The following is a 72,089-nucleotide window of genomic DNA, read 5'->3' as shown; positions in this document are numbered from 1 at the left end:
TGTGAGATAATGGAGACGACTTTTTTTTTTCAATCTACTTAAATGTAATGAACAATCTTATTAAGAAAAGTATACTAACAGGGTAGCTTTTAACAGTAGATTTGCCATATTGAGCTGGACTCCTTTGCTTCCGGAAAAAAGATGAGGTAATCACCTATCTTTAAACTGTTAAAATTAGAATCAAAGAAAACACACTTGAAGTGGCATTTAAATGACAATAGTAAATTTGTCAAATTTGTTTCTCTCTTTTGCTTTCAAAATCAAATATCTTTCAAATATCTTTCAAAAAGATATTCTTGAAAGGCAATTTTGTAAGTAAATAGATTTGCTGTCATAGTAAATCCTCTCTTGTTTGACTTATTTTTGCCATTCCCTTGGATATGTTTTTAAAACTTCAACAATTAGACCTAGTGGTTTCAAAAAATCCAAAGCCTTAAGCCTTTTCGTTGCTGAAGAAAGCAGAATCAGCATTTTGTCAAAATAAACATAAAAATAACACTCAAATTCTGAAATCTAAATGTTACTTCAAGGCAGAGCTACTACTATTTCTGGTCAATACTTTGAACTGTTTAAAAACAAAGATCATTTTTGTTTTACTCCTTGTTTTAAGCTACTTAAATATTCCCCCAATTGGTTTTAGACATCACTCAAAGGTGTACCTTGAACAAATTCTAGCATGCTATTTAAGTAGATAGGGTTCAACATTGTCAGCTGCTATACTTCATCTTCCTGTTTAATTGAAAACATTCTCCAGTTGGTTTCCAATGATGTAATGAACTTCATTTGTGGTCTTAATACAAATTCATTCCAAGAATGTCATTTCGATGAGTAAATCAGAGTAGTTCAATGGAGGAACCACAGATATAACCAAGAGATGCTTCATGTTTACCCTTCATGTTTGAAAATGTGGCATTCAGGATAAAGAAATTGTGGTTTATATACACAATGGAGTACTACGTGGCAATGAGAATGAAAGAAATATGGCCCTTTGTAGCAGCGTGGATGGAACTGGAGAGTGTCATGCTAAGTGAAATAAGCCATACAGAGAAAGACAGATACCATATGTTTTTACTCTTATGTGGATCCTGAGAAAATTAACAGAAACCCATGGGGGAGGGGAGGGGGGGGAAGAGGTTAGAGTGGGAGAGAGCCAAAGCATAAGAGACTCTTACAAACTGAGAACAAACTGAGGGTTGATGGGGGGTGGGAGGGAGGGGAGGGTGGGTGATGGGCATTGAGGAGGGCACCTTTTGGGATGAGCACTGGGTGTTGTATGGAAACCAGTTTGACAATAAATTTCATATATTGAAAAAAAAAATGTGGCATTCAGGTAGAACACACCTGAAGCATAGTTTTAGGGGCTCCATACTGCCGCAGGAAGACAATTACCTTAAGAGAGACAACGTTGAGCTCAGCGATCCTACATCAAAAGGCTCTATCTTCGCTGACGGCTGCTTCTTTGAGAAGAGAATCCCAAACTATGTAAGAATCTGAGAGTGCTCGAAGCATTCAAAGGAAAAGCACATTCATTAAAACTATTAAAAATTCTGTGATTTTTAAAGTTTATAGTTTCCTCAAAAAATATACCTACAACTGCTATGTTTTTTTAAGCTGCTAAATTTTCAAGCTGTACAAGTCCTTAAATGGGAGATTCTGGCCAAAGGACTTTCAGTCAGTAAAAACAATTTTAGACATTATAACTTTCTGCAATTGAATAGTTCACACTTCAAATTCACATGATAGACTACTTTCTTCTTCAGTCACGGCCTAGAGCCACAATGTCATTATTACTGATGCCAATAACTAAAACTAGGGCCTTTCCTCTCATCTCTCAGGCACCTGCTTGTCAATTACCCTACACTGGCAGCCTGCTGGCCAGCCAGCCCCTCCAGCATAGAGTTCTTAGTTCCAACATTTCAATTCATTACATTAGTCAGTCGCTATTTCCTCCACAACCCTTTCAAGTCCCTTGTAACTTCACAGAACTTCCCAAAGTATAAGATGTTTAAAAGAATGGCAAACTGAAGTCGAATTTCTAGTCCCTAGTGAACATTAATTGTCGAACATTCCATTTTTATACTGTCACTCCTTATCAAGACAATTGATTTCTATCCACGTGGATGCAGAACTAGAGTGGCAAGTCTGTGGAGAATGGGTTTACTACACAGCTGAGCAATGATGCTCAGACTACACTTCATTATCCCCAAGCATTTGTTACATAGGGAAGAGTACATGAAGTTTACATGCGTAGATCTATAGAAAATGTAAAGCAGGGTTCACTGAAATTAATGTTGCTACACATTATAGTTAACTCACACTTTAAAATAAAAAGAAAAAAAAGGGGGGCGGGAGAAAAAATAAATAAAGAGGGAAATTACTGGTAAGGAAACAGGATATAGTTAAGTTAGCATTACATTATTCACTGTTTGCTTGGAAAATGCAATGAGAACACACACATACAAATCGGTATTTGTAGACCTGCCTTTGTAATTTAAAATGTTAATGAAATGTAAATTTTTTCAATACAAAATTCATGAATGTTCATCTCTGGGCCACATTGTGTCCAACCTTGTTGGAGTCCTTTTTTTAATTTTATTAGTACCAAAAGTCCCTCGTTGTCCATTTCTCTTCCATCTCACCACCACGGAAGAAAATACACCTGACAATCACAACCAGAATGGTGGCACTAACACATAAAATAATTTTAATTTAGAAAACAACACACCCCTTGCATTTTTTGTAACGAAATCAAGTTTTGGGGCTCCAAGCTATTCATCATGAAGAGAATGTGTTTAATTTGATGTGAAGTTGGCTACCCAGCAGTCTCGTCAGGCCGTAGAATGTTTAACTCGGGCCTGGGAGGCTGCCAGCCATTCTGAATGTTTTCACACGGATCGGCAATAAATAACTAAATGTCTAAGTCACAGCTCTCAGGTTGGGCAGGAGCTAGAGCTAAAATTGCCTCACTTTGGACCTAAGAAATTTTGAGAACTTTCTGCTCGAACAATTTGCTTTAGATGATACTCTTTCAGCGACAAAGAATCAATTTTGATAATGCTTTCTGGATTTCAAATGGTAACTTCTTGGATTTTTTTAAAAAAATCACTAAGTTGGTAAAAAAAAGACTCTATTTATAGCATTTACTGCAAGGCAGACCCCACATTTGTGAACCAGGGATTTTAGTCCTGGTACTATCACTAACCACCTAAGAGTGTAGACAAGTGACAAACTGCCTAGGTCATTATAAAGTTAGAATGGGAAGGGAAAATGTCTTACCATAATTTTTTTTTTTCAACGTTTATTTACTTTTGGGACAGAGAGAGACAGAGCATGAACGGGGGAGGGGCAGAGAGAGAGGGAGACACAGAATCGGAAACAGGCTCCAGGCTCCGAGCCATCAGCCCAGAGCCCGACGCGGGGCTCGAACTCCCGGATCGCGAGATCGTGACCTGGCTGAAGTCGGACGCTCAACCGACTGCGCCACCCAGGCGCCCCATGTCTTACCATAATTGAGAACACTTTTCAAAATATACATGCTCTCTTTGCCTCTCCTCCCAATTCTAATGGGGGTTGGGTGGGGATACAGTCACGGGTAACGGAAAAACAAAAGTACTCCCCAGTTGATTCTAATGCACACCCCCCATAGGACATCTTTGGGGTTTCTTCCAGATCCGATATTCTACATAAAAAAAAAAAAAGGTCTGTAAGCTATGGCTAAAAAGCAAGACCCACTCACTAATGACAAAACTGGAAAAGAAGGTAATTTATTTCCCACACATATCCTTTCTTCAGAGCTCTTTTTTCCAGCCAAATTGTCGATGGTTTTGACAGTATTTACACACACACCATGCATTTATAAATAATCCAACTCATCTTTGCCCTAAGTAGTATGCAGAGGAAATCCTAGTCAGTCAAGGCAGAGTGGTTGGTTTTACACCTGTATTTTACAAAATTACCTTCCAGCAGGTAGTAGTAACATGTTACAAACAGAAGACTAACTAACTATAAAGAGCTGGTTTATCAGAGTTCATCAATCTTATAATACTTCTGGTAAATTTTACCTATATTTGGAAAATAACTTCACAAGAGTTTTTGGTACATGCTTGATGCACAGAGTAAGACTATAATGATTATGTTTTATGTACATGAACAGAACAGGTTTGCCCGCCTCTTCAGGTCAGGCTGTCCAAGTATGAGAATTCCAAAGTTTAAAACAATGTTGGAGCACCTGGGTGGCTCAGTCGGTTGAGCGTCAGACTTTGGCTCAGGTCATGATCTCACGGTCTGTGAGTTTGAGCCCCGCGTCGGGCTCTGTGCTGACAGCTCAGAGCCTGGAGCCTGCTTCGGATTCTGTGTCTCCCTCTCTCTCTGCCCCTCCCCTGCTTGCTCTCTGTCTCTCTCGCTCTCAGAAATAAACATTAAAAAAATAAAAAATAAAGTAACGTGAAAGTCATTTTCAGTGGAAAGAAAAAAGCTCTCAATATATAAAAATACTTGTGTTTCTCATTACTTTTCACCTATGATGAAGTCTTAGCCATTTTCCTCATTCTTACAAATTCTCAATTTTAGGATTCCAGCATTGAACGGTAGCATAGAAACCACTGATAAATACAGTCAGAAACACAAGGCTGAAGATTTAAATTCATCCCTATACTTTTCAACTTTAGTCTTTAAGCTATAGGTAAGCTTTAAAGAAAAAGCTTTAAAAATATCACAGGGGGAAAAACATCCACAAATATGTATATACCAAGGTTTTTGATTGTAAGAAAAATTCTTACCGGATGTAGTCTGGAAATTGGGATTTTATCTATGACGCACAGTAGCCAACAAGCATCTTCTGGGGGGAAACAACTAATGAAAAGGTACGATAAGTACAGGAATTAAGAATTTCCTTTTCAGATGTCTTTTTCATAAATTTCGTATTTCCCCCCCGGTAGCAGAATGCCTTTGCAATTTATGCTTCTTGCCCAGATCATTCAATATTAAAGAACTACTAGTTTAGAGTTTTTACTGATGTAATTAATTGCTTTGACCAGGAACAGTCATTTCTCACCTCCAAATCACACAGGCTTGTCCTTTTAATACTTGAGATACTTCCCTTGTGATCAATTTTAAATTTGCGGAGACTCGTGTAGCAATTTTCCTTCCTAGTTTCTAGATTTCTGACATTTCTAATTGAAAATGTCTAAACTCTCTTCAAGTTATATCAGTGCAGTATTTGTGCTGAACAAAAAAAACAAAACAAAGCCACATGCATCAATGCCAGACTGTCTGAACGATGTCAGCCACTAAAAGGGTGTGTACGATGCGCCATAAAAGGAAGTTCTTAGGACCTTCCGGTACTGCAACGTAAGCAAGTCAGTCCACTGGTTCAAGACCGAATTGGATCCTCCTTCCACTCAGCTTTATAGTGAAGAGAGTCTTGGAAGTCTGGAACATGATACCAAGTAAGGCGCATATAACTAAAACCTTCAATTTCACAACCCCGTTAAGGTCTTTCTCACCTAGAGGCTTCCCAACCATTATGAATATGCTAATCCTCACAGCCCAAACTGGTTCACCCACAGGGCTTCCTTTAAAGGACAACTTCAGGTCATAAGGTGTAGGAAGTCTAGCCTCAGTCACGCACCAGGAAGGATTCGGAAAGAGAGTCGAACCATCTCTGTGCCACTTCAGAAAAGAGTTTCTCACTGTTTTAATGGCCCCATACGAGTCAGTGAGGTCATCTACGGTATGCAGCCTTGCGCTCCAAAAAGTGGGTGGTCTTTGCAGAGGGGAGGTGCTCCCTCACTCTACCTCCGGCCAGAGCCAGTTCCTGCAGCTGGACCGAAGGCAGCCCACAGACTACACTCGGCACAGTTCTTCATTTCTCACTTGAGTGCCCTTCTTTAGTTCCCTTTCAACTGCCCACTTTATATCGGCTTCATTACACCACCGCTCCATTTGTGATGTAAATTGGGAAACTCGGGGAAGTTTTTCTTTTGGCCTTGTCTGCGGAAGAATACGGAGAGGTATTCAAAACGTATTAACACAAATCAATGGCACCAATAAAAGCAAAATCTCCTTAGCAACATAATCTTGATTGCAAAAGGAGAACTGAGAGCATTTAGCAGAACAGTGGCCCACATGGAATACGCATTTGTCTGGAAGAATCCAGCACAAAGCCTAAAAGAGAGATTTTGAAAAAATCCAAAATTAACTCACAGGGAACAGTTACTCTTTTTTTCAAAAGTACACAATTGGCTACATTAAATCTATCGTGTGCTTTTGGCTCAGCAACATTGTATCACACCGCTTTGCAAACTGAAATTACAACACCCTGCATGCTTCACATGAGTTACAGGGTGTTTTTTGTTTGTTTTGTTTTTTGAGGGTTTTTTTTCTCTTCGTTGATTTCTTTAGTAAAGCAAACAAAAAAGTCTCAAGAAATATTCATCTCACACACAATGCAAAGAAAACTGAATGGCTACCTAACAATATCTAAGGCTGTAGGTACAAAAGGTTGAGCTATCTTTTTTTAGGCTTTCTGTGCTGCCTTCTAAGATAGTAACTGCTGCAAGAGGTAATGGCATTTTTGCTTAGGCCTCCATTTGTGAAAATGGAAACTGAATACACTTCTGAGAACTCTCATATTTTTCTCATCAGAATGAAAAAAAAATAAGCTAATGAAAGAGCAGGAATTCAGAAAATAAGGAATCAATTCTTTGAAAACTACAGTATTGAGATGATTTGAGGAAACAAATAATCCACAAACACAAAATTTCCCTCTTAGTTTTTAAACGTTTCAAATAGAATTGTCATTTTTCTTTTAACGTCAGCAATCCAGGTGAGGGACGGAAGCACCTTTCCTGCCTACTGTGAAGAGATGCCTTAGTAAGCTGAGTTACAATTTATCTTCGAATGAAGTGTGTGTGCATGTGTGTGCTGGGTCATCAAGTACAATGAGAACGTAAAAAATCTGTATGACAGTTATTTGAAACAATACAACAAACTTTAAACACTGCTAAATATGTTTATTTACAGGAGTAGTGATTAGAATTATTTGTGTCCCCCTGAAAGCTTAAAAACCGAGGCTAAACCTAAATAAGATAATTGAGAATCCTATTTTAAAGCTGTATTGGCTTTTGAAATTTAGGAACAACTTAAATAAGATCTTTGGAGAAAAAAGATAATATATAAGTTGTATTTTTTCCTCTTTTTTCTAATTACGTGCAAGTTATGAATACATAAATAAAAAGGTTTGTTAGGCATGGTTCCTCAACTCATATACCTAATGTCAATTATTTAATTCCCTGATATTTGTACAATCCATGTCTACGGAAGTATTTGTGTGTGTATTCATTCATTTACATGGTCAATTCAACAGACATCCTTAGTTTGGCCAATTTCTTTTAAAGTGATTTGATCTCTACATACCAGGCTCTCTTTTTCAACTTCGCCTAAATTGCCTTAAAATTTTATCTAATATAGTAGAGTCTGCAAAGAGCAAATGCTGTAAATCAGCCCACATTTTAGTTTCAAGCATAGAAACATGCACTGAAGTCACTCATTAAAACCAACTCACTTGACAAAAACTCAACTAGCCAAAGCAAGCAAGTAAAGAAAAAGTAAAAAAAAAAAAAGTCCCCTATTTCAAATTACAAATCCATTTACTAGAAAAACCCTCTCAATTAAGACTTGATTTGATAAGACTAAACCTACTGCAACCAACATGTGACCAAAAAGCAAATCGCCTCAAATGGAACCCATCTACATATTTCTTCACAATTATGAAGGTCAACACATTTTTATCTAACCCCCCAAAAATCTAATTTTAATAAAAACAGACGTTTGACAATGGTGTTAATTTCTCAATGAAAGAAAAATACAAGTACCTTTAAAATTCAGCTGTATATTTTACCGATTATTTTCATTTTTTACAATGTTACTAGACTTACCTGATTGTAACTGGAATTAACTGAAAACACAATACGGACCCTGATCTTGGGTCTGCATAATTGTTCACCCATCATGAGTTTCTGATTATTCTATGTGAAAACTATTCCATGCTCATTAAGGATATATATAGGAACAAATTCCTAAAATCCTTTATTTAGTATTTTTTAAAAAAACTGTCACACTTCCATTATAAAAGATAAATAAAAGAATACTTTATTCAAGGTGGCCCCCCATTCTCTTCTCAAAGGACATGATAGCCGAGGAAGACTATCTAGAACCAATTAAAAAAAAAAATTCCATGGTAATACATAAAGAATGTATAAAAAGGAAGCAGTAAAACTGTGTGCAATTGCCAGCCATCGCATAATTTTGCCCCTTGTAACCCAAGTGTAGGATGACAATGCAGTTACGTCTCTTGGCCAGTAGATTTCAGCATACTGCTTTCCAGTCAGGTCTACCTTGCTTCCACTGCCAGCTTCGTAACGCTCAACTCTTCTGCCAGGACAAGATGTCAGTCCTTAGCTCCGACAAATGTCAAGAGAAATACGAACTTTCAAAGGGCTTTGATAACTTCAGCTAATACAAACTCCTGTTCATGAAGACCTCAGAGCAATGCAATGAGATTATTGCAATTAACCTAATTAAATAAGCTGCTACTAGAAGATAAAGAAGGAGGTGGTCTTTTTATTAGTGCCAAAGGTTTCTTGAGAGAACAGAATGCTCTTTCCTTCTAGAACATTTTAAATCTGTATAGTATTTGTGTCAAGAAAGAACTGGAACCAGCTATACTAAATTACAAACCGGCAGGAAAGATAATAGGAGGAAATCTGCAGTTTGAGAATGTATTATGGTCCAGAAGAGTAGCCAAAACACTAATCCATTACTTGTCTTCTCTTAAAGGCTGGTTGACTTTCTTTAAAAATAAAATGTTGGCTTATCTGCCGAAATTAAGAATGCCTGGTATAGTTAGTTTACTGAAATATTTCTGACAAAGAGCTAGGAAAGCAATTTATTATCTTTCATACAGAGAAAAAAGCACTCAACTCTCAAATTCCGAGCACCATGTTTTATGAAGTAGAGGAAACGTCACTAAAGGGGGGGGCATGGTTTTGCTCAAGTATCTGAGATGTACCTATTATCTTAAAGGGTCTTATTACAGAGAAACCTTTCTCAAGTATTATATTTAATGTCTATGTGATTTTTAAACATGCAAATCATTACTATATATATAAGGAGTACTCACTCTAACTCTTTAATTTTAAATGCAAAATTGGACAGTAACTCAAATTTCTGCTGACTTTGTAACTCAATCAAAAAGCTACTCATTCGTTACTATTGAACATCTAGCTACGTACTTTTATATAGGATTTAGTAAATAAAAGCAAAATAAATGACTTAAAAATATGAGGTAGTCATAGTATCTTCCTTTTGTGGAAATGAAAATAAATGCAAAGAAGCCAAGTAATCTGATGATTTTGCAGAACATCAGAAATAAATTCAAAATCAGGATTAGCACTCTGAATTTCTGCTTTCAGTACTGTCTATTAAGGCTACAATCAGCCTCTGCTGTTTCAATTTACCATGGTGGGAGGAAGGGCAGTATTGCTCCCCGATTACAGAAACAAGTGCACAGAATTATGACTCACAATATAAACAATATTTAAGCTTCTCTTTTGTTACTACCTAAAAATCTCTGTAAAAGTACAGAACAAGATAATAAGTCTTAAAGACTAATCACCTTGAAATTTCAACTTAAATAAAAGGTATGTTCCTTAACATAACATAAAGTTGGCTATTATATCTAAAACTATATTTAAGCACAACTATTATGGGATGATTAACAGTCTGGTTTAGGACTGGCCTTAGGGCGCCTGGGTAGCTCAGTCGGCTAAGCATCCGACTTGGGCTCAGGTCATGATCTCATCATTCGTGACTTGGAGCCCCGCATTGGGCTCCGTGCTAACAGCTCAGAGCCTGGAGCCTGTTTCAGATTCTAGATCTCCCTCTCTCTGCCCCTCCCCCACACCCGCTCTGTCTCTCAAAAGTAAACATTAAAAAAATATATATATTAAAAAAAAGGATTGGCCTTGAGCCTCTTCTTTCTAATACTCTATGAATAAATCAGCTTTCTTCAGGAATGGTGGTTTGAGAAGCCCCACTTGCAACCATCCTTGCAGAGTCTGGACTGATAGTCTGATGAAAAGGAAAATACCAATTGTACCACTGCAACAATGGGAAACTTAGGTCAGGAAATTTTTTAAATTCAAGTACCATCTTAGCAGAATTGAGAGAGTCAGCCATTAATCACTTAATGTGACTAACTCAATTTAATTGGCCTTCTAAACACCTAGCCAAGAACGCAAAAGAATTACCATTTGCACTGGGGAAGGAAGACAGAGGCATGGTGAACTCTGTCCATGGACATCTGGACATCGAGAGGGCAGCAAAAGGACCCACGGTACTTCAGTAGGATAGGACAAGAGAAGGAAACAGGGCCCAGGACTAGATGCTGGAATTCAGTCAAAGACAGTTTTTTAAACAGGTTGCACTTCTGATTTAGTACTGCTGACCAACAGCCGAGCCAAAGCAAATATTTACAGTGAAAATCAGGCATGCAGCTCAAGGTTGTAACTGTAAAGCAGAATACCATAGAAGTGGAAACAGTCTATGTACATAATGTTATGTAAGACTACTGTAGTTTGAACACATGCAACGGTGAATCCAGCTGTACCTGTCACTATTAATATCATTCTTTTATAACCAAAGATGGATATGGAATGTTGTCAAAGTTTTACACAGTTTGCCTGTGTCTACTAGTATAAAGAAGCAATCAGAAGTCGTCTGCAAATAACATTGAGAACACAACCATGGAGAAATTTGTAGTTCTTCCCGCTCCAAAACTGTTCAATTATAAAAGTACTTTTTCTAGTAAGAAAAGGGAATCATTGCTTACTATTAAAGGTTTGAACACTTCCTGATTTTTGGCCAAAACTGTATGTTTGAATTTCAAATGAATGGAACCTAGTCATTGAAGAGTCTTAATAAAGCATCTGATGACCATTTGCTATAGGTAAGGTGACCCTCTTGTGAGTGGGGCCAGTATCTGCCTTAGAAGCTAAGTGTGTCACTTGAGTTTTACTATAGTCATTAGGTTTTAGAGTATACGTTTTAACCCAGTTATATTGTAGTCATGTATTAAAATATAATAAGCTTTGCAAAGTAAATGTTTCTACACAAGAATGATGGACTACCTGTAAAATGCCAATCATACATAAACAAGGATCACAGTTATTCACTTAGCCTATGTAAAATCTACACATTAGATTTTCTGCCAATAATACCTTTTCTTGGCCAACTTAAAAAGTACCTATAGTTTATGTCTCAGGAACTTTAAGTCAGAAAATAGGAACCGAAGAACAACTACCATTATAAATATTTCCTTTGGGCTAATGTTCACACAACATATGCATCTCTGACATTTCAGCTTCTAGTAACATGGGCCCTTAGATTCATGAATCAAGAAAAGATAAGCCAGAGGGCTCCGCGGGAGCTAATAACGAAAAGCCGAACGGGGAAATGGAACTGCTCAAGGTATAACTGGCTAATGGTGATGCCACATATTAATCATTCATCGTTCTTTTCTACACACACATTAAAAATATGAGAGTGCATATTTCTAGGGAATCTTAAAGCAACTGACATACTTCTCAAAATCCGAAAAGCTTGAAAAAAATCCTATTCCTAAATATTGTCAACTATGAATATTATCTTACTGTTAAAATATTCTTATGGGAATAATTTTAAAATTATAATTTCCAGAAGCTAATAACAGGAGAAAAAAATTATGTCTAAATAGGTATAGTTCTTCCTATAAAGCTGATCAATATGGTACTCTACAAATTTACAAAATTTTTGATATGGAATACCTAAAATATGTAGACGTGTTGCAGTGTCTACATATGTATTTTTCTGTTCTTTCTGAATCCTGAGGCAGAGTCAGCCTTCTCCACTTAATACTTTTTCACACTGAAACCATACAGGAATACTAGTTTTTGAGTAGCATTCCCTTTTAGTTCCACTACTTTAATGTGGTAGGACATGCCCTGGACATGAAGTCAATAAAGCGAGAAAGCAGTGTTTGAATCTTTGTACTCTGAACTCTTCGCAGGAAAAGTGTTTTGGGGGGCAATGGAAACAAATCATTCTCAGACAAAAAACAAAAACAACACCCTAGTTTTTAAGATAGTTCCTAATGTCCAATATAGGATATAGGATATAAGATTCTAGACTCCAACTATTCAAATTTATATACAATTACAGTACTCTGGAGAAGTACAGAGAAATACTTTTAAAAAATACAGGTATATAAATTAAAGAAACTGGTATTTAAAAGATTTAATACAAGGAGAAAAGATACTGTATAGTGGTACCAATTCTTAATACAAATTAGTAAGCATAGTTTATATAATTTCAAAAGTTATTCACATTATTGCTAGATACCACAGTTGAATGGAACAAGTTCTTGACACACATTAAAACTTGTATAATTTCAGGTTTATAAAAACAAAAATTTACACATAGGCCATTCAGAAATTTAGAAAGTTTTAAAATGCATGGAGATATGTACAACCAAAAGGGGGGGGGGATATGTATATTTGTATATATTTAGAAGAAATATGTTAATCTGATTCAAACTTACATGTCGCATTCTCAGTCAAAAAAGTATACATAACTGGACTGAAAGCAAACTAGTGGATAAAAACAGTACTAAATAGGTCCTCCGTTTCTTAGCAATAGTAATCTGTTCTAAGTATCAATGGGGTATTTAAACACCAGCTTACTTTTAATTCTAGAACTTTTGCTTTCTTCCAAAAACTTTTCAGAAACATATATCCATTCTACAATTATGTTAGATTGGGAGAAGTATTTTCCTTAGAAATTTTTAAAAGGAGTATTTCCATACTTTTCTATAGAAGATTTGATAAACAATAAAAAATAACGCAAGTAAGGCCATTATTATCATCTTGATCAAAAATATACACAGATTGTAATGCTACTATATTTTGTGATCCTGAGCTCTAGTAACCATCAGGTGCATGCATACCATTCATTATTTGTCTATTCTATTAAAAATAATTTAATACTGCCTTACTACCTCTGAAGACAGAAACACTTTCAAAATTTGTTGATAGGTCTTCATAACGTAACAGATATTTCTGCTGTAAACAGAGCATTAGGAATTGTATGGAAAAGGATATGTTAGATTCCAAAAAGCTATTAAAGAAAACTTACTATTTTAAAACAATAACTATTTTAAATTTTAAAAGGAAGAAAAATAATACAAAGAGTGTGTGCTTGGAATAGATAAGTAGAGGCTTACAAAAGTGTTCTTCTATATTATGGAATTAATAAATAGAGGACTGTGTGTGTACCTTGGTGATAAAATAAAAAAGGCTGGCCACTTTTTATGCTAAGTTCAAATGTATTTTTTTGATAATACAAAAAAGTAATCCTTGAAAATCAGAATACATAACAGAAAAGAGCACAATAACTTAAGTATTAAACATCTGTATGAAATAACTGTTGCAAAGTTTGACAAAAATGCACACTTAGAACATGCGGTTATTTAAAAAAACAAAAACAGAAAAAAAAAAAAAAAACAAAAACAAAACACCACACGATTCTGTAGAACCAATGTTATGTCACCACCAGGAGAGCACCAAGCAAGGCACCATTGGAAAGACAACATACTTGGAAAGTCTCTATAAATAAAGTGAATGCTAATCTGGTCGAAAAATCGGTGTCTTTGGTAAAAATTCTATGAGGATGACCTGTAGAGGGAGAGAAAAAAGTTTTAAAAAGATTTAAGTACATTTTTATCTTAAAAACTTTCAATTCTAGTCCGTCGCTCACAGCAATTTCGTTGCCTCTGACGGAGAATGCATGCATGCGTGACAAGAAAAGGGAGCCAGAGCTAGCAGTCATGGGATGAGAACTGGACTCCATACCAAGTGTTTCATACTCTACCCATCTATTTAATCCCAACAACTTTTCTACGAGGCAAGTATTAGCATCCTCATTTTACAGATGAGGACAGCGATGATCCAAGAAGTATAACATCATGGACTGTGGAGTCAATACTTGAACAAAGGGCTATCTTAACTCCTAAGCCTTGCCCTTTCTACTGCACCATGTGGTTGCAGCCAACCCAATATTTATTTCTTCAGGCTTCCTCTTTTGTACCTAACCCAGTTCCATGGGTCTTTAGGTTCTAGATTTGCTCTCACTTTACTGTACCAGGATATGTGGATCTCTTGATAAAGGATCTCTTAATTTTTTTAGAAGCCCTTTTCTTCCTAGGTTAGCAAAATTAAAGGTTAAATTTGTTCCAAAAGACCTTTTACTAGGAAAACCAATAAAAACAAAAACACAGTAACAGAAAAACACAAGTTGACTAGAGCTAATTTTTATTCCAATCTTGAGCTGCTTTAAATTACAATCAATTCTTTCCCTTGTTCCAACTCTGTATGAAATAGATGCTAAACAAAACATTACTTGAACAGCTTCCAAGTTTGGTCAACTCCTCATTTTTTCTTTCACAAACTTGTCCTGATGTAACCTCCAGGTTTGGACACTCTTGTACATTTAGCCAAATAGGCCAGAAACATTCATTTTCACTATTCATTTCTCTTGACTTTTGATCTGCCTCAATAAAGAAGGCTCTTCCACATACAGCTCAAAAATATTCCTCCACTACTTTGGTTATCTCATACTAATAAGCCTTAGGTGCCACTCTCTGACCTGTTATTTGCTGACAAAATGTCCACTAGCTTCCTGTCTAGCTTTCTTATTTGAGCTAGATTCCCCTGTTTCTCAGTTTCCTCATATTAAATAAAGGGACTGGACTAGATGACAAAATTCTGTGCAGCTCTAAAATCTGATGATTAAACTACCTGATTTGAGGTTTAACAACTTATGAGTCAACATTCAATAAATACTTCTATATTTCAAACATGTCCTCATCAAGCAGTTTTTATAATTTCAGGTCTTAGGTGTAGGCATTACGTTACATACTACAAGTACGTAATACAAAATAAAAGCTATCTTTGACTACATGCCAATTATTACTGGTTTCCAAAAAATATATCCTAGAAATTCTTTTCCTTCAGAGTCACACACAGAAACTGGCCACTTGTCTTATTTCTTCTACTGCATCTGGATAAAAGTTGGTATCAAGTTTATTTTTTTTCCAGATTGTCCCCAATATTCAAAATATAACCGAGGAGAATTCTTTTCTTTTAACTAACAAATGAAATTTCTGTAAGTTAAAGAAAAGCTAAGGTCAAAGAGAAAGCTGTGGTAAAAAGGCCCAATTCATTAGAAAAACAAAGCACTCTCTTCTTACTAATTATTGTGCTATCTTAACTTTTTAAAATTATTTCTTAGGGAGTTTTGAAATTATGTTATTCCACCATGCGACTATCACAAATGACACGTACTCTGAGAAAATTTAGAAAAAAATACATTTTGTAGCAATTTTCCTGTATTTTTCCTTGTTTAAAAACAAAATTTGTATTTTTAAGTAATCTCTATACCCAACATGGGGCTTGAACCCACAACCCCGAGATCAAGAGTCCTATATGATCTACTGACTGAGCCAGCCAGGCATCCCTGTTTTTTTTTCCTTTTTACTACTCTTCTGGGTATCTCCTATGATGGTGTAAGAATAATATGGCTTTAGAGGAAAAGTGTTTATCTAAAAATTTGTAATAAATTAAACTATTTTACAAACAAAGCACATAGTTCAGAATGTTTTGGAAGGTTAGTAAATTATTTTTAGTTAATAAAATATGTCATAAAAATAAGCACGAATATAATGAGTACATTTTATGAATGGATGACTTTCTTATAGCTCTATCTGGAAATAACAGCATTGGGAATAACTTTTATGTTTTACTTTTGAAAGTCAATTTAGAAATTCACTACTATTTGGGTTTATAAATATAGCAAGTATTTTTTCACAAAAGCCTTTAAATCTACATATTCATCCCTCCTCACAAGATACATAAACTCTCTTACCATCATGAGAGCACAAGACCAACATTTTCACAGGTCAATCTCAAAACGAGTTACTGGAATGTACTTTTTTTAATAAAAAAGTATCAAGTGACTTTCACATCATCATACATTAACATGTCTGCTATACTAAATAATGATAAAATCTACGTTTTTGATTCACTGAAAAGACATTTTTAAGATGTCTTTTCTGTTCAAGGTTAGAAATGGGATTTGACTGTATGATAATGAAAGAAAGGGAAAACGCTACAGAGAAAAATGATTTTATGATAATTTGCAACTATTTAAGCACTGTTTTAATCAATCTCTTATCCATACACACACTCTCTCACACATGCACACACAAATCTATACGATCTATGATGGCTGTACTGTTTCAAAGAATAGACAAAATTTGTCAGAAATGTGCCTGGTACTTCACAAAGACTAGGACTTTAATTTTCAACAGTTAACCCTTCACAAATCTTTTTCTTTCAATATAATAACCTTTCCATACTTAAAATAAAGCACTCAAGCTCAAGGGAGAGTAAATAAAAATTCATGATTTTCTACAGTATTTTCAACTTTGTACAAGGAAAATCGCTCAAGTAAAATCAAGGAGTCAGTAAGTTAAACCCCATACTGAATAAATTTTCAAATTCATTGTATACATGCACCACTTAGATGTCTTTTAAAGAATACAGGATGAGCAACATCTCACCTCCTGCCTTCCCTCTAAGATAATTTTTACAAAACAATATTCTAATAACATTTTTAAAGATTGTTTAAAGGCCACTGAGGTATGGGCAGTTAAAATCTATAAAGGCTAAAAGTTTCTTAAGCTCCGACGGCTTGGTTGAAAGGTTTTCTTCCATACTTGGAAACTTGATTAGCATTATATAAAAAAGCCATATCTGACTTGCTGCGTAACCAAAGTTGTGGTTATTCTTCATACAGCATCTAAAATTTCACACTCCATCAACACATGTTCAGGCTATTTTATCTTGGCAATTAATTTATTATTTTTCAGAACACACTGAAGCCTTGTTCTCAAGTCATTCATAACTTTATAAATCAGTCCTGCACATGAAACCACGCATCTGTGAACCGTAGAAAATCCTTGCACTCAGGAGATTAAGCTCCTGACACCTTTGCTGATTAATAATCATGGAAAGAATAAGATCAGAAGCAAAATAAATGATCATTTAATAGAGAAACTCACAAAACAGCCCTTTAACTTACATATTCCATCATGTTATTCGTTTCACATTTCCTTTTGCTCAGTCTCCAGTGCAAGCACAGCTAGACAAGTGGGAGAGTAAAAGAAGAAAAATGAGCTCTGTTTTATTGCAGCGCACAGACTAACCCATTTGTCCACCTTTCATATTTTTAGTTCAACAAAAGCATCTGTTTCCATACTGTGCAATTCAGACCCCAACAGTACGAAGCTGCTCCCTGCGGTACTCACCTTGTGGTATAACCTATTGTTTTCCCATTCTAATAACTTCTCAATCGATCTTCGTGTCTGGAAGACAAATGAGAAAAAAGTTTACTCTTGACTGGTTTTAGAAAAACTTTGTTTTGCAGCTGTTTTTTGTGTGAAAAGGAGAGAGGTAAGAAGACAGTGACTGAGTACATGGTAGTCTAGAACACTTTCAGCATTTTCGTACTGCATAGTAACCTGACCAGAAGTAGTACTCTATTTTAATAAAGATATGGCTTTATTCTCTAGCACTGTATCTTTTTTTAACCGTTTCAAAATTACTAGCTTATGGTTTAAAACTGCCAACGTCTAAAAAGCTAATGTAATCTACCAAGTGATATACATTTTAATCTCCGTTTCTTTCAAAAATATTTTTGCGGTATTTAGTGATAAAAGTTCCTTCATATTGATTTTAAAACAAGTTATCTAAATATCAGTTAACAAAATACAAAAGACTTTAGGGTAAAATCAAAAAGAAAATAATTAAAAATTAATAAAAAATCAACCAGCTATCAAAACAAACTTTTACATCACACTTAAAAAATAATATCCAAATTTAAAAGCTAGTTTATTAATTATTCCACAAAGATTTTCAAGCAGAGGCAAAACTGTATATAAACCAACAAAAGTGATTATTAAAATCAAAAGTTTAAATCAATACTACTAGCTGCTCAAGGAATCAACTGAAAAATTTATGTTTAAGTTCACTTGATTTTTGCAATATACACCATGCAGCATGAAACGTGTCTTGCCTGGACGTGTGAATAAAGGAGAGGATAATTCATGATGCCAGGTGTTAGGATGAGACTGACACAGCTGCAGGTGCAAAAGGGACGGTGCTGCCACCAGAAGCAACTGCAACTTGGTGCAGCTGCAGCTTCCTTGCAAGGGAAGGAAAAAAAGCATCCAGCGCTATTAATGTGCACAACTAAACGACTACTAAGAATCAAATATGAAAATCTGCATGTCAATAGGATGAGCAAGGTGAAAAATTGTTAGGATCAAGCTGGTTTTCAATAGTTTGTCACAGAATAAATGGTTAATATTTAAAGTATATACAGTAACCTAAGTTACCACATTACCTTTTAGCATGTTGTACATACTAACGTTACACTAGTCACATAGGTGCCAATTATAATTCATAGCTACCAATGAGTTACCCACTATTACTATTTTCTCCAAGCTTATGTCCTAAGAATCAGAAAATCACCTAACTCTGAGCAATAATACGCCAATGACTAATTTATTACATTACTTTTTTTTTTAACAGTTGTGTGGGTTTTTTTTTTTTTTTTTTTGGCAAGAATTTTAAAGGAAAAAAGTGCCCTTGTTAACAATGATCAGCAGACCTCACTTGTTTCTTTGTAAAGATAGCCTTTTAGAGGCAGCTCTCCTTTTAAATGAAAATAGGGCAGCAGTTATGGTCACACTTTTTGTTAATTTAGTTGCCAGTCAGCCCCAAATCAAAAGAAAATAAGGCTGCAGAGTGTAATTAACATTCAGTTCAGTCGTTTTGTCCCTTGTCTAGCCCCCAAGCTTTGTTAAAATTGCCATCTGAATGCTGAAGGCTGTAGGGAAATCGATTTGATTCTAATCGCACCATGAAAAGAACATGATCTAACTGCTTTCAGCCCTCCGTAAATCTGTACTAGGTCTTTAGCACAATGCAACTTCCAATTTAAAAAGCACTGAATGTCTCGTCAATGACTTTGTGAAGAAAAAAGAACAAGGAGCAGACATAAAAATTCCAATAGTTGTTTAAGCATTAAAGTTCATTTGCATCACAGCGAACCTGAAAAGGGCTGACCTCTCAAACCGCCTCTCAGGTCTATGAAGTTGTAGCCTTGACAAGCTCACATTGACAGAGCTCATTGACTCTGAAAGGCTACTCTATCAATGGTGAAAAATGGCAATAGGTTCTACTCTGAGCAGGCATCTGCCTGCCCACCCGCTGCTAAACCAATGGCAAACCGATTCAAGACCTGAATCTACCTTGTAATCTTCCTTTCTAGGACTTTTTAATAATAGATTAAGATTACTATACAATTTGAGGTTTTACTTTTACTGATGTTTAAAACAGGGGGAGGAGAATGAAATAACTAGGGAGGAGAGAACAAGCTTTCCGAGTCCGTTGTTTTCTATCAATGTATAAAAAGTAAAAGCTTAACATTACATTCAGTAAATATTCACTGCGCAAAAAAAAAAAAAAGTGTAGATACCATCAACATCATTTCATCACAAATTTAAACCTATGCTATACTACAGCGAGAATGGATCTCACTAGGAATGGATCTCATGGTGTATATGATGCACACAAAATTAATTTAGAAACTTGAAAGTAGTTACTTTAAATAACTGACATCAACTAGCAGTTTTTGGAGAAAAGGTAAATTACAAAGTATGAGCCTGAAATTCCAAAATATTTATGTAGGAATTCTGAATTGACTCTTTGCCTCTAATTAGGAGTTTAATGATAGGGTTTGGTATAATAATTGTATCTTACGACATTTAAGAATTCTAAAGCAAGCAAACCCTGGTATGCCGTATTCTGAATAAGCATCTAAATATAAAATATTTCTACGTACTTAGACAATCTGGAGAAAAAACTGTGAATTAGCAACATCTAATCTTGCGATAAGACTTCTTTCCTGCTTGACAGGTGAAAAAAAGCACTTGCACGTGCAGCTTAATTAATCACTGCACTTGACATCTCAATGATTTACAGTGAGGAGCAGGTGAGAACATACAAAACCAGAAAGGAACCCTTGATCTAAGTGGAACATTTCTAGGACACTAAGGTGACAAGTATATAGATTCTTAGCAGTCATTTAAAAAAGGAGGAAAGAAAGAAAGAAAGAAAGAAAGAAAGAAAGAAAGAAAGAAAGAAGGGAAGGAAGGAAGGAAGGAAAAAGGGAGCAAGAAACTGTGCCACAAATGATTTGTTAATAACAACAAAAGCTCAAATTAAATGGAAAAATAAAGCTTTAACTACCAAGAATGTTTAATATTCTGTACTTATTTTAGCTAACAAAATCAAAATATATTTTCAAGATCAAATACAACATCAATTTAGCAAATATTGAAAAAATATACATCTCAGCATTTGTAAAAGCTATTTAAAAGTCTTTAAACAGGAAGAGAAAGCACCTCATAATTGCAGTCACCTAGAAATCAAAGAGTTTATGTCCACAGTGTTGTTAGACAGCTATTTCTAAAGAAATATAAGATTTAACACTGCCAAACTCTATAATTACTACTAGACAAGCAAACCTAGCCATATAAAAATTTGTTCTTGATTTTTTAGAAGTTTGTATCCATCACCAAATTCAATAATTAAAGCAAACTAATGTGCATTGAAAAAAATTAGTATGTACAGGATCTGTCAACACAAAATACCAAAAAAAAAAAAAAAAATCCTTTTTCAGTATTCTAGCCCAGTGGATTTCTAAAAATAAGTCATCTTATTAAAAGAATTTGGTGCTTATGAAAAGCACCAGATTGATATTCATGGGAACCAAAAATCTTCTTCTATTTAACTGAAAAGAACAGGGGAGAGGGCAGTGCAGGCTTCAGTGCAAGCTTCCCTACAGTGGGCCTTAATCCTTTTCAGCGTTCACACCCTGGGGGTGAGAGGACAGGTTAGTGGTTCTTTACCAATGAATCCTCGGTCCGGCAGCATAAGATCATCAACAAAAATCTGATTTTATCATGGATTCTTAACGAAAAGGACCAAGAACACCAACTCACACCATGCAAGCAAAACAAGTTTTTAAGGGAATAATGGCCAGCCACTAACCTGGTCTGTAAGGGGACAGCTCCAAGAACCTGGACTCCCACCTATCTTCCTTATCACAAAGCTCACTTTAACTCTTTTTTCACACATTTCTTCAACACCTTGCTAATTCTATTTCTGTCACAGGTGAACTAACTCTAATATAGCCATATGGCAATGTTAAAGTAAAAAAATAATAGAGATTCAAAAACATTGCAATTCTAAATAAACTTATTTAATAAAGAGACTTTTAAGTAACAAGCAGTAATAACAGAAGGATAGAAATTTTGGCTTCTATTTCTATTACCTTTGAGACCACTTTTTTGAGAATTGTGAAAATAAGTGAAAACGTGAAAATCTTAAGAGAAGTAAAACGGCCTGGACAATTCACAAAATGGCTACCTAAATAATGATTAATAAAAAAATTTACAATAGGTATGACATGTTCCTATCAATTTCCAAAGAGGCATCTAAATAAAGTAAGCTTACAATAGTAAAATACCTATGAGGCACCTAGAAATAGTAAGTTAGCACAATTGAAAATTAGGGTTTCCTGAAAATTCAAATTGGACTCGTTATGAAGCATTTTTGTCATTTTTTTCTAAATATCATTACTTCCTAAGGAATAAATTACTACTCCCTATAAGCAAATTATGTGCCAGTAGATCTAAATAAGTCATTTAGGGCAGCAAGAAATCCTCTAGAAAACCTGGAGCATGTTACTCCTCTACTTTGCTGCAAGTATTACTTAATAGCATCTTCAATTACCAACGATTCATTGATCACAATCAATTGTTTAAAAAGTGGTTTTTCAAAAAGTGGTTTTCTAAAAGTTGCTAATACAATCAATGGAAATCTCATGAATTTTAAAGTACTTTAAAGCCAAAGAAAAGAATGCTAAATGTAGAAGCTGTAACAAAATTTCTCTGAAATTTTCCCAAAGAAATGGCATTCTTACCAGTCTTTAAAACATAAAGATGCTAAGATATGTTAATAAGATGTATAAATAAAATATCTCACAAGTAACTATTTATAAAAGTTCAGCTATTGAAACTTCAAATTTATTTGAATAAGATTAATTTATAACATCACAATATCAATTCCTATTTAAATTCAATTTCTTATTTAAAACAAGTTTTAATTTTAAACTCCTAAATTTATAATGCATTAAGCTTTAACTAGAACAATGCTTGAATATATGCAAAATCTTATTTTTTAAAGTATTTTAAGTATTTTTCAAGAACTGTACTTCCTTTTAACATCTGTGCAAATTCAAATTGCTAAAGTAAGTGACACAAAAATGTTTTTAGCTGTAATTCATTAGAAACCATATAAAATTTTAAATGAATTATTTGAACAAGAGAAAATTACATGATACACCTCTATTCGGAATTAATATAAGACTTATATTGTACTGATGTGCAGAAAATTAAATGGCATATCTTATTGTGACACACGAAAAATCTGGATTCAGCAAAAAGACAAACTAGAACACGATCAAATTCCTCAGAAGGATGTTTAAGCAAATTCCCTCCCTATACTTAAAGGCTCCTTTTGAAAATTTTATGTGGACATTAACTTTTTAATAATTTAAAAAAATTTTAAATGTTTACTTATTTTTAAGAGAGAGAGAGAGAGCGCGCGCGCACATGGGTAGGGGAGGGGCAGAGACAGAGAGGGAGACACAGAATCCAAAGCCAGCTCCAGGCTCTGAGCTGTCAGCACAGAGCCCAATGCTGGACTCGAACTTATAAACCATGAGATCATGACCTGAGACAAAACTGAACACTTAGCTGACTGAGCCCCACCCAGGCTCCCCAGTAATGATCTTACTTTAAGTTTCTTTCAAACCTTTAAAATCCCCCTACTTCTAGGTATAAAATCAAATTATAATCAGTAATTTTTAAAAGCTTAATTTTGTATCCTTATCAGAGAATGGAAAAAAAAAAAAGCATGAGATCTGGAGCAGTAAGGCTGGGATTCTAGCCGTGGCTTAGCCTTAAGACTGTGGGGCTTCAAATAGATTACTTAACTTCTCCAAACAGATTACTCAGTTTTCTCATCATTAAAGTAGGAATAACATGAACATCTACTCATGAAATCTGGGGAAAATTACATGACACACTACAAGTAAAATGATTAAGCCAATCCCTGGCACACAGTATGCACTCAATAACTATTAGATATTGTAATATTTACCACATAGGACTGGTATAAAAATTTTAGATGGGTTTCAACAATGTATGTATATATCAAATCATCATGTTGTACACCTTAAATTTACCCATGTCAATTGTATCTCAAAGCTGGATAAAAAAGACAATGTATGGAACAGATCTTACAAGTTAAATACTCTATCATACACACAAATACACACACAAGAGGGAGGGAAGGAGGAAATTATCAGAGGTGATGGTCATGTTCATGGTATTATGGTGACAGTTTCACAGGTGTATACTTAGCCGCAATTCATCAAGGTGTATACATTAATATGTACAGTTTTTATGTACACCAATCATACTTTAGTAAAAGGGAGACAGAAAATCCAAAAAGAATGCATATAAAATGCTTTGCTAATAGCAGGTGTACAAGACAGGTTTCCCCCACTATCCAAAAGAGTGTTCTTAACAAAAACTTGTCCATAAACCGAAACAGTATAAAGAAGCAATTACCATTAATTTATATGGAAATTTTTTTGAGATTTCTCAGACCCAAAAAATAACCTCTTAGGTTCTTCTGATACATCAGGACACATCTTGCTAACAAATGTACAAAATAAAAGGAGATAAGGTACTGATGCTCACAGACACAGTTCAAAGCTATGGTGGCTGGATGCTGAGATGCTCACTGTAGTTCCCCGGGGAGGCAGCTTGGTGGGATCCTTCCTGCTGCCCCGGGTGCCCGCTGTCTCTATGACGGCTGGCTGCAAAACAAACGCTAAACACTATTTTCACTTTTTGTCTTTTTTCCTAAAAGCCAAAATCCTCTTCAGATTTCATTCAGTGAGTTACCAAAAACAGGTACGAATACAGAACTTTTGTAAAACTGAAGTATTCACAATGTGAACTTTCAAAAAGCAGGGGCTATCTATAATGATCTTTCTCTTCATTTGTTCCTTGGAGTCTATTATTCCATTACATATCACTACAGAGTTTATATCTTATAGCAAAATATTTTCAGTTATCAGGAATTTAGCAATTTGGAGTGACTTACGTTATAAACCAAATGTTAATATGTTAAATTACATTAAAGAAGGTATAAAGGTCAGATAGCCAATATGAAAGGTTTTCTTAAATATAACATTAATACATTTCTACGTTAATACATAATGTGAGTTATACCCAAATGTATAATTCAAGTTTGTTTCTCCTGGTTTACAGGATAGAAATTTCTATAAATCGTATTTTATAATACTAAGTGTATCACTATACATTAAAAGAGCATTAAACCTTCCTTCGCGACAAAGATCAGATTCCTGAAAAACCTCTGTAAGAAGGGCATATAAAGTCAAGAAAAAAAAGACATTGAAGACAAAAAGCATTACTGACCACATGAAAGCCCTGATAAATATCCATTATACTTATAGAAACAAAGCAAACTGGATAGCATTCTAAAAAAGAAAAAAAGCACTGATTTTCTACATCTTCAATTAATAATAATGACTATTATAAGAACACATTTCTTTCATCATCCCTTGTTTGTTAGAAACTTTTCAGGATTCCCCTTCACTAAAATTTCATTAAGATGTTTTTAAATTTGGGGGTGCCTGCCTGGCTCAGTTAGAAAAGCAGGTGACTCTTGACCCATCAGGGTCATAAGTGCAAGCCCTACACTGAATGTAGAGATTACTAAAACATAAATAGACACACTTTTAAAAGCGAGAGAGAGAGATGCTTTTAAGTTTGTTTTGCTTCGTTTCATTATCTGCAATATGGTAGAGGCATTTTTGTTTATCTAATTCTTCACCCAAATGTTCAATGCCATTCTCATTTTATGATTCAGTTACTGACTACAAATTCTCACCATCTAAACACAGAGTAACTTAGAGTTCTGAAAACTCTGGTAACTTTTAATACTATAGTATAACTGAGTAACTATATTTCAAATTTCTCCCATATACAAATATTTGTAGCTTCCTAATTATGATTCCCCCAGGTTGACTTTCCCTTGAATTTCTTCAAGTCTTACAAGACTATATTCTCACTCAAAAACTCTACTACTCCTGACCTCCCCCGTTTGGATTTTCAACTCCAACTACATCCCAAGGAAAGTAATTCATAATTATTAGTTAACTAAACTGGGGCTGAGAGAAAAAGATATCCAGAAATAAATCTAAGCATACCACAATTTAAAGAGAAATTCAGTTAGACTGTATACAGGCCCTTTTCATCAGTTTCAAAACCTAAATAGCAATTACCTTTTAAAACAAACAAACAAACAAATAAACAAACAAACAAACTTGAGGAACCTGGCTGACTCAGTCCGTGCGTGGAGCCTGTGACTCAGGGTTGTGAGTTCAAGCTCCTCGTTGGGTATAGAGATGACTTGAAAATAAAATCTTAAAAAAACAAACAGACAAACTCAGAGAAGCCAAAATTAAAAAAAAAAAAAACCTATATGAAAAATTTTACTGAAATGTTCATTCTTTACATTTGAAATTAAAATCAACACTGAAAACTTCTTTACTTAAAGCTCAGAAATACAAACATTTCTGTAGACTGACACAGATCAATTTTTAAAGGATTACAGATTTTCAGAGCTGGAAAGAACCTGAGAGGTCAGTTAGGCTTCCTTTTTTTTTTCAGATTAAAAGAAAAAGAGGAGTAGGGGATAGAAAAACTTCAGGCTCACAGAGGTGTTAAGTGATTCCCTCAAGGTCACCCAGTTTCAAACGGTGATTTACTATTACACTATTACACTGCAGGAAAAAATGCCTGTTACTTACTCTAAAAGACAAAATGCTTTTATTTACGTAGGAATCTTGTTTTGAATAGTAAGAACCGTATCTTCTGAAATCTTATGATCTTACTACTCAAGGATTTCAAAAGCCAAAGGGTACATTCATTCAACACATATTTATTTCAACGTTTATTTATTTTTGCGACAGAGAGAGACAGAGCATGAACGGGGGAGGGGCAGAGAGAGAGGGAGACACAGAATCAGAAACAGGCTCCAGGCTCTGAGCCATCAGCCCAGAGCCTGACGCGGGGCTCAAACTCACGGACCGCGAGATCGTGACCTGGCTGAAGTCGGACGCTTAACCGACTGCGCCACCCAGGCGCCCCTCAACACATATTTATTGAACACAAGGTAGACGTGAGGCACTGTGAGAGGCACTGGGACATAGCAGTTAGCAGGACAAATACCAGGAAGAACAATAATAAAATGATAATAATAGCAACTGCCATTAACTAAGCACCTACTATAGGCAAAATACTATACTAAGTATTCTACATGCACTTGCTCTAAGTCTTAAAACACTGCAAGTAAGAGATTAACACCATTCTATTTAGGTAAAGACTGAAGTTTAGAGAGTGTAAACTGAGAAGTCACATAGAGTAAGTGCCACTTTCCAAACCAGTTCTTTCTAGCACCAAACTACAGATCCCAGGTACCACATGGTGCAGCCTACTTCCCTATTCCTAAGCAAATGATTCCCTGATAGAGGACTAAGTAAAAATAAAATTAATAAATAAATAAAAATAAGTAAATAAAAGAGTATAAAGGGAATGGAAATATACACTATTTACAACAAATCCATATAGCATTTTTAGAAACCACATAATTCTGGTCATATGTAAGAGAGATAAGGCACGAAAAAGAGGAGGTAAATTTAAACTAACAAGTATAAGAAGTTGGTGTATGAACAGTCAACAACTTAGGGTTTTCAGTCAAAAAGGATAATGGCTAAGAGCATATACAGAGTCTATAAAGTTATTAAAGTTGGAGTAGGATATAAATATGCACAAAGTCTCAGAAGACTGAAACTAATAGTTACTCCAATATGAAACACAAATCAAAACAAAAATACTGTAACACAACACACAGTAAAATTATGAAACCTGTCTCCTCAAAAATCAGCCAAACCCAAGTGAAAACACATACAAGTCAGAGTTCACTTACTTGGACATAAATTTTCTAAATTATAATACTACAATTAAGGCACAATCAGGGAGCAAAGTATAAACAAATGTGTAAGCAAAAATAAGCTTTTGCAAAGAAATGCCATAAAATCTATTTAATGAAGCTAAAGCATTTTATTCACTTGGAAGCTCCTCAGGTGCTTACCAGAGAACCTACTAAGAGGCTGAAGTTTCCTGTTTTATTGTCTTCCAAGTTCTTATCAACTACCTGTAATCACCTCATTGCTTTTTGTCTTTTAAATTCACAAGAGGAAACGCATAACCTCTAAATAGTACCTAAACAGCATCTAAAACAGTACACCAAGCCCTAATGAGGTTTCAGAAATATTAGTTGAATAAGTACTTTCCAGAGAATGGCACACTAGCAGCATAAAGAAATGGCAGTTGAAACCAGCATTTTCATAAGACAAATATGCTTTTTCCATACTATCAACTTAAGAAGTAATTTTAGGGGTGCCTGGGTGGCTCAGTCAGTTAAGCGCCTGACTTCAGCTCAGGTCATGATCTCACGGTTCGAGCCCCGAGTCAGGCTCTGTGCTGACAGCTGGGAGCCTGGAGCCTCCTTTGGATTCTGTGTCTCACTTTCTCTCTGCCCCTCCCCCATTCGCACTCAGTATCTGTCTCTCAAAAATGAATAAACATTAAAAAAAATTTTTTTGAACAGAAGTAATTTTAAACATTTTTTATTAAAACAAATATATGTTATGCAATAGAATGAAAAATTCAAATGAGTATTTGAGATATAAGACAAGATTCAAATGCATTTTGTGATTGCAGGTGGCCACTTCATGTTCCTAGGCCCTAAGGACATATATTTATTGTCTTCTGTTATTAGAGCTACTTCATGAAAAACATTACAAGTAATTACAAACTTACACTATTTCTGCACTCACTCAGCCAACTGTCCAAAGAGACTACATACTCTCCAAGCATTAACATACATGTTTCTATCCCCAGCATCCAGCATAGTACTTATATGTCAAGATCGGTTCTATAAAAAGAGAACGGACTTCCATTTTCAGCCAAGATACTACAAGAGGCACCATACGTACACTCTGGCCTGACACAACAAAGAAAAGTGGGGGCAAAACATATGAAATTGTTTCGAAGACAATGGACAACAGACAGTGAAAAATACTGATTCCTGAGAGACCAGGAAAAAATGACACAGGTCCCATGCTTTCTCAAGCTTATTGATATAAGGCAGCTTCTGGGTCACAGCACATGGAGAGAGCCCAGACAAAGCCTGGGGCCTCCCTAAGTTAAGGCGACAAAACTGAGGGTCTGGGGAGACCAGGGCAGCTAGAAGCCACAGAACAGAACACCAAAGAGAGTGCTACACGCTGAACAAACCCCAAAGATAAGCAGACAGTTCCTACTGAATTGCTAAGGTGAGTCCTGAGCAATGCTTGCAGGTAAAGAAACTACCAGAGGTGGAGCAAAGAGAACTACTAGAAAGAATTAGAGGTAACAATGTCCCGAATTCACAAAAATCTAGCAAACTGCCTCTTTCCATCAGCCATACTAGAAACTATAACAATTCACAGGCGGTTAAGAAAAGTATCCAGGATAGTCTTGCCTCACTGGTGGGAAATAACTAGCCCTAAACATAATACTGCTCTGGTTCCTCAAGAAATTAAACATAAAATTACCTTATGATCCCACACTCTTAAGTATACACCCAAAGAACTGAAAGTAAGTATCACATCCATGTACACCCATGTTCATAGCAGCACTAGCACCTTTTGGGTAAAAATGGGCTAAATGTCCACCAACGGATGAATGGATAAACAAAGTATGGTATATACACAAAATGAAATATTATTCGGCCATAAAAAAAGAATGAAGTATTGACACAGGCCATAACATAGATGAACCTCAAAAACATTATGCTAACTGAAAGAAGCCAGACACCAAAGGTCATACATTATACGATTCCATTTATACAAAACAACCAGAATAGGTAAGTCCATAGAGACAAAACCTAGAATGATGGTTAGCAGGGCTGGGGGAAGAAGGTAATGAAGAGAAACTGCTTATTGGGTCAGGGATGTGGAGTGATGGAAAGGTTTTGGAACTAGAGAGAGGTGATAGTTGTACAACACTGTGAATGTACTAAACGCTACTGAATTGTTCACTTTATAATGGCTAATTTCTGGTAAGTGAATTTCACCTCAATAAATTATATTAATTAGAGATTAATATATTATATTAATTCTCAATACATTAGAGAAATAAAAGGCCGGAAAATGAAAATGGAAACTAAACACTGATGTAGGAAAAAAGAAAACAAACAGTAAAATGAAATTTTAAATTTGGCCATGTCACTGGTCACAATAAGTGCAAATGGTCCAAAATCCCTAAAAGGCAGATTGCCAGACTGAATAAAAAAAAGCAAGACACAACACTGCCTGGAAGAAATGAACTTTATATAAAGGTACAAATAAGTTAAAAGCAAAAAAATGAAAGATCTGGATATTAATCCAAAGAAAGTAGAAATGACTAGAGAAAGTAGTGTTCAAAAAAATATATTACCGGAGATAAAGATCAATTTCATAATGATAAAGAGGTCAATCTACAACGAAAATACAAAACCTGTAAGTTTATGCACCCAATTATAAAGTGTCACAATATAAAACAAAAACTAGAAGAATAGAAAAACCCACGGTTACATAATTATATCAGAGATTTTAATACTAGTCTCTTGATAATTGATAGAACTAATAATCAGTGAGAATACAGAAGATCTGAACACTACCAACCAACTTGACTTAATTGACATTTATAAAACACTCTACCCAATAACAGATGAATGCACATTCTTTTGAAGTGCACAAAAGTTATTTCATTTACCAAGACAGCTCATAGCTGAAATAAAACAATTCTTAATAAATATAAAAGGACCCAAAACAAAGTGTTATCTAACCACACTCCTAATTTCTAATTTACAAATTAAATTAAAAATCAGTAACAGAAAGATCTCTATGAAGTCCCCCAAATATCTGAAAGCTAAGTAAAATACTAAATAACGCACTAGTCATAGAAGAAATCAAAAGAGAAATACATGCAAAAGAATGAAACTGAACCACTTCCTTTCACCATACATAAAAATAAACTCATACTAAGGGGCACCTGGGTAACTCAGTTGGTTAAGCATCCAACTTCAGCTCAGGTCTGATCTCACAGTCCATGAGTTCAAGTCCCGCCTTGGGCTTTGTGCTGACAGCTCAGAGCCTGGAGCCCACTTTAGATTCTGTGTCTCCCTCTCTCTCTGACCATCCCCCACTCACACTCTGTCTCTCTCTCTCCCTCTCTCTCTCTCTTGAAAATAAATAAACATTTAAAAAAATTTTTTTAAAACTCATAATGAATTAAACACCTAAATGTGAAACCTGAAGCCATAAAAATTCTAAAAGAGAGAACAGGCAGTAATTTTTCTGACATTGGCTGTAACATTTTTCTACATCGGTCTTCTATGGCAAGGGAAATAGAAGCAAAAATAAATTATTGAGACTACATCAACATAGAAAGCTTCTGCACAGTGAAGGAAACAATCAACAAAACTAATAGGCAACACACTGAAAGGGAGAAGATATTTGCAAAAGACATATCCAATAAAGGGTTAGTAACCAAAATATATACAAAATGTACACAACCCAATACCCTGTAAACAAATAATCCAAGTTAAAAATGGGCTTCAAGAAAAAGACTTGAACGGACATTTCTCCAAAGAAGACATCCAGATGGTCAACAGAACATGAAAAGATGCTCAAAATCACTCATCATCAGGGAAATGCAAATCAGAACTGCAGTATCACCTCACACCTGTCAGAATGGCTAAAATCAAAAACTCAAGAAACAACAAGTGTTGGCAAGGATGTGGAGAAAAAGGAACCTTTGCGCACTGTTGGTGGGAATGCAAACCTGTGCAGCCATGGTGGAAAAGAGTATGGGGATTCCTCAAAAAGTTAAAAACAGAACTACTCTATGATCCAGTAATCACACTACAGAGTATTCACCCACAAAAAATGCCAAAACACTAATTTGAAGGGATACACACACCCCTATGTTTATTGCAACATTATTTACAATAGCCAAATTATGGAAGCAGCCCAAATGTCATCGATAGATAAATAGATAAAGATGTGGTATAGGGGCACCTGGATGGCTCAGTCAGTTGACTGGAAGCAGCCCAAATGTCATCGATAGATAAATAAATAAAGATGTGGTATAGGGGCACCTGGATGGCTCAGTCAGTTGACTGTCCAACTTCGGCTCAGTTCATGATCTCATGGCTCATGGGTTGGAGTCCTGCATCGGGCTCTGTGCTGACAGCTCAGAGCCTGGAGCCTACTTTCGATTCTGTCTCCCTCTCTCTCTGCCCCTACCCTGCTCACATTCTGTCTCTCTCCCTCTCTATCTCTCAAAAATAAATAAACATTAAAAAATAATAATAAAAAAAGATGTGGTATATACATACAATGGAATATTACTCAGCCATAAAAAAAGAATGAAACCTTGCCATTGGCAACAACATGGATGGAGTTTGAGAATATAATGCTAAGAGAAATAAGTCAGGTAAAGACAAATATATAATTTCATTTATACGTGGAATTTACGAAACAAAACAAAGGAGTAAAGGGGAAAAAAGAGAAAGACAAACCAAAAAACACTCTTAACTATAAAAAAACAAACTGGGGGCGCCTGGGTGGCTCAGTCGGTTGGGCGTCCGACTTCAGCTCAGGTCATGATCTTGCGGTCCGTGAGTTCGAGCCCCGCGTCGGGCTCTGTGTTGACAGCTCAGAGCCTGGAGCCTGTTTCAGATTCTGTGTCTCCCTCTCTCTCTGACCTTCCCCCATTCATGCTCTGTCTCTCTCTGTCTCAAAAATGAATAAACGTTAAAAAATAAAAATAAAAAAAAAGGTGTACTCTTAATCCCCTTCACCTATTTTTTTTTTTTTCAACGTTTATTTATTTTTGGGACAGAGAGAGACAGAGCATGAACAGGGGAGGGGCAGAGAGAGGGAGACACAGAATCAGAAACAGGCTCCAGGCTCTGAGCCATCAGCCCAGAGCCCGACGCAGGGCTCGAACTCACGGACCGCGAGATAGTGACCTGGCTGAAGTCGGACGCTTAACCGACTGCGCCACCCAGGCGCCCCCCCCTTCACCTATTTAAAAAAAATAAAAAATAAAATAAAATAATAAAAAATAAAAAAACAAACTGATGGGATGGGGCACCTGGGTGGCTCAGTCAGTTAAGTGTCCAACTTCGGCTCAGGTCATGATCTTACACTTCATGAGTTCAAGTCCCGAGTTGGGCTCTGTGCTGAGAGCCCAGAGCCTGGAGCCTGCTTCTGATTCTGTGTCTCCCTCTCTCTCTCTGCCCCTATCCTGCTCTCTCTCTCTCTCAAAAATAAATAAACATTAAAAAAAAAAACAAAAAAAAAACCCTGATGGTTACCAGAGGGAGGTGGGTGGGTGTGTGTGTGTGTGTGTGTGTGTGTGTGTGAAATAGGTGATGAGGATTAAAGAGTACACTTAACAACATGAGTACTGAATATGTACAGAATTGCTGAATCACTATATTGTATACCTGAAACTAACATAACACTGTATGTTACACTACACACCATAGTAATGTACAGTAGTATACTATATACACCATAAAAAATCTTAATTAAAAATAAAAATATATATATTATTCAAAATAGCATAAAAATAATACATACTTGAGAATAAACCTAAGGAAAGATATACAAGACATGTCCACTCAAAACTTAAAACATTGCTCAGAAAAAATGTTAAAAGTAAATGGAGTGATATATTATTGTTCCATGGGTCAGAAGATTAAATATTTTTAAGACACCAATTTCTCCAAATTGATGCATAGATGCAACGCAATCCAAACTAAAATCCCAAAAGAATCTCCTTGCTAGAAACTGACAAGCTGATTGTAAAATCCATATGGAATACAAACAACGTAAAAAGCAAAACAACTTTGAAAAAGAAAAACAACTTGACAAAGTTGGAAAACACTACCCAATTATACGACATAATTATAAAGCTACAATACTCAGGACAATGTGGTATTGGCATCAAAATAAACAAACAGATCAAGAGAACAGAACAGAGCTAAGAAACAGATGCACATATATACTGACAACTAGTTTCCAACAAATGAATAAATGCAATTCAGTGAAGAAAGAATAGCCTTTATAACAAATATTACGGAAACATCTGGATACCTATATGCAAAGAAAAAATATTTTAACTTCAATCCATACATTACACCATATAAAAATTTTAACTCTAAATCAATCATAGACCTAAAAGTAAAACTTGAACCTATAAAAATTCTAGAAGAAACAGGAAAAAAATCTTTGCACCCAGGCTTAGGAAGAGTTATAACACTAACAGCACAATCCATAAAAGAACAAAGGAATAAGTTAGATTTTATTAAAATTAGAAATTTCCACTTTTGAAAAGACTGTTAGGAGATGAAAAGTCAAACCACTAATTGGAAGAAATGTTTTTTTTTTTTAATTTTTTTTTTTAACGTTTATTTATTTTTGAGACAGAGAGAGACAGAGCATGAACAGGGGAGGGGCAGAGAGACACACACAGAATCTGAAACAGGCTCCAGGCTCTGAGCTGTCAGCACAGAGCCCGACGTGGGGCTCGAACTCACAGACCGTGAGATCATGACCTGAGCTGAAGTCGGACGCTTAACCGACTGAGCCACCCAGGCGCCCCTGGAAGAAATGTTTTTAAAGCATATACTTGTACCCATAATACATAAAGAATTCTCAAAACTCAACAGTAAGAAAACTCAATTTAAAAAAAACAGGCAAAAAATTGGAATACTTCACCAAAGACACACAAATGTTAAACATGAAAAGATGCTCAACATCATTTATTATTAAGGAAATGCAAATTAAAACTATAATGATGACATTATATGCCTATTAGCATGACTAAAATTAAAAAGACTAACCATATTAAATGTGGACAAGAATAGAGCAGAAGAGACTCTATTGCACACTGCTGGTGAAAATGTGAAAAATCAGCACCACTTGGGCACACAGTTTCTCCATTCCTTAAAAAGTTAAACACACGTATACTATATGACCACACTACTCTGTTCTTGGAAATTTTTACTCAAGAGAAAAGAAAGCATATGTTTATAAAAAGACTTGAACAAAAATAGTAATAGCGTATTTATATAGACGAAAACTGGAAACACAAATGGCAATCAAATAAACAAGTGTGATAGATCCACACAATAAAACATTATTCGGCATTAAAGGGAATAAACTACCTACCATCGACCCAACAACATGGATGAGTCTCAAAATAATCATGAGTAAAGGAAACAAAAATGAGGGGCGCCTGGGTGGCCCAGGTGGTTAAGCATTCAGCTCTGGATTTCGGCCCAGGTCGTGATCTCACAGTTTGTGAGATCGAGGCCCATGTCAGGCTCCTGTTGCTGACAGTGTGGAGCCTGCTTAGGACTCTCTGTCTTCCTCTCTCTCTCTGCCCCTCCCCTGCTCACGTGCTATGCATGTGCACGCTTTTAAAATAAATAAATAAACTTAAAAAAAAAATGAATACATACTGTATGGTTCCATTTATATAATACTCTAGAAAACGCAAACTAATATATACTACCAAAAAGCAGATTAGCAGCTGCCTGGAAGGGGTGGAGGAGGGGATTACAAAGAGACACAAGAAAACTTTTGGGGGTGATGAATATGTTCACTATTTTAATGTATACCTGTATAAAGGTGTTAATTTTATGACAAAATTCATCAAATGATACACTTAAAATATATGCAGTTTATTGTATGTGAATTACATCTCAATAAGGCTGCTAAAATAAAAACAATTTTATCATTAACAAAATACACAATACTTGAGGCCCTAAAATAACACATTAAGAAAATGAAATTACACAAAGTATATTCCCTGACAACAGAATTAAACTAGAAATCAGTATCAGAAAGGTGTCTGGAAAATTCCTACATATTTGTAAGTTAAATAACACATTTCTTAATAATACATAAATCAAAGAGAGAGTTTCAGGGAAAATCATAACATATTTTGAACTGAATGAAAGTAAAAGATGGAATGCAAGCAAAGCAGTGCTTTAGAGAAAAATTTCAGCTTTATATGCTTATATCAGAAAAAAGGAAGTTCTCACATCAATGTCTTCTGCATCAATCTTAAGAAACTAAAAAAATAATAAATGAAATCCAAAGCAAGGAGACAAAATAATAAAAATAAGAGCAAAGATAAATGAAATCGAAAACAGAAAAACAACAGAGAAAACCAAGACTGAAGCAAAGAGTCCACTCTCATCACTCCTATTCAACATTTTACTGGAAGTCTTGCCCAGTGGGAAAAAAAGAGAAAAATAAATAAGAAGTATGCAGATTAGAAGCCAAGAAATAAAACTGTCACTATCCTCAGACAACATGGTTATTTTCTACATAGAAAATCCCCTGGAATCTAGAAAAACATTCCTGGAATTTAATAAGTGAGTTTGGCAAGGTCACAGAACACAGTGTTAATATACAAAAATCAATTGTAGTTGTTATGTACTAGCAATGAACAACTAGAAATCAAAATTTTAAAAATGATACCATTGGGGTAGCTGGATGGCTTAGTCAGTCTGGATTTCAGCTCAGGTCATGATTTCACAGTTCATGAGTTCAAGCCCTGCAACAGGCTCCATGCTGACAGTGCAGAGCCTGCTTGGGATTCTCTCTCTCCTGTCTCTCTCTCCTGTCTCTCTCTCTCTCTCTCTCTCTCTCTCTCTCTCTCTCTCTCTCTCTCCACCCCCCCCACCTCCTCCCCCATGCAAGCTCTCACTCTCTCAAAAATAAACTTAAGGGGCGCCTGGGTGGCTCAGTCGGTTGGGCGTCCGACTTCAGCTCAGGTCACGATCTCACGGTCCGTGAGTTCGAGCCCCGCGTCAGGCTCTGGGCTGACAGCTCAGAGCCTGGAGCCTGCTTCGGATTCTGTGTCTCCCTCTCTCTCTGCCCCTTCCCCGTTTATGCTCTGTCTTTCTCTGTCTCAAAAATAAATAAAACGTTAAAAAAAAAAATTAAAAAAATAAATAAATAAAAAATAAACTTAAAAAACTACCATTAACAATAACACTATGCACAAAGAAATACATATAAAGCTAACAAAATGTGTGTATGGTCTGTATGCAATGCAAAAAACTACAAAACACTAATGAAAAAAATCAAAGAAGATCCAAATAATTGAAGAGTTATGCCATGTTCATGCTGTGGAAGACTTGTTGTCAATTTTCCCAAAAACTGATCTACAGATTTAATCCCAATCAAAAAAAATTTCAGACACAGTATTGGCAAGCTGAGTTTAAAATTTACATGGAAAAGTAAAGACATCAGAATAGCCAAAATAATCCTGAAAAATAAGAACAAGTTTGGAAGCCACCCTATCTAATTTCAAGACTTACTATAAAGCTATAGTAAAAATCATGTGGTATTAAAATTAAGATAGACACACGAAGATCTAAAGAACAGAGTCTAAAAATAGATCCATGTAAATAGGGTCGACTGACTTTTGTCAATGTGTAATGGCAATTTAATGAGGAAAACATAGTCTTTTCAAAAAATGGTACTGGAAAACCTGTAGTTATATACAAAAAAAAAAAAATGAACTCAGACCTGTACCTCACACTTACACAAACATTGACTCAAAATGGGTCATAGATCTAAAAGTAAAATACAGGGGCGCGTGGGTGGCTCAGTAGGTTAAGCGTCCGACTTCGGCTCAGGTCACGATCTCGCGGTCCGTGAGTTCGAGCCCCGCGTCGGGCTCTGTGCTGACAGCTCAGAGCCTGGAGCCTGTTTCGGATCCTGTGTCTCCCTCTCTCTCTGACCCTCCCCGGTTCATGCTCTGCCTCTCTCTGTCTCAAAAATAAATAAACGTTAAAAGTAAAATACAGAAGAGATCTATAGGAGAAAAAGTTTGTGACCTTGATTTAGGCAAGGAATTCTTAGATAGAACACCAAACACACAACCCATTTTTTTAAATATTGATAAATTAGACTTCATCAAACTCAAAAACTTTTGCTCTGCCAAAGGCATTAAGAGAATGAAAAGACAAGCCACAGACTGGAAAAATATATTTGGGGGGCACCTGGGTAGCTCAGTCGATTGAGCCTCCAACTTTGGCTCCGGTCATGATCTTGCAATTTGTGAGTTTGAGCCCTACATCAGACCCGCTGCTGTGAGCCTGACAGTGCAGAGCCTGCTTCGGATTTTCTGTCCCCCGTTCTCTCCTCCTCCCCCACTTGCGCTCTCCCAAAAATAAAAGAAAAGAAAAAAAGAAAAACCATTTAAAAGAATTTTTTCAATGTTTATTTTTTGAGAGAAAGAGAGACAGTGTGTGTGGGCGAGGGAGGGAGGGGCAGAGAGAGGGAGACATAGAATCTGAAGCAGGCTCCAAGCTGAGCTGTCATCATAAAGCCCCACAAGGGGCTCAACTCATGGACCATGAGATCATGACCTGAGCCATGAGTTGGGACACTTAACAGACTGAGCCACAGAGACACTCCTCTTTTAACCTTTTTTTTAATATTTAGAAAAAGCATTTAAAAATATATATGGCTACATACCTAACAAGGGACTTATACTCCAAACATATAAAAAATTCTCAAAACTCAACAATAAAAAATATTTTTGAGAGAGAGAGAAAGTGAGCAAGGAACAGAGAGAGAAAAAGAATCCCATTAAAGGCATCAAGAGAGAGAAGTGGGGCTCACCCTAAGTGGTGCTCGTGCTCACCAGAAGCAGGGCACGAGGTCACCTAATGAGGGACTCGAACTAATGAACTCACGAACTGTGATCATGACCTGAGCTGAAGTCAGATGCTTAATTGACTGAGCCACCCAGGAATCCTAAAAAATAACGATTTAAAAACGGGCAAAATATTTGGGGGTGCCTGGGCGGCTCATTCGGTTAAGCATCCAACTCTTGATTTTGGCTCAGGGCATGATCTCACAGTCATGAGATCGAGCCCTGCATTGGGCTCCACACCACGCAGTGCAGCCTGCTTAAGATTCTCTCTCTCTAACCCTCTGCCCCTCTCCCCCACTCTTGTTCACTCACTCTCTCTTTCAAACACAAAAACAACAACAAAATGGGAAAATATTGGAATAAACACTTTAACAAAGAGGTACAAATGGCAAATAAGCACATTAAAACGTGTTTAATACCATTAGCCACAAGGGTAATAGGAAGTGAAACCAGAATGAGATGCACTACATCTATGAGAACGACTAAAATTTCTAAAACTAACAATACTAAGTCCTGGTAAAGATGCCGAGCAACTGGAACTCTCATATACCATTGGCTGGTATGTAAGATGGTACAGCCACTTTGGAAAACAATTTGGAAGTTTCCTATACAATCAAGCATGCACTTACTGTAGGATCCAGCCACCCAACTCCTAAAAATAAAAACTTATGTTCACAGAAAAATATGCATGTGAACATTTACACTAAGTTTATTCAAAATCACCAAAAACTGGATTGTGGAAACCAATTACACAATCCACACTGGATTGTGTAAACCACACAATGTCCCTTCAGCTGGTGAGTGGATAAACAAATTGTGACACATCCATACAATGGAATGCTACTCAGCAAAAATAAATAAATAAATAAACTATTGATACATGCAACAAAATAGATGAATCTCAAATGCACTAGCTAAAGGAAACAGCCACACTCAAAAGGCTACACATACTGCATAATTCCATTTATATAACATGCTTGAAAAGGCAAAACTGTAGGGATAGCACACAGATCAGTGGCTGTCAGGGTTGAAGAGCTGAAAAGGGTATGACTACAAAGGAACAGCGCAAGGAAGTTTTCTGGAGAACCGCAATGTATCTTGGTTGTGGTGGTAGCATACTACTCTATGCATTTGTCAAAAATCACTGATCTCCATCAAAAAGAGTAAATTCTGCGGTATATTAAATAATTTTCAAAGATAGGTTATGGCGGTTTGTTTTTAAAAGGAAAGGCAATTTGGAAGGAATAATAATAATAATGCAGGTTGAAAACAAGGTCTCCAGAGGAAGGTCAACTGATACAAAGGGGTACTTAGTTGGAGATGGATTTAAAAAGCAATGCAGAAATCTTAAGGAATCTACTCCTGAAATCATTGTTGCACTATATGCTAACTAAATTGGATGTAAATTTAAAAAATAATAATAATAGAAAAAGAAAAAAATAAAATAAAAAAATACAAAGCAATGCAGATATCTAATTATCCAAATTATTGAATAATGTCATGAAGGTGGAAACACTGAGCTGCATAGAAAGTATGCCTTTGGTCCTGATTCGACTTAAGAGTCGGAGACAATTCTAATTTTTTTTTTTAATGTTTATTTATTTTTTGACAGAGAGAGACACAGAGCGTGTGCAGGGCAGGGGCAGAGAGAGAGAGGGAGACACAGAATCTGAAGCAGGCTCCGGGCTCTGAGCTGTCAGCACAGAGCCCGACGCAGGGCTCGAACTCACAGACTGGGAGATCAAGACCTGAGACGAAGTTGGAAGTTTAACCGACTGAGCCACCCAGGCGCCCCAAGACAATTCTAACCAATACCACCTCACAAATGAAGACAAAGGAAAGGTTCAGTGGCTAACAATCAGGCAGGGTTTTAGCCTTTATTTATACTAGTATTTCACTCAAGGGTTCTTAACATGAAATACCGAGATAGAATTCTAGGACTCCATGAAAAGTGGATGAAACAAAGATTCGTCTTCATTTTCACTAACCTCTAACTGAAATGTGGTACAGTTTCCTTGGGTCATGAATGTATGCAACTGTCTGTGGTAGACTAAACAGGACTTGTACTTCCATCACTCACAGATATCATAGGTTTTTCCTATCACATAGTATTACCATAGATCCTCTGCTATCTTATTTTGTATATGCATTAATAATTATTTGCATCAATATTAATATTAATAATTTGCATGAATAATTAATAATTTGCGTTAATAAATATTTATAAGTAATATATTTGAGGGATTTTAGCACTTCAATAACGAAAGTTATAAGGAAACTTTATAACTTGTGTATTTCATTTCCTACACTTAAAATACATTAAATATTTCATTTCATACATTTAAATACATTAAATCTTTTAAAATACAAATAAAACATTCTAAGAGAGGGTTCACAGGCTTCCCCGGAACACAAAAATCCCTGCTCTAAATTATCCTGCTCCCATTGTACAAAGCACCTTCATACATGCATGAAGTGTCACTCTCTCCCTGGGTATGTAATACTTTACATCAGAGACAAGGAAATGCACGGCTTTTTTAAAAGCAGTAATCGTATTTGTTTGCACTCACTAGATAGTAAAGTCCATATAAAATTAAATTATATACATACAGAGACCTTGGACTGAATACTACATTGTTGAACAAAATGTACTTTCTGAAACTACAGATGAGAATAACCTAAAAAAATCAATCTATCTTATGTCTCAAATAAGAATTTAATGAAAGCATCTAAGAAATGATTTATGTTGGGGCGCCTGGGTGGCTCAGTCGTTGAGTGTCTGACTTCAGCTCAGGTTGTGGTCTCTCAGTTCGAGAGTTCAAGCCCCGTGTCAGGCTCTGTGCTAACAAACAGATCAGAGCCTGGAGCCTGCTTCGGATTCTGTATCTCCCTCCCTCTCTCTCCCTCCCCTGCTCATGCTCTGCCTCTCTCTGTCTCTCAAAAATAAATAAATGTTTTTGACAAAATGATTTATGTTGCTAAAAACACATGGAAAAGAGTAGGAAGTTTAGTTTTGTTTTCTAAATCCTACACTGTACACACATTGCAATGTCTTGTTTTTCTCGTTTAAAAGGTAAAAAACAAAGGATCTCAAAACCTCAAAAACCAAAAAAAGTAGATTTTAAATACCTAGATCTCTAAAATAAGAAAATTCTTATGATTCCCTGAGTTAAACAGCAGTAAACTGCCAACCAAATGAGATACAGCAGTCATTTAAATAATGAAAACATCCCAAACAGGAGGCAGAAGTAAGAGGATCTAAACTCCAAGGGCTGCCAATTTGATCATGGATCAAGGGACAACCAAAGATCAAAAACAAACAAAACAAAAACAAAAAAACAAAAACAAAAACAAAAACCATTCTGTGGTCTGAAGATGATCTGGTCAGAAATACAGGAAGGAAAAGGAGAAATATTCTTGGAGAAAAAATGAGTATTACAGATATTACAGTAAATATTACAAAATTCTAACACAAAGGCATTATCTCCTTCCTATCAATAAAATGTACTAGCTAAAATTCTTTCTCATTAGGAATATACTGCTTATTTTTATAACAGAAATCAAGGGACAAACTGAATTTGCTTCTCCATGTTCCCTATCATTATTTGATGACAAAATGAAATGCAGCCACATAAAACCACTCATTCAATTTCAACTTAACAGTATTTCATTTTTATACATATAGTTACCATACTTTTTAAAAACTTTAACAAAAATGTAATGCATTCCATCCTTAACAATTTGCCATATCTCTATCCATATCTTAGTCAAAATTATGACTCTTTAGATCATTTTTTCCTGATTACAGAATCACTATGTACTCATCTCAGGAAACTTGTAAAATACGAAAGAAAAAAAAAAAGCCACAAAATTTCTTCAAAAGAAAACAGAATTCCCCATAATCTGACCAACAAGAAACAAACATTGTAACCATGTTACTTCATCTGTTGGTACTATCTTACATTTTAGTAATCACGCCATTAGTCAATGTTTATTAGACGCTTTGAGTTACTTAGTTAATAGCTTTCCATATACTATTTCACTTTATACTTGCCACAATCCTATTCAAGTAGTTGGGTGAATACTGTCATTTTGTGTATAAGATAACTAGATTTTAAAAAGGTTAGGAAATGTGCCTAGGGTCACAGAGATTAGTGGTAGACCTGCACCCAGCATTCTCAATCACTATGCTATACCACCATTAATGTATACGTAGAGAGAGAATGCTGTATTCTACTCTACTCTTAGGTAATTTCCTAGATCATAAAAATTACAGATATAACATATAATTAAATTTAATATAACATTATGGACATACCATAATGTACTTAATCATTCTACTGGATCAGATTATTTTTGTTGTCGTATTCAACATGGTGTGATTCGTTCAATACAAAAATAAAAAGTAGGTAAATGAAAGATTTGCTTATCTACTTCTAAATTTAAATTAAAATATATTAATTCAACTTACTCTTTTACTGAGGCAAATAACTGGCCACATACTGCAACCTAATGTGCAGCAGCAACAAAGGCAGCCACAAAGTAGCCAACGTACATTAACAGGAAGGTTCTTCTTAAGACAACTGTTAACTCTGTTGATGCTGGCTTTAAATTCTTCAGGAGCTACCTAAAGAAAAATTTTAAGAAATAACAACACTGCAATATTAATGTCAAGAAACATGTCTCATTGGCATAATTATTTTTTCTAATTTGTTACGAAAAGACTCTACTTTTGAGGTATATAAATAGTACCTAAGTAAACAATAGACACTCACTTTTCCAGTTAACGAAGAAGGGAATTCTGATTCAAATTTGTTGCTCAGTCCAAATCTAGTTTTTAAAAAAAGAAGAGAAATATGTTATTACATGTCATTGTTGAAAAAAACCATACCATTTAACTTAATCAAAGGTCAAGTAAATAGATGCAACTTGATATACAGAGTAACAGTGGAAGTTTGAGACACAAAAACATTGTAATCAGCAAAAATTTATGAAATGCAACAAGCAATTTTAGCAGCTGAATCAAAACTTTTGTATAAGAGGCTAAAAATACAGAAAGAAATGACTTCTTTGGGGCTCTCTTTGTAAGTCAAATATTAATGTAATGAGAAACAACACAACTGTCCAATTTTGCCAAAATTACTGAGATTCTTCCAACTAAGTAATAGAAAGCCACAACCTCTGCTATTAGTTATTTTTTAGGTCAAGAGCACTTGTCAGCACTCAATAAAGCAGAAACATGTCTAAGAATGCAAGTTGATCAGTTAGCATTTTCTGAGATCACATCGCCACTGCCATTACAACCAGAGAATGCTAAAAACAACTGGACGATGTGACAGCTGCCCTGGCTAATTAAACTTTCAAGTACGAGGACACCTGCTATATGCATATACCCCCAAAGAAATAGAACTGAGGTAGTACATTTCAATATCTTTAAGCTTTTAAATGTTTGCAAAAATCATGAGATTGGACTGGGCACTTGACTATTTCTTTGTATGAGTCATTAGGAAAGAATAAAATACTCATGGACAAATTGGTAATAGCAGATTGCACCTGGAAATAAAAAGTGAGATACTTAAAAATGATAAGTTGGATCCTGAAGCCAAAATGTTTTCCACTTTTATTGATATAATTGGCATATTAACACTGTGTTAGTTTAAGGTGTGCAACATGACTTGATACATGTATATATTGTGAAATGATTACCACAGTAAGTTTGGTTAACATCTATCACCTTACATAGTTACAATTATTTTCTTCCTGTGATGAGAACCCTTAAGATTCGCTGCCTTAACGACCCTTATAAATACACAATACTGCATGTCAGGTAGCTGGCACTAGTAAGAAGGATCCCCTAGGATAGTCTGTGTGAAACAGCTGGCCAGATGAGACTTCTAACTTAACCATCAGTAGAGCCAAACAGGAAAATCAAATAAGGTGAGCCATGCGAAAGCAGTAAGGAGTGGTGGAGACTGGCCAAGAGGAGGGTATACAGAACGTGTGTGTGTATGGTGTCATGGGACAGATCCAGCTGATTATGGTCCTACTAGAATGCAGGCCCACGTCTGAAAAATTGTATGATTTGTCTTTCTTTAAGAAGAGTTGGAAAACTAGATTTCTATGTAAAATTTCCCATCTTTAAAGTACCGTGCAAGGCAAACAAAACACTTCTGTGGGTCAGGTTGTGTGGTCTGCATCATCATCTAGATTTCCCTATGTGCGAATGGTGGCCTCGGAGACCATTTTATCATTATCATAAGTAATTCATACATTATTTTATAGAAGCATTGAAATGATATCAATCTCTCTTTATAAATAACAGATATTGGGGCACCTGGGTGGCGCAGTCGGTTAAGCGTCCGACTTCAGCCAGGTCACGATCTCGCAGTCCAGGAGTTCGAGCCCCGCGTCGGGCTCTGGGCTGATAGCTCAGAGCCTGGAGCCTGTTTCCGATTCTGTGTCTCCCTCTCTCTCTGCCCCTCCCCCGTTCATGCTCTGTCTCTCTCTGTCCCAAAAATAAATAAACGTTGAAAAAAATAAATAAAATAAATAAATAAATAAATAACAGATACTGTTTACAAAATAGATTACAACCCAACTACCTAAGTCCAAGCCAAAATTCTTTTCGTACTAAACATAAACTGGCAACTATTGGTGTTGTACATAATCCTGGCATTAATGCCATTCTAAGACTGAAAGACTCTGAGTTAAATCTATTTTCTGTCTATGCAGGGCCCTCAGAGCAATGTGGTTTTACTTGAAAAAGCCCCAACAGATAACTCACTTCCAACCTCAAAAGTCCTGGCATGAGGAAGAAGTCACTGTGAAGTGTTCAATGATAGCTCTCTGTGAGGCGTCTACATAATGTACTTCCTTTTCATCTATTTCCCTCAGGGAAGAGGACATTCAACAAATGTTCAGTGAGTATAAATTATAAATTTCCATCTCTTGAAGTATTATCTCCCTTGGTCTGACGGTTCTTGCTTTCAATCAGTAGCTCCCATTTCAACCATGTTTATTATTGCAATTAACCATCTCCTTCCAATTGGTCTTTGAAAATTTTTTAGAGAAGCAACCACCAGATAACTCCAAGTCCCCTAAATAGAAAAGCCTCCCCCTTTCATCCCAATCATTAAACATTTAACACAGATTCAATTATTTTAGTGAATATCTACACTTTACTGCCAGGTAATATGCTAAATTGAAGGGAACAGTCCAGCATGAGTTTAAACCCCAATTTCCTTTCTTTCTAGAGGCTGAGTATTTCCTTATTGGCTAAGTGGCTGAGTATTGATGCTTTGCCCAGGGAGCACAACCAGCTAATAAATTGTCCTGTTGTTCCTGCAGGTCAGGGCTCCTTTTAAGTCAGGCTTGTTATTCTTCCAGTAAGAACTGGTAGCTCCAAGGATATTCACTCAGTTCCTCTTCAGTCACACTTTCTGTTAGGTTTTATCTTAGGAACAGATCGTAAACCTGCCTCTTCCTTCATCTCACCCCCAAAAGAATGTCCCAAAAAAAGATTACCCAGTGACATGATTAACACTATAAGGGAGTGCTTAGTTTTTCTACCAGCCATTAACTTGGTGCTGATGATTTTTCCATTCCTCTTTGCTCGCGTTTCCCATCCACAGAACAACAATACCTGGAAGGAACGTAAAGAAAATCCTGTGCTTGAAGCCCTGGAAGTCTCCCCAGCCCAACAGGAATGAACCCCAACTGTGCTTTCTCTTTTAAAGTCTCTAAACAAGTCATTTAATATTCAAATCCAGTACTCATGATTACCAGGAGAATGAGCCATGATAATCAAGCACCCCTTCTTCATCTTCATTTGGAAATTAGTTCTCTGCTACAGGGGAATTCAAAGGTTTGGTCAGGACCTCTTGGCTCTCTTAAATCCTTGAGGACCTCAAAAAGCTTAAGTTTATGTGGTTTATATTTACCAGTATTTTGGATTAGGCATTAGAACTGAGCCTTCAAAACATTTTTAAAACTTATTCATAAAAGAACCTAGTATATGCTAATAAATATAACATTTTAATGAGACACAACTTTTTCAAAAAAAATTTTAGAGAGAAAAGTACTGTTTTACATTTTTACATCTCCTTAATATCTGACAACGGAAGACAGGTGGATTCTCACATTTCTTTGTGCATTCAAACTGTTGTGATATGCTCTTTTGGTTGATATTTAAAAGGAAACTTAGGCTTCACCAGATACGATTTGGAAATCTGTATATATCATTCTTTGATTATATACAAAAAACTCAACACGTGGTAGTTTCTTAACTGTTTTTTTTTCAAGAAGGAAATTGAAACCATATCGATAAACTTTTAATACTTTGTTACATAAAATTCCGTTGATATATTTTGCCTTTTGAAGGCTTTACTTACACCTGATTTTATAACTTCATGCATTTGTCCCTTGGAAATGGAAATATTACTAAGTTAAGTTATGCAAATACTCCAAATGTTGACACACTTCATTGTATGATGTTAGAATCATCACACTCATTAATAGAACCACTGATCTCATCAGAAAGGTCTTTTAAGTATTGGGAAGCTGTCAAGTTCACAGTGACAGATACAAGTTTTCCAAAGTTCTAATTTTCATACTGAAAGCTAAAATTTTATTACTGACAACAAATGTTATCAGTTGTTTTGAAGTGACAGTCTTGTTTTATTTAAAAAAAAATTTTTTTTTAATGTTTATTTATTCTTGAGAGAGAGAGACTGAGCATGAGTGGGGGAGGGGCAGAGAGAGAGGGAGGGAGACACAGAATCTGAAGCAGGCTCCCGGCTCTGAACTGTCAGCACAGAACCCAACGTGGGGCCTGAACTCGCGAACCTCAAGATCATGACCTGAGCCGCAGTCGGACACTTACCAACTGAGCCACCTAGGCACCCCCAGTCCTGCTTTATTTAAAAAAAATATTAACAAAAGGGGCACTTGTGTGGCTAATTCAGCTGAGCATCTGACTCTTGATTTTGGCTCAGGTCATGATCTCACAGTTTTGTGGCTCTGAGCCCCACGCTGGGCTCTGTGCTGACAGTGCAGAGCCTGCTTGGGATTCTCTCTCTCTCTCTCTCTCTCTCAGCCCCATTCCCCTGCTCACTTTCTCTCAAAATAAACAAAAAAATTATAAGAGGCTGAAAGTTAACTAACCAGCATTACATAACCAAAGAAAAAAATGATTCATTTAAAATATTTGCACTACCATCTATACCTTAAAAACTAACAGCATATTATTTTAATAGTTGTTTTTCTAGCTTTGAATGTTACTGGTAGAGATACACAATGGTTGTTAATTTTAACAGGTCTCCTGGCAATAAAAGCAGGAGAGAGGAAAATGAAAGGAAAAGTGGGGAGGGGAAAGTAGAAGGAAAGAGGGAGAGATGACATAAAAAAGAAAGTAAGCATTAACAAAGTGCTACCAACAACTGTCTCATTTACCCCTCAATACTTATTGTCAGTCCACCAGATGGAATTAAAGAAAATGCAGACGTGCTGCAGACATCTATCCCTATTACCTAAAAGACCTTTTCCTCAATTGTGGTTAAAATACTCACGGCTTCAGAACTGATAAAATAGTTAAAATTTTTTCAAAGAATGGCAAATATAACAGGATAAAATACATTAAACTTAGCCTATTTTACAAGTTTACCATTACAAGTTTACAGGTCTCCAAGTCTCCAAATACAGTTGGAGAAAAGACAATTCACTCAAATCACAACCACCGAAAACCTTCTATGTAATACTTCAAGAAAACAAGGTCCTACAACAGAAGACATAGTTTTTTTTTTTCTTTAATTTTAAAAAGCAAGCATGTACAAGGCTGATTTTTACTTTTATGTAATTTGAGGTAATTTTGAAAGTTCATGTAATATACTTAGTAAAGCTTTGGAGAGACAGCAACTTTACACCTAAATCTATTTAGTTCGTTTGTTTGTTTATTTAAGCAATCTCTGCACCTCATGACCTCGACATCAAGAGTTGCACGCTCTTCCACCTAAGCCAGCCAGGTGACCCCAACACTTAAATCTAAATGAAATCTTCAAATAGGTTTGTTTTACTCCTATCCCTTCTTCAATTTCACTGTCCCCTCATTCTTACAATTCTTTTTTTGTTTGTTTCGTTTTTCATTCTTACAATTCTATAGCCATAATTCAGAGTGTGAGCCATTCTAATCTGTTACCCTGCACTGTCATGTTTATCCAATTCAGAATCTCCCTTTCCTGATAGACCACTCCTCTTCCAAACTCCTTTTAATATTTAACTCTGGTACCCCTAACCTGGATACCTTCTTCTATCTTCTCTTTAAAAATTTTTTTTTCTTCTGAGTATAACCAAAAATCCTGTTGGAATGACACTCTTTCCTAGAAATTCTCAATTATAGCTTATTTCCTCAAAGTCCACCTTTCAGACTCCCCATCTTCCAGGTTCCAGTAATACTTGACTACATTCTCTCCTGTACAGTCCTTACCATACCTTATTATAATTATGTTTACAAGCCTAACTCCCTACTCTGATAAATAATGAGTTGTTTATAGGTAAGTATGGTTTCTTAATTATACCCCAATCCTGACAGTCAATAAATACTTGTGAATAAATTAATTAATTTCCAAAACAAAAGCTGAATCTACATTCCACTAACTCTTTGTTGCAAATTTCCATACCATTTTTCTCTCTTCCTCTGATGCCCATGACGTCTGTTTCTGCCACACTGTTCTAAGTCTCAACCATCATTTTCAGCCTTCCAGGTCACCCCCTTTGTTGGAGGTCCACAAAACTACCCTCAGGTTTGATGATTTACTAGGATGACTCACATGACTCAGTACATAGTTGTACTCAAAGCAAAGGATAAAAAGCAAAATCAGCACAGGGAAAAGGCACATAGGGAAAAGGCACATAGGGCAAAGTCCAGAGGAAACCAGTAACAAGCTTGCAAGAGTCTCTTCTCAGTGAAGACACAAGGATGCGTTTAATTCCTCCAGCAACTAGTTTTGACAACATGTATACAATACTGTCTGCCAGGAAAGTGCATTACAGATTCACTGCCCAAGGCTTTTATCAGGAACTGATAGAATGTACCCTCTGCTTAGCATATACCAGAATTCCAGATTCCCAGAAGGAAAGCAGGTGTTCAGCATAAACCACACTGTTTGTTCAAATAGTTTAGGCTCAGTGAACCATGCCTATCAATTTTGGGAACACTGGGAACTTTCCAAAAGTTCAAGTTCCCAGACACCAGCCAAGAGCCGACAGTATAGGCAAGTATTTCTAAGGACAGCAATCTCAAGCCTACTATGTTAAATCTTTTCTGTACACCTTCCTACTCTCTAAGGACACACATCCTAACTCTCTACGGATGAAGACTGTTGTCTTTATCCCAATCACATTTACCTACGTCTTCAGTCTCTATCATCTGTCTCAATGCAGGCAAGCTTCCCAAAAGCTAAACCATCTGCTCCTGGTTGCATCTCCCCCAGTCTCCTCTGTAATCCGCTCTATTGTTCCCTCTCGTTTGGCTCCTTACACATATCCTACAAACCTGCCTATGTCTACCCAGCCTGAGAATCTGAATCCCTATTTTCTTCTCCCTCAGTGAATGACGGCATCCACCTCTTTTCTTTCCTCATCCAATGTCTTGAAAGAGTCCTTATATTCACTATCTTTATCTCGCCTTCCGTCCACTATTCAAACTACTACGATCCAGACTTTACATTTCTTTACTGATGAGACCACTCAACAGACTAGTTGAAAACAAGTCTTTTCAGCAAGTCCTCCTTCACAGAGCATGCTTTCTCCCAGCAAAAAGCTTCAGCATTACATTGGCAAATGTCTTTTTTTCTTTAAGTTTATTTGAGAGAGCGCGAATGGGGGAGGGGCAGGGGGTGAGAAAGAATCACAAGCAGGCTCCTCAAAGTCAGCACGGAGCCCAGGGCGGGGCTTAAACTCACAAACTGTGAGATTATGACCGGAGCCAAAATCAAGAGCCAATGCTTAACCAACCAAGCCACCCAGGCATCCCTAGAGTGGGCAATGTCCTATTTGGCACAGGTTACAGCAAATAACTCCTTAGCATTGTCTTTGAGTTCTGCTTTGATTTTTGTTTGTTTAATTCTAGGCCAACCAAAGCAATACCGTCAGATAAAGTTTTAAGAAAATCATCTTATTTTATTAAATGAATAAGAAAAGTCATATTTCATGTGTGTTAATATAACTGCAAAGTATCTTAAATGGTTTTGATGTGACCTAGATCACTTAATTTTGATGTTACCTTAGTTCCAGTTTCAGGGGGTTTTAAGTTTGCCAGGAAGTGGGGTCTGTTAGCAATGAAAATGAGTTATATGTTTCAGCTTAACTTGACCACATTATAAATTACTGCTTTTATTATAAATTACTTTTATCCATTATGCTCCTCCAAGTTTAAAGTCTTTAAATATGGCAAAATATAATTTCCTTTATTCTAAATCAAAGGACAATTGGCTCTGGACAGTACTGAAAAGGCCAAATTTCGTCTTCTACAATGCCAATTTGATATGCTTGAAAGAAGAGCAATGGGTAGGAAGCTGAACTGCCTTCAAGCCTAATAACCTAACATCATATTGATCCAAAAAAGCTGTAAGTAACAATAATTTCAAAAGATATGATTCAGGGTGGGTGGCATCTTAATTCAGTTATCTACAAAGACTAATACATGAATACAACAAAAAACTATTTGTGAAGAGGTCTTAAGATAGAAAATACCATGCACTGCTAATGAAACTTTAAGTCATTACAACCAGGGGCACCTGCCTGGCTCCTGTAGACATGCAACTCCTGATCTTGGGGTTGTGAGTTTGAGCCCAACACTGGGTATAGAGATAACTTACAAATAAACTCTTTAAAAAAGTAAATAGGGGTGCCTGGGTGGCTGAGTCGGTTAAGCATCCAACTTCGGCTCAGGTTATGATCTCATGATTCGTGGGTTCGAGCCCCATGTCAGGCTCTGTGCGGACAGATCAGAGCCTGGAGCTTGCTTCGGATTCTGAGTGTGTGGGTCTCTCTCTCTCTCTCTCTCTGCCCCTCCCCCACACACACGCTCTTTCTCAAAAATAAAGTAAATAAATAAATAAAATTAATTAATTAATTGATTAATTATAACCATTCTAGAAATCAATTTGGCATTACAAACGTTTAAACCTTCGTCCGAGTAATTTCTTTTTCAGTACTCTAACCTAAAATATAATCTGAGGGGTGACTGGGTGGCTCAGTCGGTTGAGCATCTGACTCTTAATTTCGGTTCAGGTCATGATTCCAGGGTAGTGGGATCAAGCTAAGCTAAGCATGGAGCCTGCTTGGGATTCTCTCTCTCTCCCTGCACTTCTCTACAACTCACATGCTTGCTTGCTTGCTCTCTCTATAAAATAAAAAAATAAATAATTTAAAAAGAAAGAAAAATAATCTAATGTGGATAAAATAACAGGCATAAACAAGTTCCCTGAAACTTTATTCACAATAGAGAAAAATAAACATAATAACATTATGGGAATGTTAAGTAACTTTTAGTATCTCAATATAACAGAATATTAGACAACTATTAAAAATGAAGTTTGCAAACAACTAACATAGGAGATACATATACAATACTATTAAGTAAAAAAATACAAAGCTGCACATACACTATGATTTTAATTGTAAAGAAAAAAAACTTACAAAATAACAGAAACCTTCAGAGTACAATTTGATTGTAAGAGTCAAAAACATACACATACCTTTTGACCCAGTAATTCTCCCTCTAGAAATGTTATCAGAGGAAAATAATTACAGTTGACACAAATATGTTAATAAATAATCAAGTTTTCTAGGGCGTTATTTTGGTATGAGAGTATTAAACGTTTTATTTGTTGTTTCTTAAAATAAGATCTAATTTTCAGATGTACTATAGTTGCTAAATAAATACTTTAAAAGCGTTTCATAATATACAATACCATTATAATTTTTTTATATATGAATCTATTTGGTATTAACTAGGTAACTTATCATAAGTAAACATAAAAAAACATAAAAAAAGTTTGAGTTCACTAATCAACAGTTTTTCTGAATGCATTTCAACCTTTTCTGTAGTTCAAGCCTATATAATATCCAGTCTTGGGGCACCTGGCTGGCTCAGAGAATGCAACCCTTGATCTTAGGGTTGTTAGTTAGAGCCCCATACTAGGTACAAAGACTACTTAAAAATAAAATCTTAAAAAATATATATCCGTGGCACCTGGATGGCTCAGTCAGTTAAGCATCCGACTCTTGATCTCAGCTGAGGTCTTGATCTCAGGGTATTGAGTTCAAGCCCTATGATGGGCTCTGCGCTGGGCATAGAACCCACTTCAAAAGAAAAAAAAAAATCCAGTCCTTTTTGCCTCCATTTTTAATTCTTCCATGTTCCTTATATCTTCTCACATTAATGTCTCTTATAATTCACTAATGCACTGTTATGTTGAGTTGAATCATGTTTTGATCTCATGACAAATTTTGTCTTTGAAATACAGAACTGCAAAAATCTGACTGCTTCATCTTGCTTTGTATTTATTTTCCTTACTTCTCAGTTGCAGTGCTATTTTTGACAGTGAAAATTCTCAAATACTAGAAATGTCCTACAATTACATTAACGATAATATATCCATCTGAAAAGACACTGTGTAGCTCAAAACCACGTATACTAAAGAGAAGTCTGTTACTCTAGTGCCTGACCAGGAGTTCCCTATGCTCTGGTGAATTAGACCATAAATGGGCATCTGATTTTGGACCTCTAATCCCTGGGCTAGCTAGCAGCATATGGGACGGAGGCCCAACAAACCCGCCCAACTTAGACAACATTCACTAATTCGGTCCGATCCTCTTTCTCGAGGTGTCTATCTACACAGGAGACAATAGTTGGTAACATGAAGCTTCAACTGAAGCCAAGATACAGTAAAGCCATGAATAAGTAGAAGTAAGGAATAAGCTGAGGCCAACAGTAAGCAGATACAACAAGAGAGGGGAAAAGCTCTCTGCCAGTTCACACTACAACAGCACAAGCTCCAACTGAAAGTCAGTCATTGTGATAGACCATTAGACCAGGGAGCAAAGGACACATGCTATTGAGAAAAATAACAGAATAACCCTCATAGCCAGATTGCACTATATCCAAAAATATTAATATTCCAGTCTCCTTGAAGCCTGGCTGTACAGTGACGAATGCCTCCTGTCTTCCTTAGTGTCCATGCATTCTTACAATAAGTTTCCACTGACTACGGTCCTCTGAGTGATTCTGTTCTCTGAAATCTAATAGAGTCTCATATTTCATACTTTAAGAACCCATAGTGACACTGGCATATTTTCCTAGTGGCAAATGAAAAATGTAGAATACAAAAGACTTTTAAGCATGGTCTCAATTTTTTTAATAAAAATATTTACATATACAGAGAAAAATTTTAAAAGATAAGCCATCAAAATATTAATAGCAGTTAATCATAGGCAATTGCCTTATAGGTGATATTTCACTTCTAATATTTTCAAGTTTTCTAAAATTTCTATAATAACATATATTGCTATTTTAAACTAAAAAAGAGATTCCTAGAAAGAAAAATTTAATAAGGACTAGAAACAAATCCACCAAAATATTAAATGACCTTGGTCTCTTGCTGATTATAGACAGTTTATTTTCTGCTTCACTGAGAAGTATTACTTTGCAATTTTTAAGTAATCTTTGTTTTTCACTATAATTAGAAAAGAGTAAAAAAAAAAAAAAAACAGAAGGGACGCATGGATGGCTCAGTCAGTTAAGCGTCCAGCTTCAGCTCAGGACATGATCTCACGGTTCATGAGTTCCAGCCCCACATCGGGCTCTCTGCTGTTAGCACAGAACCCATTTTGGATCCTCTGTCCACCCACCCACCCCTGCTTCTCTCCTGCTCATGCTGTCTGTTTCTCAAAAATAATAAAGTAAACATAAAAAAAAAAATCTGTAGCATAATGCTCCATTTAAAATCAATCAATCAAAGGATCACTATGTCAGATGTACTAAGAAGACTGTATAGGTTGAGAGGCAAAGGAAGGAGGGAGGGGGAAAAAATTAAGTGTACAGCAGAAGAGAGACGATGACAACTCACACCAGTAGTGGAGATGATAAAAAATGGTCCAATTTTGAATATGTTTTGAAGACAGAACCAATGAATGATTTCTTGACAGCCTGGATGCAAGGAAAGAGAAAGAGGGACTTTAAGGATGTATCAAAGATGTTTTTAATCTAAACAAATAGGATGCCAGATCTGCCATCAACTGAGAATAAAAAGACTGCAGTTGAAATTAATTTGGGGAAAAGATTATGAAATCAGTTTTGGCTATTCTGGATCTTGAGACACTCAACCTGTACAAACCTAGACTCACAGAATTTTATTTTCCTATTGATATGACAAGATCTATGAACATATGAACTAGAACTTTCAAACTGAACACGGGGAATTATGAGGATGGCAAGTGAAGACAACATTTATTTCCTAATGTTGAACTCTGAGTTCAACGGAATCAGTTTTTTAGCTATTTTGGAAGATGAAGTCGTAACTATAGAGAAAATTAACAGTTTAATGCATAAAAGCCACACTTTAAATTCATCTGGCTGTCTCGATAGACATCAGAATATCAATGCGGCTCAAGGAGGAAGGGACAGAACTGAAAGTGCAGTGTTTATTTACCCAGAAGATATAGAATCCCTGGTGTTGGGAGACATATACACATGCATCTCAGAACACATCTAAAAATTTTAACTGTGTGACCAAATTCTGAATATCTGGGGTTCATCCAACTCTGTAAAAGTACAATCTTTTTTTTTTTTAATGTTTATTTATTTTGAGAGAGAGAGAGTGTGCATGCCGGGGAGGGGAAGAAAGAGGGAGAGAGAATCCCAAGCAGGCTCTATGCTGCCAGTGCAGAGCCCAATGTGGGGCTTGAACTCATGAAGTGCAAGATCATGACCTGAGCTGAAATCAAGAGTCAGATGCTTAACCGACTGAGTCACCCAGGCACCCCCGTGAAAGTACAATTTTACTAATAAACTTGTGAAATCAAAGACTTATTTAAATCATTTATTAATTCACTCATCACTATATAGTTCCATAATATTCCAGCATTAGAATTTTACTAATTTTCAATTATTAAGATTATATTTTCAAGTATTTATAGATGTTTACATATGTTGTTAAACAATGGCAGTTATGTAATATATATTGATTAAACTTAATGGTATTGACTTCTGATGATATAGGAATTCAATTAATCTAACTATCTAATTTATACATATGTTAGAATATTCTTCACACGTAAATTGTATGAGCAACACAATAATGATAAATTATGGGGGCGCCTGGGTGGCTCAGTATGTTAAGCGTCTGGCTCTTGATTCCAGGTCAGGTCATGATCTCATGGTTAGTGAGACTGAGCCCCCTGTAGGGCTCTGCACCAACAGCACAGAGCCTGCTTAGGATTCTCTCTCTCCATCTCTCTGCCCCTCCCCCACTCTTGCATAAGCATGCTCGCGCTCTCTCTCTCTCTCAAAATAAACATTTCAAAAATAATGATAAATTATGTTCATTTAAGAATATGTGGTTGAACTGGATTATAGTATAAATTACCAAAAGTATCAATTTCAAGTGACATTTACAATTGAATAGTTTAGAAAGAGCAGAAAAAGAAGGTTAGTATACAGGAATTCCTTTACTAGACTTAACCAAGGACTCCACTGTAACTACAACACAAATTCAAAGAGAAAAAAAAAGGAGCTCTTGCAGGAAGCATACACACACACACACACACACACACACACACACACACACACACTAAAAAACAACAACAACAAGGGTAGCTTACCCCAAAGTCCAACCAACTCTAACCTAAATAAGTTTAGATTTACTTAGATGGTAGGACCCTACATAAATGAGAGGCTGGAGAAGAGCTTAAGGAGAAAACGAATCATCAGCCCGGGCCTTAGTGAGAAAATTTCATCCACTGTGTACTCAATTTCACTTTAAGTGTCAAGACTTTAAAAGCACAGTCTTTTCTTCCAGTCTAATAGACAGATCATTGTCAAACACCACACGTCTTGTCGTTGAAGGGTAAGACCTGACAAAGTTCCTCGCTTCCAAATCTATGATCTTGTGGGAAAGCCCCTCTCCACTTCCGACACAGGCTGTCCTCTTGGCATGTGAGCTGCCCTGTGGCGGCAGAACAGGAAATGCAGGTATGTCATCAAGACAGTCGCGTCTACAGTCAGGGAAGCCACAGGTCTCCGACCTCACTCTTTACAAAGCAAAACAAAGAACACAAAGCAAAATAGAAAATGAGATGGGAACGAGACAGCCAAAGCAGATACTGCTATTTTTTCCGGCTCTCACAGGAAAGTTGCGAAATTTGATGACCTCTAGACAGAACTGTAGCACCTCCTTTATCAAAAGACTATCACCACCATCATATCTCATCTACACCATTCAAAAGCCTTCTGAATGCGGTTTCAGTCTAATCCCTCTACCATCCTTTCCTGCCCCTACGGACCTCACCGACCTCATTTCAAGGCACCGTCCCCTTAAACTCCCTACATTCACCGCAGTTCACAAGTAGCTTTTCAGCATCTCAGGCCAGCCAGACTTATTTTACTGTTCTCCACACCCGGGATGCTCTTCACAGAACTCTTTCACCCTTCCTAAATGTTACTCCTCCGGGAGCTTCTCCCTAACCACGTTATTTTCAGTCACAGCACCCTACCGGGCTCCTTCACAGCAATGTGCTCCGACATAATTTGTCTCTTAACCGTAAGCTCCAGGAGGACAGAGGAACTATGTGTTTTATTCATAACTATGTACCTAGAGTCTCGCATAACACCTTAACACAAAATCTGATAAATGTTTGTTAAACTACTTATCAGGAAACTTTAGTAAGACAGCTGAGAATGGGGGCGCCTGGGTGGCTCAGTTGGTTGAGCGTCTGACTTCGGCTCAAGTGACGATCTCACTTTCCATGGGTTCGAGCCCTGCGTTGGGCTCTGTGCTGACACTCAGAGCCTGGAACCAGTGTCAGATTCTGTGTCTCCCTCTCTCTCTGCCCCTCCCTGGCTCACGCTCTGTCTCTCTCTCTCTCACACACTCTCTCAATAATAAATAAACATTAAAAAAAAAAAAAGCTGAAAATGAAGGATTAAGCGAAAAATTCTCTGATTAAACAAATATCTTAAAACTCAAGGATCTAAATCCAGCACCCAGAACCAACTACTCTTACTTTATTCATAGTTCTAATAATGTTGGTTGTCTCATTCTCAACCTACAGTTCATCCATTAGATAAAGAAGGTATACAGAAAAGAAAAGCCCACACATGTGAAATTTAAAATAAAGTGCCATTTAGAGAAGATCCTCAGGATGCCTCAGTGGCTCAGTCGGTTAAGCATCTGACTTCGGCTCAGGTCAGATCTTGCGGTTCCTGAGTTCGAGCCCAGCCTCGGGCTCTGTGCTGACAGCTCAGAGCCTGGAGCCCCCTTTGGATTCTACCTCTCCCTCTCTCTCTGCCCCTCCCCCACTCACACTCTGTTTCTCTCTCTCTCTCTCTCTCTCTCTCAAAAACAAATAAACATTTAAAAACATTTTTAAAAAAGAGAAGATTCTCAAACTCCAAAATAACTCAAGAACCCCCTAAGACTATGACTGTGTACCAACCTGATAATATCTGCTTTTGATTAAATGTTTCCTCAACACAATGAGATAATTCTGATTTACAGTCAGGATCTTGTTTTACTTTTATTTTTTAAATTTCTTTTATATTTATTTTTTTTTTTTGAGAGAGAGACAGAGTGCGAGCAGGGGAGGGGCAGAGAGAGAGGGAGACACAGAATCCGAAGCAGGCTCCAGGCTGAGCTGTCAGCACAGAGCCCAATGCAGGGCTCAAACTCATCAGCCTTCAAACTGTGAGATCATGACCTGAGCCGAAGTCGGCCGCTTAACCAACTGAGCCACCAGGATCTTGTTTTAAAGTAGGAAAGCATATATTACCTTTTATATGGATTTCCAGGAAAACGGTAAATATTAGCCAAAAATGTGCACAAAAGCATAAATATCAAAATATGTAATAAGTAATAATTTGCTGTATTTCTACTGTGGGCACATGACATTAGATAAATTATTTCTGACTCTCACACCTAATCTCTGAGGCAGACCTTATCCCTTTTGCAGATGAGGAAACTAAAGTTCAAAAATGTTAATGGTTACAGTTAGGTTACAGTTAGGAAGTATCTGAGAATTAAAACTAATCTGCTTAACATCAAAGACCATACTCTTTCCACATATCATCAATTGCTTCTAAATGTGTCTGATATGAGAATTACCAAAGCTCTTATTAAAAATAAAAATTCCCAGGGACACCCGGGTGGCTCAGTTGGTTAAGTACCCAACTCTTGATTTCAGCTCAGGTTGTGATCTCACAGTTTGTGGGGTTGAGCCCTGAATCAGGCTCCACGCTGACAGCACTGAGCCTACTTAGAATGGATTCTCTCCCGTCTCTCTGCCCCTCCCCAGCTTGTGCGCAATCTCTCTCTCAAAATAAATAAATAAACGTTAAAAAGAAAATAAAAATTCCTAGACTCTTCTCCTTAAAGATTCCAACTGGTGGAGAACCTAAAATGTGTATTTTTTAAAATGCTCTTGGGTGCCTGGGTGGCTCAGTCAGTTTAGCGTCCGACTCTTGGTTTCGGCTCAGGCCATGATCTCACGGTCTGTGAATTCAAATCCTCCATCAGGCTCTGTGGAGCCTACATGGAGCCTACATGGAGCCCGCAGCCTACATGGAGCCCGCTTGGGATTCTCTTTCTCTCTCTCTCTCTCTCTCTCTCTCTCTCTCTCTCTCTCTCCCCCTGCCCCCACCCCCAAATGAATTAATAAACCTTAAAATAAAAAATAAAATACTCTCAGTGATTCTGATAATCAGGCAAGTTGAAGAAATCCTGCATTGGGCAGGGGCACCTGGGTGGCTCAGTCAGTTAGGCGTTAGACTTTAGCTCAAGTCATGATCTCCCAGTCTGTGAGTTCGAGCCCCGTGTCAGGCTCTGTGCTGACAGCTCTGAGCCTGGAGCCTGCTTTGGATTTTGTGTCTCCCTCTCTCTCTCTGCCGATCCCCCACTTGAACTCTATGTTTCTCTCTCTCTCTCAAATAAAAAAAAAACAAGAAGGAAATCTGCATGGGGACTAAGCTAGACTACATGAATGGTGAAAGTCTGGCTTAAGATTTGATTTTATAAATGGATTCTGAAACAAATTATGAAAAGTCACAAAAAACATGTTAAACAGAAGATACTAAACTAAGGATACTTAAAAGTATCTGTTGCTAAATGTTATATTTAAAGCCTAATTTTATTGAGAATAAAATCTTAAGTAGCTTTATAGTTTAGAAAGCTAAACCAGGCATAGATACTACAGGGAGTAAAAGATCCTGGGCCTTTAACCTATTCCTAATAAGGACTATAAACTCAGGACGCCTGGATGGCTCATTCGGTTGAGCACCCAACTCTTGATTTCATCTCAGGTCATGATCCTAGGGTTGTGGGAGCGAGCTTCGTATTAGGTTCCATGCTGAGCATGAAGCCTGCTTAAGATTTTCTCTCCGTCTGCCCCTCTCCCCCACTCCCACACTCTCACGATGGCACTCTCTAAAATAAATAAATAAATAAATGAAGGAATATAAACTCAAGCTGGAGTTTAGGAGTAGCTCTCAAAGTAAAAATATTACTCTTTAGAGAAATATTATTATTCAGAGTAATGTTATCTAGAATAGTATTTAAGTAATTACAATTTCATATAACTCATTTTCACCATTTAGTCCCTGTATTGCACTTAGCTAGCCACATAAAATTTTAAGCACTAGTCAATTTCACATCTGTTAACAGGCAGAAATCCAACACTGAACTGTTTACAGTGAAACACCATGTAAATTTCATATTCGAATACAGTAAAATTTTGAAACTTCAGCTTACAGCCATAATCCTCATTTCTTCAAGAAAGTTTACCCACTGAGAAGTTTTGGTAGCTGATCCGATTAAAGTGTTTAGCATTCTTTTTCTTTGTGTTAGTTACCAAAAGATATGTTCAACTCTATATTCTAAATCAAACTAATTTCCTTTGAAATAATGAAATTATTATCTGGGAAATTATTATCTGGGGAAAAAATATCTTACCTTAATTTTACAATTTCCTTAAAATTATCAATTTTTTTTTAAAAAAAAGGAAGCCAGTTATCATTTGAATATGATTTTATAAGAGTTCTATTGTAAAACACTGTTTGCCTTCATCAGGAGGTTCAGGAAAGAAAACAGTTACTTCTTTGGCAATTCTGACAAGATCCAAAGATGTATGCAATTATCTCATTTATTTAGCAAACATTTTAGGACCCATAAAATTCCAGACACTAGATTAAATAGTGGAGAAATACAAACTAATAACCACAATTCCTGCCTTCAAACAACTTCACAGCCTTATGGAGAAAGATCAATAATGTCTTAAAAAAAAATTTCAGAACAAAAGTTTAATCTTTAAAAATGGAATACACCTGGGGCACCTGGGTGGCTCAGTCGGTTAAGCATCTGACTTTGGCTCAGGTCATATTTCGCGGTTTGTGGGTTCGAGCCCCATGTCGGGCTCTGTGCTAACAGCTCAGAGCCTGGAGCGTTTTGGATTCTGTGTCTCCTCCTCTCTATGCCCCTCCCCTGCTCATGCTCTATCTCTCTCTGTCTCTCAATATTAAATAAACATTAAAAAATATTTTTTAATAAATAAAATAAAATAAAATAAAAATGGAATACACCTTACATATCATGCTGGGTGGAGGACAGAAGGTGAAAGCTATGAAGTTAAAAAACTTGTTTAACTGAAGTGATTCTGTTATTCGGGAAAATCACATTCAGATCTCCTGTTGCTAACTACAGCATCTGGTAGCAGTCTTGGAATACTGATACATTTCAAGATAGACCATTTTTTATTAACTCTACCATTTGAAAGGTCAACGTGTTCTTGTGATGTCTCCTATGCAAAGATTTTATTGCACCCCAAAGTAGTTTCCAAGTTTTTTCATTTCAAGCCCCATTCTAAATCTTTCAATTTTCCACAGCATACCTGACATGAAGACAAGCAAAGAGAGTGAGTTCCACAGCCATTGGTAAAAACTGGTACTGAAGAATGAGCAATTATTTGTGGAGATGGTAGGAAGATTATACCTCAGAAGAGAGTACATGAAGATACAATAATTTAGTGAAATTAAAAGAGAATAACATTATTAGAAACAAACCTTAGCAAAATAACTTGCCTCTTTGACAGGACTTAAGTTAGAAGTCAAAGATTATATATGCCCTAGGAAAGCCCCAAGTGTGATTCTGATATGGGAGGGCATTAAATGAGACAGAAGCAAATAATGTCAGTTATGATAGATCAGCTAGAAAATACTGATCTAAAAACTATTTTTAAATTCTAAGTTTTAGATGAAATCCTTTAATACTGTCATCATTGTGAAAAATCAAAGTCTTCAACAATGATCACTATATTTTGACAAATCTACTGAAGACTAAAAAAACTTTATAATTTAAGAATATTAACCAATCTCGCCTATACCCCCTAATGAGATAATCACTTTCCCCTCATTTTCATTACATAATAAAATGAGAAAACTCTCTCTCTCTCTCTCTCTCTCTCTCTCTCTCTCTCTCTCTCTCTCTCACACACACACACACACACACACACACACACAGGAAATGTACTTTTAATTGAAGTGTGAACTCGTCTTAAATTCCATGCACATAAATGTTATGCAATAGGAACTTATTTCCCTCTTCCTTCAAATACCACCTTTCCTCAAAATATGCTTCTGTATAAGATTTCTCCCTGTTGGAGATGCCACTCTGTTCCACATTGTTACATGCAAATCTAGCAATGAAGAAAATTATTAAACTTATCCAGAAGAATGTCAAAAAAGAATACTGATCATGATGGAAGTACAAAGTAGAAGTCTGATTTGCAATAGATGTAAAAATATTTGTGTTAAAAACACATTAAAACAGACTTTGTTTAGACAAATTGTTTTACATCCTTATATCCCAAAAATCTGATTATACAATTATACCCCCAAAATAACCACGACCTGCCTATGTAGGAGAAAATGGAAGGTATCTTACTTTTTCACATTACTATAATGACATGCCAGATCATGTCACGTGAGAACACAGTAATTTCTAAAATAAAGTAAGAGTAATACTATAAAATGATTATTATGGTAGGGAGGAAAAAAGAGTGGAAATATTCAGATATAAAGGTCTACTCAAAAGTGAAATCTATGAAAAACAAATATGGATGAATCGGTATGTTTTGAGATTGATCAGGATTACAGACGATTCAGGTGGCACTATCATTTACTTCCAAACCTGTAAGAGAAGACTGCTCTGAAGAGCTCCTTAGTTTAAAAAAAACAGGTAGGGTGGGAGCAGCAGCAGCTTTACTACAACTGTTTTAACAACTCTTATTTATATTTAAAGGTAAGAAAAACTGAACATGCTCAACAGTTATAGTAACCCATAAGAACCAATTTCAGGGGTGCCTGGGTAGCTCAGTCGGGTAAGCGTCCAACTTTGGTCAGGTCACGATCTCACAGCTTGTGGGTTCAAGCCCTGCATGGGGCTCTGTGCTGACAGCTCAGAGCCTGGAGCCTGCTTTGGATTCTCTTTCTCCACCTTTCTCTGCCCCTTCCCAGCTTGTGCTCGCTCGCTCTCGCTCGCTCTCTCTCAAAAATAAATAAACTTTAAAAAATTTTTTTTAAAAAAAGAGCCAATTTCAAAAACCTTATAGGCACTAAGTGGGCTACCCACGGGCATAGTATGCCAGTGAATTATGTATGACAGAGTCATGTAAAAAGTTTTGTATTACTATGTATTATCTATGTCGTTACAAAACAGGTTTAGGTTTTCAATGAAGATTCTCACTAATTTTCAGGCAAATACTTCACATAGTAATTTAACCTCATATACATTGTTTAGAAATGGAAAAATAGGGGCGCCTGGGTGGCGCAGTCGGTTAAGCGTCCGACTTCAGCCAGGTCACGATCTCGCGGTCCGGGAGTTCGAGCCCCGCGTCAGGCTCTGGGCTGATGGCTCAGAGCCTGGAGCCTGTTTCCGATTCTGTGTCTCCCTCTCTCTCTGCCCCTCCCCCGTTCATGCTCTGTCTCTCTCTGTCCCCCCAAAAATAAATAAACGTTGAAAAAAAAATTTTTTAAAAAAAGAAATGGAAAAATAGGACTAAAGTCAATCACTGTTAGGTTTGAAAATGGCAGTTCGGATTTCTTAGTACTGTGCTTTACACTTATGTTTCTCAAAGTGGAACACTTTTAAATATAGAGGGTAACTAATGAAGGTTAATATTTATTGGGCACAGTATCACACAATGTGATGATTTCCTGGCGTATACTGTCTCATTTAATCCTTAATAACCTTAAAAATTAAGGACTATAACGATCCCCATCATAACTGAAGAGGCATAAATAATTTACCCAAGTGGCAGACAGTAGATTTGAACCCAGAGCCTAGAACCAAGGTAATGGGGAAAAGAGGGAAAGTGACTGAGACAGAGCACAGAAACATGAACTCCAGTGCAGAAAGGCATACTGCTTACTGGGGGCATGTAGTCCCTCCTCATACTCAGGATGAGAGGTTTTCAACTCTGCCTGTACATTAGAATCACCTGTAGGACTTTCTAAACCAACATCCAGGCCTGGGACCTCACTCAGATACTAGGCCTTCAACTGGCCTGGCCCTGGGGAAAACGCCGCTTTTCTTGTGTTGTTCTTTTGTTTGTTTAATTTCCGCAGGTAATTTTAATGGGCAGTGAGATTGAAAACCACTAATAATCATTTCCCACCCCATTAACCTCTCTGAGTAGCCAACTACAATCAAATTTACTAATCACCTACTTAGTTCTGAGCACTTTATCTATTATATTTTCTATTTACCCAACAAAGTGCTTAGTTTTTCTTTTCCTTAAACAGAGGAAACATTATAACTCTAGCAGCGCCTTTTTAAATAGAAAAAAATTGCCTGCTTTTCTTTAACAAGAGGAATTTAGGGGGGAAAGGCAGGGAGATAGCATCAAAGAGTTTGAAAAAAAAAAATCCCTTCTTTATGCACACATACACTCATTAGGTTTAAAACAATGTAAAAAGAAAATAAATAAATAAATAAATGTATGTATGTATGTATGTAGGTAGGTAAACAGGTCCTGAGTGTCAAACTAAAAAATTAAATGGCAGGCTATGAGACTAAAAAAAGTTCTGTAATACATGTTAAAAAAAGATTTAATATCCATGAAACTTCTTAATTCTGCTGGAGATGACAGTTAAAATACTAAGTAACTGTTATTGTGGTGATAAATCCCATTGTCTTCCCATGGCACTGTGACAATGATTATGCAGTGTTTTTACCCTATTAAGTCACCTGAATATAGACTAACAGGTGCTAAAGAAATCAAAGCATTACATAAGCACACCCAAACAACAATATGGCTGGTCATATCACGTAGTGAGAAATACAAGGATTTTGCTGAAAATCTTCTATAAGGAGTCTTACCTTTTCACTAAAAGTTATTCACTGCACATCCCACTCACCCCACACCAAAAACGCAACGAAAACTGTTCCAGACAGTCTCGGATCTGCTGGCCCTTTTATTTTACTAGAAGGGTGTAGTGGGGAGATTTCTGACAAGCATACAAGTTTGATCTAGGATTTGAACAAGAGATCTAAAATGAAGAATATAAATACTTCAAGTTGTACACAACTCTGGACTTCTCAGACAAACATTACAAAACTTCCTGCTTCCGGACAGCTCATTATTTGGTTCAAGTCTTCACATTCCTTTATTAGTCATGACCTTTTTACAAAGCTCTCATTCCTTATTGTTTGAATAACATCGGACTTTTAAATGTTGCAAATCAGACTTACAGGAAGGAACCCTTATCAAATGAAGAAGCCATCCCAGAGTTCATGCCCAAAGGAGGCTCTGATTACAGAGAGAACTCAGTAACCCCAGCAGAGTGTGTCCAGCACGTAGATTTCTTTTTAAAAACTGGTAGTAAACATATATCGTTCTGCAGATCTTAAATTTAGGTTCATCCACACATTTTTATCATATACAATTACAGGAACCTGCGTTTCCGCAGAAATTGACTCTGCAAGAAACTGGGAAGACCTGTGAGTGTGTGTGAAAGGCACAGACACAACGGTGAACCACTCATTACCAATTGTCACTGGGGTCTCACATGGCCCAGATCTGGCCTCTGAGCCATATGTCACTAGGCTCAAAGGCACAGATGAGAGGAGAGAACCACAGGGTAACTGGAAGAGAAAACAAGGGGGAGGAACCTCATAAATACGTGTACTTCCACCCCGAAGCTGAAGAGGTGGCCCAAAGGGCAGACTCAAGAAAAACCTTCGCTCCTGGGATCCGTCACATCGCCCAGGCCTGTAGGGCCTGCTAAAGGGGGCGTGTGGGGGAGGAAGGGCAGTGTCTGTGCCCCCTCCGGAGATCGAAACAAACGAAATTAAAGCAAGTTCTCACTTCCTGGTCGCCTACTCTTCCCGAAGGCCCCGACACAAGACGGACACCGGGGAAAGAGGGCTCCCGAGGAGTAAAGGGGGGGGGGCCCACCCCAGCCCTGCACCTTCCCGTCCTCGCCCTCCCCTCCTCCGGGCCTTACACGGTGACGTGACCGGAGCCGCGGACCACCACTGGGTCCGGCGAGTATTTGAGCAGCTGCTCCTCCAGGGCCCGCTCCTCGTCCTCCTCCTCCTCATAGATCTCGTCGAAATCCGCCATCCTGAGCCTCCGAGGCCCCCTGCCCAAAGGGGCCTGACTCCAGGGGCCGGGGCCGCGGCCGGGAAACGGGCAGGCGAGGCGGCGGAGGCTGAGGGGAGTCGCTGCCTCGGGCTCAGAGGCCGCGGAGTTCGCTCTTGGCTGCCTCGGCTCCGGCTACAGAGATGGGGTCCCGGCCGTCGCCACCGCCGCCGCCGCCATTACCATCAGCAATAACAACAACACAATGTCAACATCCGCCCAAGGGCCGACACCTCCACCAGTGCCGCCGCTGCCGCCGCCGCCGCAGCAGCAGCAACTCAGGCAACCACAGCAACAGCCAGAGCCACCCGCAGCGGGAGCAGCCGGCTACGGCATCGCGAGACTTCCCGGGAGTGCGGTCGGGCGCGTGGGCGCGCGAGCGCGCGCGAACGTGTGGCCTCGCGCGCTCCCAGGGCGCCTTCCTTCCTTCCTCCGCTCCCACCCGCCGACGACGCTTAGGCAGCGCGCCCCCGCCGACGCGGTCCCGCCCTCCAGCAAGTGAGTCCTGCAAAGGGCGGCTCCGAGGGCCCGGGGCGTTGATCCCGCCTGGAGGAATGGAGCCCGGAGTGTCTGTCCAATCAATGGAGCACTTAATCACCCAAAGTAACCTCTACCCCAAACTACTAAAAACAAAAACCCTGGTTGGAATACAAAATTTATAGTGCGTGTTTGCCAGTTTATCTAATAGCTGAATCTCGCTTTTTGTCAGTGTTTTTAGTCTTGATGGAAGCCAGAGTCTGCACTTTCCCAATTTGAGGAGCCCAACAGAAACATTGCAAATGTTTTTGTCCACTTTGATAAAAGAATTTTCAAAACATGTCCAAACTGAAACATCATGTCCCATCATCCCCTTAAATACAGGCCAATGATGCTATTTTTTTCTTACAAGAGAACTCCCTGTAGTCATGACATGAAGCAAAAAAATTGCCACATTCTCTGGGTTCCAGTTTGAAAGATGCAGTTTCCCTGCCCCAACTCCCTCATCAACCATAACCTGTTTTCTTCCCTTAAGACCTACGGAATCCCTTTCCCTTCCTTACAGCCCCTTCTAGAATGGAAAGGGTAGAGGAGGGAGAGGAGGGGAGGGGAGGAAGAGTTTAATGGATTCTGCTTACCTGCCTAGACCACTAATGAAGGCCTAAGGGTCACTCTGGGTGCTTAGTTTCATAGTCAAGAACCTGTCCGGCCATACAAAAAGTTCAGGGGCAGGAGTGGACTCCTGAGGGAGTCCTAGATAATGAGTATATACCACAAAGACAGGAGAGAACAGTCATACTGGATCCAGGGCTGGTGTCAGACTATTCTGCAAGTACAGTGTTCACATTCTGACATTTCCCTTTAGATGGGTCATTGTTGAACTTGAGAAAAATGCAAAGGAGGGCAATAAGGACGGCAAGAATACCAAACATTTTCTTATTGGAAATGGTTGAAGGACATGAGCATAGGTAGCCAAGAAAAGATAAAGGAAAACCGTAGTAGTTGTATCAGACTTGCTGTATATCTCCCCAGAGGGCATTTATTCATTTACTAATTCAACAAATATATACTGAGCTCTATGTGTCAGGCATTGTGTGCGCGTGTGTGTGTGTGTGAATGAAATACAGTCCCTGCCTTCTAGTAGTTTATTTCTCACTAACGTAAGCAATTATAATTGTGTCAAGTGCTCCCAGAGGAGTATACAGAGGGTACTAATGAAGCACACAGAAGGCAGCTTAGTTTGGTGGTTAGCAGTGGGCTGTGAAGCGTGACTGCCTGCCTTTGAATCTCAGCTCTGTCACTTACTATGTGACCCTGAACAGGTCACTTAACCTCTCTGTTCCTCATGTGTCAAATAAGAATAATAGTACCCACCCCCCACCCCCACAACGGCCTCCTCCGCAGATGCATGAAATGCCTAGAAGAAGGTCTGGCACACAGCAAATAAGGGCTGTCTAAGGCCCCATCCCACTAATCAGCTCTATGAGGATCAGCACAATTGCTCGCATTATGTAATGCTTTACTGTTTATAAAGCACATACATATCATTGAATATTCCCCCAAGACTCCTATGAGGTAACCAAGGAGGATGTAATTTAGTCCTTCATCTCGGAGACGCTATGTGACTTCCTCATGGCCAAATAGCTATGTAATAGTCAAACCCACGGCTTCAACCTCAGTGCACTGGGTAGGCCAAGCTCCTGAGTTTCCTTCTTAGCAGGAACCAAGAGGCCAGTGGCTGCCCTCCGTTGAAGGAGCCGCTGCAAATGGGAGGGTGAAAAAAGGGAACAAGAGGAAGCAAGGTCAGCGTGTTCTAAGCGTGGCCCACACCCAGCGTGCCGTGACTGAGAATTCACCTTTCTGTGGAGACAGTGGCCGAGATAAGGCGCTGGGGCCCCAAAGTATCTAAACCATCACATAGCTGGAAACTTCCCAAGGGCAGAGGAAGTCACCCACAGCAACTCACAGCTCAGCCACAGCTCCTGCTTCAGAAAAGGAGCTGGATAAATGTTCTCTGAATGGACACATATTGCTACTAGTGCTAGTTCCAGAACAGCACGAGTTAACTAGGCTTCTGAGGACTGTGTGAATGTCACCCTTTATCTTAACACTGGTTCTGTGTGGGAGAAATGTTCTTAGTCTAAGATCTATTCAACAGAGAGATCTTTGTATCTCCCGCTGCCTCGGTGTAAGGTGGGGGGCTGTTTTATTTCTGTTCTTCCTATTTTGCTCTTCTTTTTCCTGCTCTGAAAAAAACCTGTCAGAGCTAGCAAAGGGGTGTGGGACCTGGGAACGAGACGGAGAGGATGAGAGAAGATGAGTCCAAAGTTTCCCTAATGATCGATGACATCACAATCCCAAACTCCACCCCCCAACCTTCCAGGGCCCAGTTTCCTGTCAAACTTCTTCCCCAGTTTCTCCCCGGGAACAAACTCCCCTTCTCAATATCTTTTCCCTCAGTGTTCAGTGTTCTCCAGCTCTCTACTGTACAGGCTCCTCTCCGTTTGGCTCCCCTTTACATTCCTACCTCACACGCTGTCACGTTTACCTTCAGACTAAATGGCTCAAAGCCAAATGAGATAATGCCTCAGAGGCCTCATGAGGCAACAGACGGACATTCAGTTGCTTTTAAGGCAGATATTCCTAGATTTGAAAACTTACCAGTTCTATCACTACCTAGCCAGTGGCTTTGGGCAGATTCAACTTCCTAAGCCTCCTTTTCTTCATTCTGAAATGGAACTCATGCCATTGAGGTTGTCAAAGATCAAATGAGGTAATGCTGTGGACTGAATTGTATCCCCCCACCTAAAATTTATATGTAGGAATCCTAACCCTCCAATGTGATGGTATTGGGGAAGTCAGGCCTCTGGAGGTAATTAGGTGAGGTCCCGAGAGTAGGTCCTTAGGATTTAGTGCCTTTGTAAGAAGAGACCAAAGAGCTTGCTCTCCCCACCAATCTCCCCTTGGTGTGAGGACACAGAAAAAAAGATTGCCACTGGCCTCACAGGAAGCTATCTCTCACCAGGAGCCAAATAAGCCAGCCCTTTGATCTTGGACTTCCAGTCTCCAGAACTGTGAGAAATAATCTTCGGTTGTTGAAGCCACCCAGCCTGTGGTATTTTGTCATGACAGCCCGAACTGACTATGACGGCATGTCAACCCTCCCTTTTTCACTCATTTATTCATTAAATAAATATGCATTGACTTATTCCCATGTGCCATATTCTGTGTCAGGAACGAGGGCTTAGCAATAAGATATTAAAACACAATCCATGCCTCCATGTAGCATAAAATACATTGGGGCACGAGGGAGGGCTGACGAGTAATTTCAAAAATGATTAACTATTAGAATTGTAGTCAGTCCTGTGGAGAAGTTCAGGGACCATGAGAACAGTTAATGGTTGTAACTCAACTCTGAGAAATCAGCAAAAGTATAAGGATGGGAAACAGAACAGAAGAGAAAGTTCCAGGTAGTGGGACAAGCATGTTTGTAGCAACAGAGGCTGCTATAATGGAGTACTATAGACATATAAAAAACAGAAATTTATTTCTCCACCCTCATGACCTATTCTTCTACCAAAGACCCCACCTCCCAACACCATCACATTGGGGGTTAAGACTTCAACCTATGAATTGTGGGGAAACACAAACATTCAGTCTATAGCAATGGTTAAAGACCCTGAAGCAGAAAAGAGCATGGCCTAAATCAGGTACAAACCAAAGCCACTGTGGTTGGACCATAATAAGGAAGGCAGAGCCAAACTGAGATGGGTTCAAAGAGGTTGATAGAAATTTGAAGGCCTTGCTAAGGAGTCTGAACTTCATCCTGAAAGTAAAGGTGATACACTGAGGATGTGAAGCCAGGCAATGGGTCCAAAAAAGCCAGTGCATTTTAAAATTTTCAAGTGGGAGGGGCACCTGGATGGCTCAGTTGGTTAAGCATCCAACTTCGGCTCAGGTCATGATCTTGCAGTTCGTGGGTTCAAGTCCCACGTCTGGCTCTGTGCTGACAGCTCAGAGCCTGGAGCCTGCTTCAGGTTCTGTGTCTCCCTCTCTCTCTCTCTCTCTCTGCCTGTTCCCTGCTCACGCTCTGTCTCTCTCTCTCAAAAATGAATAAACTTAAAAAAGATTTTTTTTAATTTTCAAGTGGGAGACCAGTAGTCCAACCTACCCAGAATACATCTCCCACTTCTTCTGAAACCAGCATATCCCCAGATGATTTACGGTAAATCATACCTCCCCCACTCTAAGTACTTGTGATTGGGTTAAGCTGACCATATCATCAATTCCAAGAGTGGGCTCATGGCCTAAAGCTGGCAAATCAGAGGCCGTGGGATACCTTGGGGCACAGTGATTGCTTTGAATGGACACATGATTCAGACACCACCAATGAGATTCAATACCAGGACTTTTAATAGAACTATGGGGAAGGAGGGAAAACTCCTTTTGTATGAAACAGGAGCTATGTCGCTCTTGCCATGGTAGAAAATGCTTAGAAATGTTGCCAACCCTGAGGAAAATAGGGTCAAGGGATGAAACAAACATGACTTTGTCTTCATGATCATGTTTGAATCTCCTGCGTTCAGCCCAGGTTTATAGGAGAGGATAATGGATTCAGTTTGTGGAATGGGAGACACCAAATGGAGATGCCCAGTAGAACATAGATAAAGACATTAGAAAGATAGATGGATAGATGTGTGCATGGGCGAATGGATAGACAGACAATGCAGGGCAAAGGGAAGAAAGGGAAGAAAGGGAAGGAGGAGATGCAAAACAGAATTCTTGGCAGGGAATGCAGTCTCTCCTATGCTGTCCTGTCCTCCATTCCCTTGTGGTGTATTCAATAAACTCCTGTCGCCTTAAAAAACTATTCTTGACAGGAAATACATTGGGATCCATCAGATCCCATAGATGGTAAAAGCAGCCATAGAAATGACCGAGATGGGGGTGCCTGGGTGGCTCAGTTCGTTAAGCGCCAACTTCGGATCAGGTCATGATCTCAAGGCTCCGTGAGTTCAAGCCCCGCATCAGGCTCAGTGCTGACAGCTCAGAACCTGAAGTCTGCTTCGGATTCTGCGTCTCTGTCTCACTGCCCCTCCCCCGTGTGTGTGTGTGTGTGTGTGTGTGTGTGTGTGTGTGTGTGCGCGCGCGCGCGCATAAACATTTAAAAAATTTAAAAAAAAAAAGAAAGAAATGACTGAGATGGCTCAAGAGCCAAGAGGTGAGATGGCCTAGGGAGACTGTAAGAAGATAAGAGGATCTAAGATAAAGGAATTTCAGTGATTAGCGATAGGGAGAGGAAGAGGGACCGATGAAGGAAATTGAGAGGAAAAAGCCAAACTGGTGAAAGGCAAACTGAGACAGTGTGGTGTTACGAATGGAAAAGGAAAGGAAAGGAAAGGAAGGGGAGGGGAGGGGAGGGGAGGGGAGGGGAGGGAAGGGAAGGGAAGGGAAAAGGAGATAGTAATTGTCCACATGA

General features: G+C 37.6%; 1 protein-coding gene across 3 annotated transcripts; it reads right to left on the bottom strand.

Annotated features, from left to right (window-relative positions):
- Positions 1-12,169: 12,169 nt before the first annotated feature.
- Positions 12,170-66,487, bottom strand: CHIC2 (cysteine rich hydrophobic domain 2). Of its 3 annotated transcripts, none has more exons than XM_040483637.1 (6): positions 65,997-66,487; positions 43,003-43,057; positions 42,783-42,854; positions 17,462-17,518; positions 17,236-17,295; positions 12,170-13,769 (listed from the first exon to the last, which is right to left on the bottom strand). In XM_040483637.1, the coding sequence occupies exons 1-6, from the start codon at positions 66,113-66,115 to the stop codon at positions 13,719-13,721; spliced, it is 414 nt and encodes a 137-aa protein (XP_040339571.1). In that variant the 5' UTR covers positions 66,116-66,487; the 3' UTR covers positions 12,170-13,718. The 3 variants fall into 3 exon arrangements, with proteins under 3 accessions (XP_040339571.1, XP_040339568.1, XP_040339570.1); XM_040483634.1 differs by having other exon boundaries at positions 42,699-42,854; positions 65,997-66,478; XM_040483636.1 differs by lacking the exon at positions 65,997-66,487 and adding an exon at positions 61,382-62,860 and having other exon boundaries at positions 42,699-42,854.
- Between the last annotated feature and the right edge of the window lie 5,602 nt (positions 66,488-72,089).

This window comes from Herpailurus yagouaroundi, unplaced genomic scaffold (genome assembly GCF_014898765.1).
Source record: "Herpailurus yagouaroundi ecotype Mexico unplaced genomic scaffold, PumYag 28, whole genome shotgun sequence".
NCBI lineage: Eukaryota > Metazoa > Chordata > Mammalia > Carnivora > Felidae > Herpailurus > Herpailurus yagouaroundi.
Note: the sequence above shows the minus strand (reverse complement) of the source record. Positions and strands in the feature narration are given on the sequence as shown.

Excerpts from the sequence above, each read along its gene's own strand:
- CHIC2 (XM_040483634.1), bottom strand. The coding sequence starts at position 66,115 with ATGGCGGATTTCGACGAGATCTATGAGGAGGAGGAGGACGAGGAGCGG. Across the intron at positions 17,519-42,698 it reads TTATTTGCCTCAGTAAAAGA|ACACGAAGATCGATTGAGAA; the intron begins GTAAGTTGAATT and ends TTTGTCTTCCAG. Across the intron at positions 17,296-17,461 it reads ACAATAGGTTATACCACAAG|CTGTGCTTGCACTGGAGACT; the intron begins GTGAGTACCGCA and ends CCACTTGTCTAG.